This window comes from Homalodisca vitripennis, unplaced genomic scaffold, assembly GCF_021130785.1.
Source record: "Homalodisca vitripennis isolate AUS2020 unplaced genomic scaffold, UT_GWSS_2.1 ScUCBcl_2255;HRSCAF=6819, whole genome shotgun sequence".
In the NCBI taxonomy this organism is placed as follows: Eukaryota; Metazoa; Arthropoda; class Insecta; order Hemiptera; family Cicadellidae; genus Homalodisca; species Homalodisca vitripennis.
The window spans coordinates 4,878-73,879 of NW_025778364.1; the positions used below are offsets into that span (position 1 = coordinate 4,878).

A 69,002-nucleotide genomic window follows, 5' to 3' on the forward strand; every position below is an offset into this window, starting at 1 on the left:
CTACCAAGCACTTGGGAGTAATTCTCGACACCTGTCTCTCATGGAATCTGCATATAGACTCTCTGTGCCTTAAACTTGGTTCTGCCATTTTTGCACTTAAAAGAGTGAACTCCGTCTGTACAGAGAAAGCAGTGAAAATGTCATACCACACTTTATTCGAATCCCACCTTAGATATGGCATCATACATTGGGGTGAATCCTCATGCCAAAACATGCAACGTGTTTTTCTAATGCAAAAGCGGGCAATAAGAGCTATGACAGGACTCCCACCTAGAGAAAGCTGCAGGGAAAGATTTCAAGATCTACAGATATTCACTGTTTTCTCCCTGTACATATATGAGGTTATGCTTTATGCCTCTCAACAGAACCTGACCAGAAATATGGATATCCACAATCACCAAACAAGATTTGCCAGGAACTTCAATATCCCTGCCCACCGCACTGTACTTTACACTAAGAAACCATCCTACGCTGGCGCCAAGCTTCTCAATCTTCTTCCGGCAAGTACCATGGATGTTCCAGCAAGAACCTTTAAGAAATGGCTGCGGAATTGGTTGCTGGAAGATCCAGTCTACAGTATGGAGGAATTCTTTGAACGAGCTCGCGTTCTTAGAGAAGAATGAAATTGACTCTTGTAAAATAACAAAATGTATTTTTTTGACACCATTCTGTTCTCAATGATCACGAATAAAAGCATTCTGTATTCTGTATCCAGGGGGAGATATCTCTAATCATTATGCCTCAATAATTTTCCTTCAAAAAATCCTTTCGGGTTGTGATCTTTTAGGAAGTCTTGGTTGGAGGGAAGAAAACCTCTTCCACCAGGGGAGCTTGAATGGTTTACGGATGGCTCCAAAATATAAAGTTGCATAGATGGTGGAATTGTAGGAGTAACACTATGTAGGAAAATGGTGGTTCCTAGGGTTCTTATCCTACAGTTTTCCATGCAGAAGTCACAGCCATAATAGAGTGCACTTATGAAAATCTTTGTCTGCGGTAAAGGAACAAGACGATCAGTATTTACACAGATAGCCAGGTAGCATTGAAGGCGTTGGACTAGTATGTTGTTACTCCAAACTTCCCTTGGCAGAATCAACAATGTCACTTTTTGGTTCCTGGTCATGAGGGCCTTGGCGGCCAATATTATAGCCTAAACCGTTCTGTGGAATTCTTAGGTGAGAATCCTTCGTGCCATCTCGAGTTGGGTTTACACTGAATATTTGAGGGGGTGAAGATTGCATCCAGGTCTGAAGATGAGTAGGCTGGTTCTCAGTAACCTTCCCACAGGGTAGTATCTGAGTCACTTTCCCACAGAGTAGTATCTGTCACATTCCCACCAAGATAGCATCTGATCTCCTCCTTAAGTAGATTGCTGTCTTCTCTCAGGTTGTGGGTCTGATTGTGAGACATGAGCATCTCTGAGGAAACAGCTTCAAAGAGTCAGCATTTTTAGGAATGATCCACTCTCAGTTTCCTCCTGCTCATTACATGAAACTGCTGAACACCTGGTTTTTGACTGCCCTGTGATAGTAAGGCAGCATTTTACCATCCATAACAGCCTGGACAAAGGTGGCCAATTTTCCTGGGAGGACTAATCAATTGTTTTTGGTGTTTTGTGTACTGCTGAAATTATAAATTCATAGGCTTCACAGTACACTTCCGGGGTGAACAAATGGCTCTCGAAGCATTAGTGCATGGCAGTAGGCTCCTCTTAGAAGAAGGAGAGAAGTAGTGGGAGGAAAGTGGAATAAGGGCTAAGAAAGAAAAGGTTTATATATAATGTGTAACAAAATGGCAGGAAAGAAGTTCATCTCATTTGTATCAGTTTTATGCAACAGTTGTCCCCAGACTTAACATATAAATTAAGAAACTTATACTTACATTCCTCCTTTTTTTAACAGACCACACTTGTAATTTTTTAATAACAAGATCTTATTTAACATTATTATACTCAATGAATAATTAATTGGGTTAGTATAGTTTGATCAACACAAACAAAACATTTTGTAGAACATAACATTCATTAATACCAAAATAGAATTATGAAAAAAAAGATAATCACTTGGCCTACCTCACTCTTTTGTTGCTTTGTTCTGCTATCTTCGGTATACTATTTTGTAATGCCACATTGACAATTGTGCTTGCATCTTCTAAATTTTCTTCCTCTTTAAGAGTCCTTTTTCTTGACCTTGTAATTTCTCCTCTCCACACCATCTTCTAGGTTAAGTTGGCTGCCACTTGTAGCACTTCTACATTCCTCTTCTGTCAATTTTACCAACTTCACTATTGGAGTTTGCAAATTTTTTCTTCAACGATTTCCCCTTTGGTCATTTATTTTGACATTTGTCTGCTGTTAAAGAAATTTCTGGATATAAAACATTTTACTGACAACAAAATTAATTAATTAGTTTCCATTTCAATACTGTAGTACTTGTGTAATAATGCTTAAACATTTACTGCAAATTGTATTGTAGAAGAGTGGTAGTAAAACTTCTGATCAATCATTATGTGACTTTTCCACACTTAGACCTGCACTACTTAGTAGTAAAAGATTAGTAGTATTTGTAGCTAAAGGAGAGTGAAGATATAACACATTAACTACCACAGCAGAGAGTATCAGGTTATTATATGACTTTCTACACTTAGACCTGCACTACTTAGTAGTAAAAGATTAGTAGTATTTGTAGCTAAAGGAGAGTGAAGATATAACAGGTGCCGTGAAGTAAGATTGTGGTGATTTTTAGCTGCGCATAAATTATAAGTTTTTGCATATTTACATTGCTAATTGGATATTTTATCCTATTTAAATTGAACCATAAATATTTTTATTGACGTTTGGAGTAAAGAGACACAAACTCGGAGTTAATTACTTAGCTGATAAGTGGACTTCGAGCTGACTCGCCATGTGACTCGACCTGCTCGGTGAGTGTCCTGTAGTGAGCAGTGAGTGGCTGTAAGCTAACGTGCAGTTATCGGTTAGTGGCAACGCGTATATTTTCCAGTCAGTCAGTTTACTCTTATACAGTTTTTATAAATAATGCAAATATTTACTAAATGAGTGAAAATACGATTTATAAATTTTTCACGCCTGTGTCAAATCAGAAGAAACGTCAAAGGTCGAATTCTTCACCAATAAGTGCGAGTGATAACCTCAACATGGACGGGTGAAAAGGTAGGAGAAATGTCTTTAGGACAACTAATGAGTGGTTTTAGAGGCTATGCTTGACAAAAAACTCGCAAACCTTGTAACCAAAGAGGACTTAGGTGTAGTTACAAGTAGGTTAGTTGTGCTAGAAAAGTGAAAATAAGGAAATGAAGGTAAAGTTATGCCAAATAATTGAGGAAAATAAAATAATTCAGAATAAACTAGTGGATATGGAAGCAAGAGGAAGGAGGAATAACTTAGTATTTAAAGGGCTTAAGTGGAATAGCAGTGGCAATACAGACTTTAGACTCTTGGTCAAGAATTTTTGTAGTGAAATTTTTGGTACAACCAACTCTTTATGGGTAAACAGGGCTCATGCCTTAGGCAGTAATGGACTGGTAATTGCGCATTTACCCTCAGATGCAGACATAGACTACATAATGTCACGATTAGCCAGGCTGAAAGGTACAGGTTATGCAGTATATCGTGATTATCCTATAGTTACACGGGAGAAGAGGTGGAAGCTAATGGCGGTAAGGCGTGAGATAGAGAGGGTAGCGGGTAGACGTCGAATGCCCCTTGTGAACGACCGTCTCATGATAGAAGGATGGCGATTTACCTGGGAGGACGGTAAGCTGGTAGCAGCAGGTGCTCGAGATGGAGCTGAGCGGCTGAGGGACATAATTCACCATGATCTCACAGATTTCCTTTCGAGGCTTGCTAGGGAGGATGATAGACAGAAGAAAGTGCAAGACAAGAGTTTGGAGGCTGCAAGGGCAGAACCTGCTACCAACATGGAGTCTGCGGGGATGCCAGGGTCGACACGGACTTTCGCGCAGGTGACGGGGAGTGGCTGAAGATCAGAAGCCAACCCTCCAATATATTCTCAAACCATTATATCAAGGGACTTAAGAATTATGAGTTACAATGTTTGTGGGCTTAAAAATAAGGTAAATGATACTTTATTTCTAGAATTTGTTTATGAATTTGATGTTACCTTTTTATTTGAAACATTTATAGATGAGAATGATCAACAGTTTATTTTAAAATAGATTTTCCCAATACAAAGTTCATTTTAATTTTGCTAGTAGGCAAGCTCAATTTGGGCGCAACATAGGTGGATCAATCACTTTAATTAATTTAGCATCTCCTTATTTCAATGTACTTAATTTGATATACTTGGACAACTTCTCTTTGATACATGTCGATCCAAAAAATATAGATTTATTTATATTACCTGTATATTTAAATTATAATAAGTGGGATATGGAATTTCTTAGATTAAGAAAGTTTTTGGAAACAAATAGTTTAAGGAACCTTTTGCTTGTAGGCGATTTAAATGGGGCGTATTGCTAAAGAACAACTTACATTTGAGGGTGTCATTGAAATTTTAAATAATAATTTATCAGATTTGAGAGATTCAAGGGATTCTGTAATCAACAGTAAAGGCAAGAAACTGTTAGAGCTAATGGGAGACTTTGGTATGATAGTTTTGAATGGAAGATCTGAAAGTGATAAGAATGGTAATTACACATTCGTAGGACCAATGGGCAGTTCTGTGATTAGACCTAGCTCTTATGACTGGCCACAGTTTACACTTAATTCGGGACTTTGAGGTTGTCTGTCACCCCGGTTCGGATCATCTGCCAATTAAAATTTTATTAAAAATGAAAAGAAGGTGAAAAAATTGAAAACATAAATAATAAGAATAAGTTGTTGCCATTACTACCCAAATTAAAATCGGAAGAAAGGAATAAAGACCTTTATTGTACGGCAGTGGGTCAGTCTGCGTTAAATTTAGTCATATGCGACAACAATCAGGTAAATGTTAATAATATAATTGATTGCATTAAGATTTCAATAAACAATCAAAAGCACCGCGATGATACACGAAAGATGCGGCCAACTTTCAAACAGCCGTGGTATGACTTCGAGTGTTACAGTTCTAGAAAGAAGGTGTTTAGGTTATTAAATTTATTTAGAAAAAAAAAAACTAATTCGCATCAGGTTCGATTAAATTACATTGGAGAGAACGGAAATGGTATAAAACATTGTGCCAGTATAAAAAAATACAAACATTATGAGAGTATTTATTTTAAATATGAATAATATTTCGAATTCAAAGGGGTTTTGGGAGGCGATAAATAGTTTTAAGAAACCAAAACGGGAGAGTGGTGGGAAATATTTCAGTGAGCCAGTGGGTTGCACATTTCAAGAGCCTGCGAAATCCCCCTTTATTATCAAATTATATCTGCTACGCAGAACCACTAATTATGAATGAAACCCTAGATAAGGAACTTGATATAGTTGAAGTCAGGGAAGTACTGCGTAAGCTGAGGGACGATAAGGCTCCCGGTTACGACAGAGTCCCCTACGAGTTTTTTAAATACGCTCCACATTCACTACTTGAAAAATTACTTACTGTTTACAATAAAATATATTTAAACGGCCAAATACCGGACAGCTTTAAAAAATCTGTTTTATTTTTCCAATATACAAAAAGGGCGAAATCAATGTAGTAGAGAACTACAGGGGAATTATCATTTATAGATAGTGTATGTAAAATATTTTGTAGCATAATTTAAACAGGTTAGAAAAATGGGTAAATGAGAGAAATATCTTGACGGAATTTCCAAGCAGGCTTTAGGAAAGGCTATTCTACTATAGATAACATTTTTAATTTAACTTGTATGGTAAACTTACAATTGGCAAAAGAAAATTGCAAATTATACTGTTTTTATGTTGATTTTTCCTCTGCATTCGACACAATTCTTATTGATTCTCTATTGTATAAGCTGTCGTGTCTTGGGTTGTCGACTCACATGCTAAAAATACTCAGAGAAATGTACAACGGAACTTCGGCTGGTGTTTGGTGTAAAGAGGGGGTGACGCCTGCTTTTAAAACTGAAATGGGTTTAAGGCAGGGCTGTGTAAATGAGTCCCTTATTATTTTCTTTAATTATTAACGATTTACCGGATTTGCTGGGTGGAGGAATGTATTTTTGGGAAAACCAGGGTGAATATGTTGCTTTAAACGCGGATGATATAATTCTAACTCGCACCTACAGCAACAAGCTTGCAATGTATGAATTAATAATTTAGAAAATTACTGTAAAAATTGGAATCTAAATGTAAATTTGAATAAATCAAAAATAATGGTGTTCAAAAAAGGCGGGAAACGGAGTAAAATTGAGAGGTGGCGGTACCAAGGGACAGAGATCGAGGTTGTAAATGAATACAAATACTTGGGGCTCATATTTACATCACAGTTATCGTTGGAAACAACATTTTAAAGAAAAAGCAAAGGGTTTCAAAATTAATTATAAATTCAGTTTGGGAATGTCTTTTAAAAGATAAGAAGGTGTCTCTGTTAGCAAAATTCCACACTTTTTAATGCTGTTGTCAGGTCAGTTTTGTGCTACGGAGCCCAAGTATGGGGATACAGAGAATTTGACGCAATTGAGGGAGTTCAAAGAATGTTTTTGAAAAAAACTTTTTAGACTCCCCTTTAACACACCAAATTACACACTTTTTGTCGAAACTGGCTCGGAAAAATTATATTACTTTACCCTTCAATTAAATCTAAATTATCCTCGGAAGAATCTGGAGCATGACGCCAAATCGTTTACCTTACATATTAGCAAAGGAGATTGTATTAAAAAAAATTTTCTGGTTCAGGGAGTGGAAGAGCTTAGGAAGTAAGTGTGGAATTGAGGTAAATTTTAATGTTGACAACAGCGTTGAGTTGGTGGGCCAATTGTCTAGGGTGGTTGAGGCGATGCGAACAGGCTGGCGAGTGGAACGTACAGGCCGTGCTTGTACGTCTGTCTATCATCCACATTATCTAACAATAAAACTTGACCTTGGAGATAAGACATTCCTGAAAGATTGTTATGATATGAATATTATGTCTTGGGCAATTAAGGCGCGGGCAGGCCTGGTTGATTTAAATTACAAACCTTGGATTCCTGATAAAAATCACGTATGTTCTTTGTGTAACCGGAATGAGTATGAGACGGTCTTTCACTTTGTGAGTATTTGTCCTATTCTGGCAACGATTCGGAGAAAATGGTTTGGGAGTAACGTGCTAAGCGAAAAAACAATTTTTTGACTACCTTAATGGAAAGGATTGGCTTCAATTTGGAAAATATATGAGAGATGCGTGGAAAAATGCGAGGTGGGATTTAGTGTATGAATTTAATTTTTAAATATTGAAATATAGATGAAAAACTTTTATATGACAGTTGTAAGGATCCCAAAATAAAATAAAAACAAATATTATTGTATGTGTGTGTGTGTGTGTGTGTGTGTGTGTGTGTGTGGGCGCGCGCGTGAAATATTACTTTTTCCTTTTTCTTTTTTCCGATATTTTGAACCTTATTTGAATCGCCAAACTTAAAATATCTATAGTTTTGGTTAATTACATTTTTTTTATTAATTGTAGTTATAAGAAGTGTACAGAAGTGCTAACCAGACAGACGGTCGAAATGACCATTGTATTTAGTGCAAATTTTTGTTCCTTACTTAGGATAAATAAATACTTATTTGTTTTAGTGAGCTAAAGCTAGTTCTTATTAAGATTATTGAGGGTAATATTTTGTTTTTGTTTATTGTACAAATAAAGCACTGTTTCTTTCTTTCTTTCTTCTTTTATAACACATTAACTACCACAGCAGACAGTATCAGGTTATTACATGACTTTCCACACTTAGACATGCACTACCTAGTAATAAAAGATTAGCAATGTTTGTAGCTAAAGGACAGTGAAGATATAACACATTAACTACCACAGCAGAGTATCAGGTTATTATATGAATTTCCACACTTAGACCTGCACTACCTAGTAATAAAAGATTAGCAATGTTTGTAGCTAAAGGAGAGTGGAGATATAACACATTAACTACCACAGCAGACAGTATCAGGTTATTATATGACTTTAAATAATTAGACCTGCACTACTTAGTAGTAAAAGATTAACAATGTTTGTAGCTAAAGAAGAGTGAAGATACGAGTAACACATTAACTACCACAGCAGACAGTATCAGGTTATTATATGACTTTCCCCACTTAGACCTGCACTACGTAGTAGTAAAAGATTAGTTGTGTTTGTAGCTAAAGAAGAGTGAAGATACGAGTAACACATTAACTACCACAGCAGAGAGTATCAGGTTATTATATGACTTTCCCCACTTAGACCTGCACTACGTAGTAGTAAAAGATTAGTTGTGTTTGTAGCTAAAGAAGAGTGAAGATACGAGTAACACATTAACTACCACAGCAGAGAGTATCAGGTTATTATATGGGACGTCCTTCCCCCACTTAGACCTGCACTACGTAGTAGTAAAAGATTAGTTGTGTTTGTAGCTAAAGGAGAGTGAAGATATAACACATTAATTACCACAGCAGACATTATCAGGTTATTATATGAATTTCCACACACTTAGACCTGCACTACTTAGTAGTAAAAGATTAGCAATGTTTGTAGCTAAAGGAGAGTGAAGATATAAACACATTAACTACCACAGCAGAGAGTATCAGGTTATTATATGACTTTCTACACTTAGACCTACACTACGTAGTAGTAAAAGATTAGTAGTATTTGTAGCTAAAGGAGAGTGAAGATATAACACATTAACTACCACAGCAGAGAGTATCAGGTTATTATATGACTTTCTACACTTAGACCTACACTACTTAGTAGTATTTGTAGCTAAAGGAGAGTGAAGATATAACACATTAACTACCACAGCAGAGAGTATCAGGTTATTATATGACTTTCTACACTTAGACCTGCACTACTTAGTAGTAAAAGATTAGTAGTATTTGTAGCTAAAGGAGAGTGAAGATATAACACATTAACTACCACAGCAGAGAGTATCAGGTTATTATATGACTTTCTACACTTAGACCTGCACTACTTAGTAGTAAAAGATTAGTAGTATTTGTAGCTAAAGGAGAGTGAAGATATAACACATTAACTACCACAGCAGAGAGTATCAGGTTATTATATGACTTTAACCCATTCACCTACTAATATTTTAGCACACAGTTGGGCCAAGGAATTCCATTATTTTTGCCTATAATTTAGGTGTGCAGATATTTAGCTGTAACTTTCTAGTAAATCCTAGTAAATCATTGTTTAAAAAAATTTAGTAGCAGTGTTTTTCTTGAGCTTACCTACCATTTAAAAGTCCCTGCATCCCCCCCCCCCCCAAAAAAAAAAACTGAATTAAGGTACCTACTATGAGATATAACCTATAACATACCGGTAATAACATAAATTTATTTTTAATCAAAATTTTATTTTGCCCACCACCAATATTTTGTTGCCAAAATTAACACCTGAAATGGAATTATTATTGTGTAGCCTACCTTATTTGTCCTTAGAAGTCACACACCAAAAGAGTTTTGTATATTTCATAGTATATTTACACACAATTATATCGTTTTTATATTATATACCCTACCATATTTATATTTATATTCATAAGAATTGATCTGCATTGACAAGGCCTACGAAGTCAGTTGCCGGTCCGATGTCAGGAGTTGGTAATTCCTCTTCTGAATCGAAAATATCGGAGTTTTCAAACTGTTCCCGTGTCACACGATCCCATTCCACATCTGATTGATCACTTCCGGTACTGAATTCTTCACTGCAATTATTAGAATCGTTCATAAAACGATTTATTTCACTGTCACATAACCTATTACCAGCCATGTTTACGGACACTAACAACAACAGGTATCATATGGAGTAAATCCATCTGTTATTCTTTGTTTACATCAGTTTAGCCAACTAATGAAAAAATATTGTTCTAAACAAACAAGTAACCATAGAAACGAAACATAGTTTGATTAGTGCAGCTATCTGTCCAGTTTAAAGTGAACTATTACTGCCGCGGAAGCGCTCCGTCGAAGTATGGCAGGGCCCGCGGCGGGGGCGGTAGCGGCGGAATGGCTCCGTCGAAGTAGGTGAATGGGTTAAATAATTAGACCTGCACTACTTATTAGTAAAAGATTAGTAGTGTTTAGCTAAAGGAGAGTGAAGATATAACACATTAAATACCAGTATCAGGTTATTATTTGGTTTCCAGATTTAGAGAATGTACTACTCTGTACTCAAAGTGTTAAACAATGATGAGATTATTTGTAGTTGTTTCTCTACGCCTACATAAGCTGCCCATGTTTGTTGTACAAGAAAATTCCCAGCTTATTACTGGTCCGTTAAATTTCTGGTCGGGTGGCCACCTTGCCGGAAATCAAAACCTGGTCTCAATTAATGAATTCAATCAGCTTATAGGTTATATGAAATGGATATTCCACTATATACATTATTTAACAAAATCAACTTGATTTTAAATGGATTATTACACTGAATTAAAGTATTAAAAAAATGTGTTGTAAGTGTTCACATGCCAGAGGAGAAATATATATCTAGAAATTTATGTAAATAATAACACAAGACATCAGTACAATATACTCTCTAACTGTTTCTCTTTAAGTCAAAAAAATAAAACATTTTGCTTCAGTTTATTAAAGTGTATTATTTATAGGATTTGGTCCAAAAAATCCTGTATATTTATGACAAAAATCATTACCTCTATAGAAGGTGAGGTTTTGGGGGAGTTTTGGTACGACGTTTTCCTTGGTGAACAATACTTATTTTTCACCAACTGTAAGAGATCTCCAAAGCTAGGTTGTACTTCATCAGACGGGTCTTTGTTATTTCTAAGAGTGTTTTCCACCACAACTTCACTTGCTTCAGAGGTTGCATCACTTAAATATACACAGTTTGGATTAAATAAAGTTCTTCGTTTTGCAACTGTAGTCACTGTGATGTTCTCGATTTCTGTGCTGTCTTTCCCCTTTTTTGAATCAATTTCTCTACGGTTAATGCAGGATTTACTGACACAAGAGGAAAATTTTAATTGTTTTTCTTTGATACCATTTATTTGTTTACTTCTAGTGACATAAGACTGATCCGTTTCATTGTCAGGAGAGTTGTTGTTTACAGCTTTATTGTTGTGTTTTACCTTCACAGGACTTTTGGTGACCTCTGCGTTGTGCACTCTATCATCAGGGTTTTCTGTTTTCTTCTCCAACGCAGATATTCTCCTGTTAAAAATAACACCATGAGTTGATAAAACTGTAACACTGTGAATTGTAAATTAATTTTTGTAAGTTTAGGTGTTTAGTTATATTATAGGATTAATTACGAGGTATGGCTATTAAATAACGGGACTGATATTGTAAAAAAATTAATTTTCATTTTAAACATAATTACTTATTATCACCTTCAATATACACCCCTTCTCTATCCCTGCAACGCTCCATGCGAATTTTCCATTGTTGGAAACAATGCTGAAAAGTCATCTTCTGTCAAGTCTTTCAGGAGTCTTGCCGCTTTTTCTTGAACAGCTTCTACGGATTCAAATCTCGTACCTTTCAACGCAGATTTCACCTTAGGGAAAAGATAAAAGTCGCATGGTGCTAGGGCCGGCGAGTAAGGTGGATGTTCTAACACTGGGATGCTGTACTTGGTCAGGAACCGCTTGACAGATAACGCGGAATGAGCTGGCGCATTGTCTTGGTGCAAAATCCATGATTTGTCCTTCCTCATTTTGGGTCGTTTTTTTCTTACTCTTTCACGTAGTTTATTAAGTACCTCAAGATAGTAATGTTGATTAATTGTTTGAACTTCAGGAACCCAGTGAAGGTACACAATCCTACGAATGTCGAAAAAAAACAATCATCATTGCTTTAAATTTTGACTTCCTCATTCTTGCTTTTTTGGCTCTCGGTGAAGTTGAGGTCTTCAAATGCATGGATTGGCGCTTCGTTTTCCGGATCATAAGTAAAAAACCAAAATTCATCACATGTAATTATTCTTTCCAATAAATTTGGGTCATTTTCAATGGCATTCAAAGTGTCAGTACAAACATTTTTACAAGCTGCTTGTTGATCAATCGTAAGAATTTTTTGGTACCATTTTTGCACACACTTTTCGCATGTTCAAATTGTCATGTAAAATTTGCCGTACACATTCTTTATCAATGCGTACAGATTCAGCAACTGCACGAATGCTTAATCGTCGGTCAGACCGAATCAAATTAGCAACTTTTTCGACATTGTCTTCCGTTTTTGATGTTGAAGGACGACCTGGCCGCGAATCATCTTCCACGTCTTGTCGACCATCTTGAAAACGCTTAAACCATTCAAAAACACGAGTCCGCGATAAACATTCACTGACATACACTTTTTTTAGTAAATGATAGGTTTCGGTAGCGGTTTTTCCAAGTTTAACATGAAATTTAATAACAATTCGTTGCTCTATTATTACGCTAACCATTTTTTCGGCAAAACAAAATAACAACACTTACATAAATGAAGGTTATGACACAATGATGTTGTTTACAGAAACGAGACTAACTGCATTCTGAAGAGGAAGTCTCAAACTACACAGCTGTTAGTCATTGTTGGTTGGCGCATGCGCACTCGTTCCACTGCAGCGTCCGTCCCGTTATTTAATAGCCATACCTCTTATGAGTTATTGAAGCTACTTATATATGAAAATAATAAATTATAAAACTTTAAACCACAAATTAATCTACCATAGTTTGGTATTTTCTAGTTCAATACTCTATAACCAGAATTATTGACAATGACCATTTATAACAATTTTGTTCCTAACCACTGACAATAATCGTGTTGCACCTTTGTACAGAAGTAATGCCAATGTTTTTATTGAGGTGAGTTAGATATTTGCTTGTCACAAGAGTATTGCATATCCAATTGTATTGTTAAAACATTTTTTTTATTTCACAATTAAAATATAAAATTTAGTGCATACTTCACTCTTCAGCTAAAGAGTGAAAGTAACAAAAAGTTACTCTTTTTAATTAATTACTTTAACAATTTTTAATTATTTAATATGTTAAATCAAATGTTAATTAGTACTTGTAAAACTAGACCTAGGCCATTAAAAACTGAAATGGAATTTATAGATCCACAAACAAAATTATTTTCATGGTTCTACTCTTTTTAACAAGCACAAAGGGTCAGTTTTGAGCCCCAAAAGTAGTCCTAAATCAGCTTGAGCTCCACAATGTTCTGAGTATAAAGGGTTTATTGAGAATAAACTATAATATTACATTAATATAATATTACAATATATGCTAATCAGTAATAATTACTACAGTAGAACTTGGATAATTCAAATCTCAAGGGACCAATAAAAAAATTCGAATTAAAAAAGTTAAGAATTAAAGGCTTAAAATAATGACACTTCACATCTTTGCTGAAAACCTTTATTGAAAATAACATGAATGGTTGTAAATGTATGTTTTTCTGTGCATTTCAATTAAGCAAAGTATGGTAAAACAGTGCAAAATTAAATCATGAATTATCTAAAAAATACACAATTACAGTATATGTTTATGAATAAAAGAAAACCAGTTGAATGGTGATAAGGAACATTATACAGTATAATATTATTTAATTTTTTCGAAAGAAGTCGGAAATCTTCACTTGTTTTCTAAAGTTAAGTCTTTCAGAAGTGACAAAAGATTCTGCCATATTCAATGAATTGAAAATAGTCTCACTTACGTCAATTTTACTTTCAAAAAACGTCTAAGTTCCATGATGTGATGTGCTGCTTCAGCCGCACTCGGAACGTTTATTTCCGCCCTAACTGATGACTCGCCGTCTTCGTCACCCAATGCCATGTCACCATCTTGTTTATTGTTGAGCACTTCAGCGATGATCTCCTCGTCTGTTATCTCACCACATACTGCAACATCTTCATCCACGTTGACAAAATCTTCAATCGAAATGGCAGGGTTAGTAATGACGTCCTCCCAGCCCTCAACTGAAGGTACCGCTTCTGCTATAATGTCCTTGGCTTTTTCGGCGTCGTCCTCCTTTTTTACAAAATCAACTTTTTTAATGCAATGTTTGATCGTTTCGGGCGTTACTTTGTCTCAATCTTTCTTGCACATGCGAGAGGCTTGAAGAATGTCTAACTTGATTTTTAGGGCGTTACAATCTTCAGTCAGTATGTACTCAACCAATAAATGTCTGTAAAACTGTTTTAGATTTTTTATGATCCCCTGGTCCATAGGCTGGACAACCGAAGTCATATTGGCAGGGAAAAAATTACTTTAACATTTTCCATTACTGGAATTGTGTTGTGCGCAATACAGTTGTCAATAAACAAGATAACTTTTTGTTTTTCTGGTGAGGAGTGGAGTGGTCTTGCAGGCAGCGCAGCTTGTGCCAGTCGCGATGAGTCACGTCTACAAAACTATAGGAGCGGAAGCATAGGGCCGAGCCTGGCTGGCCAGGCGGGAGGGTGGCTAGATCTGTGTCCAATGGCCTTGAAGCAAGTGCCTTGCGATTAGAAAGAGTGCAGCGTCTTTTCGCGAATCTTTCCACTTTAAAATCGCCATCGGGTTCGAATAAAAAGTTCGAATTATCCAAAATAAACTTCAAATTAACCACGATATTTTTACATTACTTATATAGAAAATGCTAGGGACCAATATAAATATTCGAATTATAGAAGTTCGAATTAGCCAGGTTCCACTGAATTATAATCAATACTTCAGTTTCATTAATTCAAACTTATTGAGAGGTATTTTGTTATCTGGCAAGTTAGTGTTGCTGTATTGTTGTATTAACACATTTGCAGAGTGACCACTAAAGACCTGTTTTCAAATTTCCGGTTTCCTCTTGATTTTCCCAGTAGAAAATTTCCAATTCTCTAGACCATTTTCACCATTACTGTATCTAACCTCTATGCCAAGTAGAAAGGTGAAATCGTCACCAGCTGTATTTTTAGGAAATGCCATGAAGCTGCGGTGGTCTGAAAAATTTCATCTCTAACCATGTGTAAAATTCGGTGATGATTTGTTGCTAACATCTATTTTAAACTCCTTAGTTTTTACCTCTGTGTCTTTCAATAAATTCAACAAGTTCATGAAGCTCAGCCCTTACCTCATTCTGTCACTGCTGTGCATCAAGTAGGACCCAACCCAAACGCCCCCATCTCGGCTTTACTTGTCACAAACCCACCATTTTCTTCTCCAAAAGATGACTTATCAGGCTTGGTAAAAATTGAACTAAAATTCTGGTATACTTAAAGAAACCGAGTTGCATCTATTATCATCAATTTCATCTATTATCATCTATTATCCATCAAACAGATGATAATATTCACCGAACTGAACTCTAAGCGAGTTTATAGGGTGAACACACTGTACATTTTTGGGCCTGCACAATTAATCTGACAAATGTCTTTTCTAAATGCTATATTCACATAAGAACAAGAGTTGGGAAACCTCATTTGAAGACCCATTTTGTTGGCTAAATATAACTTAAACACAAAAACACCATTTGTATCGCGGCCTCTACTGCTTGTATAGTGGCTGAGGCCCGAGATGATCGTTGGGCCGACTTTAACTGCTCAATGGGTTGTTACATGCTTGGGGGTTGCCGAGACACACAGGGGTTGATGCTTAACTAACCAAGATAAGCATCACTACACTACTGGAGGCAACTGGCATCAGATAGGGCTCGCAAACATATGTCAATCTTATGTCAGTCCATGGATCACGTCGCATAAAATACAATGTTCTGAGATTAATCAGGTCTTAATTCAAAGAGGTGTCAAATTATTTCTTGATTTTACAAGTTCTTAGTTCAGTCGTTATCAGTCAGCCGAGCTGGAAGGTCACACAGATAAGTGCTCCAAGCGGATAGTGTAGTGTGTGTGTTTTGCCTGCCTGCCCGTTCCGACCTGTACTGTCGCGACCCTACTCGTTATATAATATTGATATATACTATTCTATTAATATTGGGTTTTTCTTTAAAATTTTTCCTTATGAAAATGGTGTGCTCTAAGTGCAAAGAAGAACTATCCAATCCGTCTGAGGTGGTTACGTGTTCTGATTGTAGTGCTGAGTACCATCCTGGATGCTGCCGAATTCGAACTGTCGCTAAGCTTAAAGCTTTAATTTCTAGTGGTGGGTCGTGGCAGTGTGAGGAGTGTAAAAAGGACTCGTCTTCTGTGGGAAGTAAGTCTGACTCAGAGGAAGCGTCCGTGATGAACATACTAAAGACCATTCAGAAACAGATAGCAGAAGACAACAAGCTGTTCAAGACGAGCTTCAATAGTCTCGAACAAAGTATGACAAAGGTTCAGGACTCTCTCGCATTAGTAATGACAAGACTGGCTGCGGTGGAAGATGAGAACGTCAAGCTGAGAGAAAGAGTGTGACGGCTTGAGGAAGGAGAATGCTGCCATGCACATCAGGCTGCAGAACGCTGAGTGGAGCATCGCTGATCTCGAGCAATACTCGAGGATGGACAACATTGAGGTTCATGGCGTCCCGCAGTCAAGAGGAGAAAATGTTTACGCGGTTCTGGAGTCAGTGGCGAGAGTAATTGGAGTACCATATGACAAGCGGGACATATCTACTGCCCACCGCCTTCCAGTGCCCCGAGATCGACGTTTCCACCCATCCATCGTAGTCCGGTTCGCCCTGAGATCCATGAGAACTGAATGGTTGGAGGCGGCGAAAAAGAAGAGGAATATTCAGACGACGGACCTGCACGCCTCGTTCAATCCGGGACCAGTTTTATTAATGAACATCTGACTCGGCACAACAGAGCCCTGCTGCAGCGCGGGAAAGCCGAGGTAAGAGCTGGTACGCTGACCTACGCATGGTGCAAGGATGGAAAGGTATTTGTCCGAAAAACACATACCTCGCGGGCCATACAGATCTTCCACAGCCTCCGAGAACTGGACCATCTACAAGACCGTCAGCCCCAGTCACGGGAAAATACGCCACCGAAATAGGAAAGTGAGACCCTTTTCGGCAAAAACCTTTTATTTAGTAAGTAATTTCAGTTAATTGTAAAATTTTTAGTTGTAAGCAGGATAAGCTACACCAGATAAAGTTATTTTTTAGTTATTTTTATGTTTCAATTAAGAGTAATAGTTTCATGCATACATTTACCTATCAAAGCTTAAAATAATTTCAAAAGAAGGAATCGACGTTAAGTTTATATTATATCACATTCATTTCTTGTTTTCATTTCATAAATATACTGTAAATCAAAGTTTTTAAACAATTTCCAAATAAGGAATCGACGTTAAGTTATATTATATTTAATTTCATATTTTGTTATCATTTCATAAATATGCTAAAATACAATGTTATGAATACAAGTATATAGGAAATATATATTTAAAATATAAATTAATCAATAAATAATAATAGCATTCAATATTTTTGCTGCAATCGGGAGAAAAATCATCTCTCTCTCTCTCTCTCTCGCGTAAAATAAGTATGTATATGTACGTGAGTACATGTATGTATGTATGAATGTGTGTGTATGTATGTATGTATGTATGGGTGTGTGTGTGTGTGTGTGTGTGTGTGTGTGTGTGTGTGTGTCCATTATTTTACTCAGCACAATTAATCTTAATATAATATGTCCTTGATTTTGTTTTGATTATTTTTAACAAGAATTTATTGTTAAATGCAGCAGCTGTTACTTTTATTTTAATAGTTATAATAAAAATCTTAAGTACACTGTTTTTGAAATATCTTGATTGGCCAAACAATATATTTTGTGGTAAAGTAGGAATTTCTTTACTAATGCAGAAATATTAATATTAAATTAAATTGGTAGTTTTTATATTGAGGTTTAAATTTTAATACTTTTGAGGGGAGTAGTAGAATTTATGTTAAATTGGTTCCCTTCATTAGTTATAAGTAAAATGGAAGTATCACATACCAAATATGTAAATATGGTCATGATAACATCATTTGAAATGGTTGTTTTATTACTGTATAAACTGACCAAGCCAGTAGATAAAAATATTATAAAGAATAATTCGTTATCGTTATTTAGTTTTGTTAAATGTTAATTAATTTAAAATTTTTATCTTTTAAGGTATCAAATATATCAACTTAAATTCACTTATGTTAAGACCGTTTATCAGTTATATAATGTTAGAAACAGTAATTCATTTTCAATCGTAGTCGACTTTTAATTATACAAATGCTCGCTTGATTTAAAAACACTGTATGGCCAATATTTATTTACTATTTATTAATATTCTAGATATAATTAACTTTTATAAATTATTAGTGTTAAAAATGTATTCTTAATAAAAAGTGGTTGGGCGGGCAGGCAGCCTGTCAATAAATAATAGAAAAGGCATGATAGACAATAATGATGATGTCATTCTTCCAGTTATATGCACTGAAATAGATTGTAGGCTATAGATGAATATAAAGATTTTTATTCTTTCCCCAGGGATAGTACACTTACCCATATAAATGTATTCCATTGAAATATTAGAAGCTTTTCAAAAAATTTTTGCCATTTATCAGTGTATTTAAGTTTATTAGTAGACAAATTAGATATTATAGTTTTTACAGAATGTTGGCTGGGGGAAGGTGAGGAGGGGGTGAATATAGATGGGTTTGACCTTGTACTGACGGACAAAAGACGAAACCAGAACTACGGTGTAATTGTATATGTAGACAAACGCTTATCAGTGACAGCATCACAAATAACCTTAGGAGACGTATATGGAATTTCACTTGACTTTACTTACTATAATAAGCACTTTACAGGGTTGCTACAGGAGTCCAATAATGAAATTCCCTGACTTTTCCCTGATTTCCAGACCAAATTTTTCATTTTTCCCTGACTTTTTTTGACGCAATCCCCAGGGTTTTTGGCAATTAACGGGTGGAAAAAAGCGGTGTTGAGGCTAACAGGGTGGCAAATATAAAAAAAAGCAAAAAATAAAGTGAACACAGTTTAATACGTACAAAAAGATTGACTTAAATGATAATTTACAACACAGAAGTAAAATATGCGCCACGTCTGCAGGCTTGGACTCGGCACAGCGGCAGTAAGTTTATTTGTGTAAAGGGATTTTATATTTTTCCCTGACCAACGTCGAAATTCCCTGACTTTTCCCTGACTTCCCTGATTTCCCTGACCTGTAGCATCCCTGCTTTAACTTTTTAGCAATATATAGAACTTTTGACAGTGATGTAAACAGTTTTATTGAAGCTCTCGACAACTATTATATGAACTTAGAACACAACAAAAAATGCATTATGCTGGGAGACATCAACATAGACCTTTTTACAAATAACGACATTTTAGATAAATACTTGAACTGCCTCACTGGCCACGGACTTTTACAATGTGTGGACAGAGCTACTCGGGTGACAGATCACAGCACGACCTGCTTGGACCATATCTTTGTGAGATACGACGACTGGCGGGGTGTGCGGACAGCAGTGCTACAGACCACTACAGCACCGCACTTAGTATTGCGCTCGGCAGTGCTGCCCAAGACACCCCCTCACCGCCCATCACGTACATAGACCGAGCACTGTTCGCCGACAATCTTACTAATATTCACTGGGAACCTGTACTAAACTGCTGTGATACAGATGAGTGTGCAAATAGTTTTGCTCATATTGTTTCAGGTGCGTTATCAAGTTCAAAAAAACAAATTAATAATCCTGTTACACGTAAGAAAAACTCAAGCCATGGATTTCAACCGACCTAATAAGCACTATACGGGAAAGAGATAAAATAAGCAAAATTCTTAAAAAGCAACCTTTTAATTGTGAATTACGTAACCAATTTAAAAACCTTAGGCAGCATTTGAGCAACACTTTGAAATACGCAAAGCAGCAGTATTACAGGAATAAACTGAATGAATAAAAAAGAGATGCAAAATTGTTTTGGGAAATAGTGAATGAATTGGCCGGGAGGGTTAAAATTAGAGACGCATTTCCAATAAAAAATTTTCTTCCTGGAACGACTACAAATAACAAAAAAATATTAAAACAAGTTAGTAATGATTTCAATACGTTTTTTTCATCTGTTGGTAAAAAGTTAGCAGACGATATCATTGTAAGTGGGAACCCAGTGGTGAGAGACTCTGACTTTAGATTGAACACGGACTTCACAATACTCACTATGACTGAACAAGAGGTTGCACGGCAAATCACTGGACTGAGAGGAGGATCCGCACCTGGATGCTTTTCTTTTTTTTTCTTTATCTTTCATACGTTCATGAATATGAGTTAAGTATATTAATATTACTACTTGACAGGCCTACTTCGCCTCTTTAATAAAGGCATTTTTCATTATTTTCATTTTTTCATTCATAGAGTCTATTTCTATCGCCCACATAACAGAATTTCCAGCAGATTTTTCACATTTTCTCCATTCATGAACCCTAAAATTCAAAATTATTATAATCCAAAAATCATATATATGTATGTATAGGCTTAGGTAATGTAATAACTCAAGTTTGTTAACACGATAGCTGCCTTAATTTTTTTATGTCCAGGCTTAACTTGGAACAAAGGTAGTTCTTGCACATAGCTTGAATAAGTTCTTTAGTCAATCTTAACCGATAAAAAATTCAAAACGGTGGCCAATCACGTTTGAGCAAAATTTTCAACTCAACTAATTCCTAACATATCTTCCATTTGTTCAGATGAGAATAGGGTGGGAATATTACACTCTGATTTTCCAGAAACCCTATTCTCATCTAAACAAATGGAGAAGTGCAGAAGTTTATCCTGAAGGCGATCGTGGAAGAACAGGAGGGTCCTAACTATCCAAGCTTCTACGAGATCAACAGGAGACATGGAATCCTGATTTTCACATGTGAGAGCAACAACACAGCTGAATGGTTGAAAGGAAAGCAAGATTCCTGTAAGCCTTGGGAGGGGGCGAGTCTGAGGATTGTACCAGAGGGAGAAATTCCTCGTGTAAGAATCGTGAATACCTACTTTCTAAACATTATAAATAAATCCACCTATAAGATAAAAGTTCTTGAAAGCACAAAAAAAGAGCTAACGATTGGAGAATGGAATGCTCTGCATAGAAGTGATGAAGGAAAAATCAGTGCTGCTTAACCTGGCAGTCAATTGTGCCACAGCAAACAAGCTTGAGAAGGAGGGTCCATGGATCAGATACTGAAAAAATTCAGTTATGACTGAAGATAAAACACCAGAGAAACACTGAGAAACCCAAAAAGGTAGAGGAGTCCTCAGAAAAATCTGAGACCATTAACAAAGAAAAGAACACCGTTGACGAGATGGAAGTGGAAGAGACCGCAAGGTTATCAGATAAATCTGTACATACCTTAACCGAGAGGTCTATTCCTGAGGATAATTCAGCAGTGCAAAAAGATACACTAACTTGCTCCCTCTTCCTGAAGAAGGGACTCACTCTGAAAAGATTATCTGTCCCCCAAATACTCCAAGAAGGACAGGAATGAACCACTACAGGAAAGTGGTAAAAAGGCGTAAGTATGTGTGTCATACATTTATCATAACAGGCCTGGACATCGCTCTAATCCAGGAACCTTGGATCAACAGAGGTTACATCACAGGACTAACGACTTAGGTAGGTAATCTCATATATGATCGAAATTGAAAACCCTAGAGTAAGTGTGTTACTTTCAAAACATATAACTGCTATTCCTGTTACAGATCTGATAACAAGAGACCCAGTGGCGGTGTCGGTGAACATAGCCTCACAAATATTTCATAAATATTTGAAAAATTTTTAATAAGTGTACAAAAGCCTTAATTTACATTTAGGTAATTGCCCAATATCCATTACTCCTTTTTTTAGTTTGTCAATTTCTTGTTTTTTATCTAGCCTTCTAATATACTCAGCTCTTCCATCCCTCTCTTTTCCTCCAGCCAGTTCCATCCTAGCCAATATAGGGTAGTGATCAGATACTTTAATTTGTATTAATCCAGTAAACACTCCAAAAAATTATATATATACATATATGAGTAATGCACAACTTGACTAAACTTCCTAATCTAATTTCTTTCCTCGTCAAGTCCCATATACCTTCATTGAAGCCTAAGTCTGCTAAGACTCATATTCTAAAGTTGTTTTAGTCATTGGTTGTTATTATATTATCATTTGTATCTCCTAACAATATTACATTTTTCTATCTCTTAAGTGCAGTCAGGCCAATCTTTAACTCTTGTGTGGCCTGCTGGAGAGAGACACCACTAAAAATAAACCCTAATTGGTAATTGCATAATAAGAATATGAATGACGTCAACAGATGTAATCAAAAAGTTTCATAGTATTGTCATGTTACTTCGCGTTATGATTATTACAATTTAGTAATACAATATGTTTATATATATATATATATATATATATATATATATATATATATATGGTTTGCCAGGAATAATTTTATAAATAAATAATATGTTTACCTTTTGATTTCAGCAACTTTTTCATTTTGATCATCCAATACCTTAAATGTAGGAGTGTTAATCAAAAGTCTCAGAGCATCAAACCTGGTTGCCTTTACTTCTGGTAACAAGACAAACGTTCCAGCCTGAAAAATTAATTTTAAATACATATTTAAATAGTTTGAACTAACATATTCAAATAGTTTTGTTAAAGTAAACAAATTCTCAAAAATAAAAGTAGTAATGCTTACGAATAAAACTTACCAAGTCGGATTGGAAAGGACACACAACTAATTAACCTACTTCCTTTATAAAAATCAAATTTTCTTCATAAATTTTAACAGTTAGGCCTTAGGTTTTTTATTACTTGTAGGTTTTAATAAAAATATTTATTTTTTACAATGTAATACAAAAATATTACAGGAGATGTGCCTGAGTGCACCTCTCCTGACTGGTTTTATTTCCTTGCAAAATAATATTTGTAGGAACTGGGTGTTTATAAATGAACATCAGGGTTTTAACACATTTTAATTTTTTTTAAATATATCTTAACATTTCATACATCAAATCAAAGTGCAACTCAAACAGTTTTTGTTTGTTGTTACCCATGCGCATGCAGATGCAATGTTTCGTCTGGCATCCGTGAGAAAGCGCTAGTAGCAAATATAGCGACTCGTAAACAGAAGGCTTCTTGGTTTCTGCAGTTTGCAATGACCGAATCTGTAGTAACTGTGCAACTTGTGTTCTGTATAAAGTTCAGCTGTGATCCTCCAAATGATAATAACATCCATAGATGGTATAATCAGTTTGAAGATAGCGGTTGCCTTTTCAAAGGGAAGAGTACGCGACGGCCAACAGTTAGTAAAGAGAGTGTTAAGCGAGTGAGAGACTTCCACATGTAGCTCACAGAAATCAGCTTGGAAGACTAGTTGTTAATTAGCAATCCTAGTGATGACTGTTTGGAAAGCTTTACCGCTTTCAACGCTTACAACTACGTCCTTTTCGTTTTCAGTTGTTATAGGCTCTAAAAAGCCTGCAGACTACGGTTTACTTCCTAATTTTGCAAACAATGTTGCATGACAATGAAGACTTTCTGGATTATGTTGTTTTTAGTGATGAATCAAAATTTCACCTCAGTGGAGATGTGAACACTCACACAATGTACAAACCTGGGGATCAAAAATCCCTCACGAGATGATACAATTGCAGTAAGATTTCCCTAAATTGAATGTTTTTTATGCCATATTTAGGTGAGAAGTCTATGGTGCACTGGCTGACTGGCAGTACGCGATTGGTTGAATGCCGCTATACCCGACCGATGAATTGGTCGCAAGGGGGCCTAATGACAGAACTGTTTTGCCATGTCATTTCTACATTTGGGAATTCATAAAGGATTGTGTGTAGTGCCTCTGCTAGAAGCAGCTGTTGCAACAATTACGCCAGACACATTGATAAAAGCTTGGGAAGAAATGGGCCTTCAACTTAATGTGTGCCGTGTGACGAATGGAGTTTTATATAATAAATACTTCAAAATGTTAAAACTCTGATATTCATTTACAAATATTTATATAACTAATATGATTCATTGTGACTGTCACTTCCACTAAAGTCTGATAAAAGAGAAAGTTTATAGTTGAATTAATTAAAAACATCTTCTTACATTTAAATATAAATAATAACACAAAAGTATTTACTTTTGTCAAGTTTCTGTTGAATATAGCCTTGCTATCAAAAGACCTCACACAATAATAAAGATTGAAATATTGGTTGTTTTGAATTTTCAATATAGTTGAACCAAAATTATTTAAGGGATTGCTTTAACCTAAAGAGAATTTCTCATTTTAAAACCAGTTCCTTAGCCGATTTTAAATCTAATAAATTTAAGGAGTGTTGAAATCACATATCAGCTAATATTAAAATCTAGGCAACCAGTCTTCGTATAAGATGAACTCTTTCCTCCTTTTTAAATTGTATTTATTTGATGAAACAAATATTTTACATCATATCTAATGACAAATGTTTTGGTTATAATAATTATTCCTTTATTATTATTGCTAAATGTTGAATTTGGGGAGTTATATTTAATTTTATTTAGGAATGTTCAATACATTCAAGAAATGGATATGTTCAAGTGATATATTTACATTTTAATATGGGATGGATGACATTGTCAAAATTTAAGTATTGAAATAGTTTTTTTTGCTTACAGAACAAAAACCGTTTGAGATAGAGCTAACGTTTAAATTAACCAAATTTTGTTATTTTCTACCTTTAATTTAGAGTAATGTAAACTTTATGGTTGATTTAATTTTTTTAGTTATAAACATTTTTTAATTTCCAAAATTTAAATAATTTTGAAGTGTAAAAGATTTTGGGAATTGAACTTTGGCCCCCAAACTATTTTGATAACATTTGGAGTTTCATAAATTGTTCAATAAATTAACAATAAAAACCCCTAATAAAGCTGTTTTCTTTTAGATTTGTTAACATCATATGTGAAATGTCTACACACATAGACATCTGAGAGACGTCAAAAGAATTATGACTTCACCACGCCACAAGCCGTGTAACAGGCTTCACTAAGGTTGCACACAAAATTTCAAGTATACAGCTCATCTCATTCTCAAGATCTCCTGTGGTCAGGTAGACAGACAGTCATCATACAAAAAAACAATTTTTACACTCCCTGGTTGAAAAAAATGGTGTCACCCTTACTAAGAGATAGGTGTCAGTTACGCTCGACCAAATTCCATGCTTGGAAATGAATCGTCATAGAACTCGTTCTTGTCTATGTAGAAATGAATTATCATGCAATATTGAAATGTATGTCAATTGAAGATTCTTGTAGCAATTTCAAATCAATTTAAAACTAGTAGTTAATAAAACCAACACTTAAGTCACCTGACAAATAATATAAGGAATTATAACTTTATTATGGTAGGTTTATATAGATCTCCAGCATCTTGTGTAAACATATTTTTGGATAAATTAAGTCAACTTCGAAATTATTTAATCAAATTATATAAAGATTACTCTGTTTTTTGTGCTGGAGATACAAATATAAATATTTTAGTTCATTCTATAGAGCATACAACGCTGAAAAACATGTTGGTTAGTCATAATATGGAATATTTAGTCAAGTTTCCAACTAGAGTAACAAACGTTTCAGAAACTGCTATTGATAATTTCTTTGCCAAAAAGCGTTTACCAACTCTAATTTCTGTAGAAGGATGTGTAACATGTCTCTCAGATCATGATGGACAAATTCTGGAATTCGGATGCCCAGAACATACCGTAAGTAATAGCACTTTTACAACTGTTCAGAAACGTTGTTACTCGCAAGAAAATCTATGGACTTTTTCGTATTTGTTATCAAAAGAATCGTGGTATGATGTATATTTTTGTTCAGTTGAGGAAAAATATGATAAATTTGATGACTTACTCAAATTCTGTTTCAATCAATCATTACCCATGAAAACAATTAAACAGAGAAATTCAATTAATAAATGGATAACATGTACGTTAAAAGAAGAAAAAACCAACCTGGTTCAATTAAGTAAACAATTTAGACAATCTAAAGATTAAGACACATACACAAAATTGAAAAGAAAACTGATGGATTATAGGAAAAATATTAATGAAACAAACAAAAAAACATATTATAATGATAAGGTTCACAAGTCGGAAAAATATTGTAAAAAACAGTATGGGGTATAATTAACTCTGAAGTAGGAAACTAAAACTATCAAAAACATTATGATAACTTTAAAATTAAAGTAGGGAATACAACATTAACAGACCCTACAGACATTGGGAACAATTTTAATTAATGATTATTTTGTAAATTAATATGGTTGATTTATATAGCCAACATAGTCTCCAGCATGTCTGCCTTGATAAGACATTTTAACAAATTTTCAAATGATAATTTAAGAAAACCAACTTTTAGATTTAAACCTGTGACTGCTAGGGATGTCAATAATGTATTAAGCTTACTGAAAAATAATTATTCAAGTGGAATTGATGAATTACCAGTTATACTTTTGAAATCTGCTAAAGAACATTTGTGTGAAATACTGACACATTTAGTAAATTCGTCATTTATATGTGGCATCTTCCCTGATCAATTAAAAATAGCCAAAATTTGTCTGATACATAAAAAGGACGACAAAAAATAAATGTCAAATTATCGTCCTGTATCTCTACTTCCCTCAACATTAAAATTTATGAAAGAATCGTTCACTCTCAGCTAATGGCACTTTTAGAGGAACATAATCTATTAGACGATAGCCAGCATGGATTCCGTACTTGTAAATCGACAATAAGTGCAGCAGTAGAATATTTAGAGTCAATAATAGATTCTGTTGATAAAGGGGAACATGCGCTAGGTATTTTTATGGACCTTTCAAAGGCTTTCGATAGCATAGACCACTCAATTTTAATTAAGAAATTAAATTGTTTAGGAATAAATTCAAATAAATTTAAAATGGTTTCAATCTTATCTTACTAATAGATTTCAATATGTAGAAATTCCTTCGATATCCTTACAAAATAAAATCTCGAGAGTATCCTCCAACTTAAAATAATAGTTTTTGGAGTTCCGCAAGGATCAATTTTAGGACCATTGCTATTCTTGTGTTACTTGAAAGATATATATCTTAGTTTGAAACACATTCCCCAGGAAAACCTTTGGTTATACGCAGAAGACGATGTTGGATTAGATGATGTAAACCTCAAACTATCATCTAATTCAGTAGATGAGATACAGAGGCTTTCATATTTGGAATTGAATAACATTAATTCTTTTTTAAATGAAAACAATTTAAAATTAAATACAAATAAAACAAATTATATATCTTTTAAAACCCAACAAAAAAAGGAAATAATTGAGCCAATAATTATAGTAAATAACTAACTAGTAATAAAAAATCAGAGTACCAAATTCGTAGGTCTGACTATTGATGAAAATCTCAATTGGGATCAACACGTACAATGTTGATTACAAAATTAAATTTATGCTTTGACAAAGATGTTTTTCATCTGTAACACTGATACAATGAGGACAATCATTTCTCTTATATACACTCTTATATTGCATATGGCCTCTGTTTGTATGGTGCTACTAAAAAATCAAATCTTGATGAAATTCTCCGGATACAGAAAAAATCTCTGAGAATTATGTTAGGACTAAAAATAAATGATTCTGTGAAAGAATATTTTAAGGAATCGAACATTTTAACTGCCTATGGTCAATATAAAATGGATACAATTATGTGTTCTAAAATTAAAAACTGAAATACTGGTATGACCAACAGCATTCATTTGTCATATACATAATAAAAATGATATTTTAATATCTCACCATAGGCTAAATTTTTTTCACAAAAAAACCAACATACATTAGATCCAAATTTTTAAAATCAATTCCACTTGCTATCAAACAAGAAACAGAACATAAAATATTTAAAAGAAAGCTTAAAGCATACTTGACTTGATGGACAAGGCTTTATATTCATTAGATGAATATTTTGATTTTCAAATCAGGTAGTTTTATTTTAGTTTTATTATACGCTTATTTTATATTAGTTTTTAGCTAGTTTAAACTGACACTATTCAAATGTTATATCATTGTAACTAAAACGAATTAAGATTTTTTTACTTTGACTTTGAATGAAACCTTTGGTTTAGAAAGGCTTCGTCCAAAAAACAAAAATACATTAGGAAAAGTGTTGTTTTTACTTTCTACTAGATTTAAATGAATATATGTTATTATGCTTTTAAGTCTGCAGATGATCTTACTGCTAACTAAGGTGACACAAAATATTGTTATAATCTTATAACTCATGTTATGTATTACACCCAACAAACCTTCAGCAAAGCATAGGCATCATTTTGCCTAAAGACATGGATTTCAGTGACTGTGTGGCTTGGAGGAGAGACAGCCCCTGAAGAGGATGGGCAGCAATTTAACCCAGTCAACACTGAGCCATCAGTCACCCGTAATATCACTTTTTTACTGTCCACAACTGGTTTTGAGACTACCTGTAAAATATTACATTATTACTATTATACTATTGGAAGGGACCCAACCTGCCTTTTAATATGTTCCGGTATACTGTGGTTCAAGCTAACCGAAACCACTGTGTCTACCTGTGAAATATGACTATCCTCTGTAATACATTACAATATGATGAAAACAAACAACAAAAACTATCGCTGAAACTGTTCTTGATAGACAAATATAAATTTTTTGGTATTGACAATATTCAAATTCGATGTGTTTTAATGATGTTGTAGTATGCATGTAATTTGAATCCATTTCCCCACCAAAGTAACTTCTCTGCTGCATATTGAAGGTTAGTCCTAGTTTAGCTGGAAATGCATAATTATTTGCAGCATATAAGTTCAAAATAAATTACCTGAGTATCTCATTGCACACATTTTATTATTAAATCTGAATAAAACTTTGTTTTGTAATAATTTTAAAACTTTGTTTTGTTTTTAATAAAAACAAATAATTCATTATAAAGGAAAGGGTTTGTTCATCTTGAGTTTAAACAGATAAGTTCAACGTCTTCAACTAATTTTAAATATACCAAATTTTTTTAACTGAAAAAATTTGCCAAATTTATATTGTAATCTATGTATAAAAATACTATTCTATTCTTCCAATATCAGAATCAAAACTTTCCTACCCCATGTTACCAAGGAAGCCTGCCTTGTTACACCAGGATCTGGTTATGCTTTCTGTCATGTCCCTACATGAGTTGCATTAATAAACTTTTACTGAAAACTGTTGCGATTTTGATCAAATATTTTTACTTTACAGAATTAACTTAATTATACAATATGTTTACCAAATTTCAGTGCAGTTGCTTACAAGTTTTAAAATAACAATATTTTCTATACACACATACATACTGAAAAACAAACATTTTTTGGAAAGAATGACACTCCACATCTGACACACCCTATTGGCGAGTGTATTAACCCATTAGTGACTGAATAAATTACTATAATTTTTGGACCACAGGACTGGATATTTTCCATGCTTTCATGTAAGAACAGGTGCACTTTGCATAACACTTACTGTATAACATGCTATGAATATTATAAATTTACCTTAGTTATTCCTTGTTATTATATGAACACAAAATGTTAGTTTTTTAAAATATACATTTATTTACACTATTTACAAATTATTATTTTACTTCTGTAGAAGTTGGTTTGAGTGTGAAACACCTCAAAACATGTTTCCAGATGAAGTGGAACATGACACTTTTTACACTGGTACACTGTTTCACTTCTTTTCCCCTGTGAGGCACAAACTTTACATTTTCTTGAGGGCCTGGCTTTGGTGGTTGGAGGTATCTTCTCAATAAAATGCCCCCAAAACTTTCCTTGAAGGCGCAGTGGGGATTCCCCACAGGCGGGAGGCCTACCAGCAGTTGTTCTGGGAGGTAGCTGCACATTCTGCAGTTTTCTCCTAACTGCCTCGAAATGATAGGATTTATTCCATGATTGCCGGTAAAACGCATTTTACTAACAGTATTTGGTCCAACACTCCACGCAAAATCACAAGGCCTAGCCGGTGGGTTTTCGTCACTTTCTTTATCACTGCTGTCATCGTTTGTACCATCAGACATTTCATTATTTTCATGTATTATGTCATCTTGTTCACTGTCACTTTCCTCATCACCACTTTCATCTAAAACATTAGCAACATAAGCCGCAAAATCATCCGAATTTACAAACACATCATTCCGGTCGCGAGACGCCATCTTGACTGTGTACAAACAAAAGAAAGCTGTTTTGCCAAGACGATTTGAGGCAATATCAGATGTTTTTCAGCAACGAAGAAGAAGAAAAACATAGACTAGAATATTGAGAACAAAATATGCAGCAAATGTGAATGCCTCTGCGATCTATCGGCAATATATTCAACTACGTCGATGTCGTGTCTAGCGGACGGGCGCTGCCCGTCTTTAGTCATTGGGCCGCGCAAAGTGAAGGACGGAAACTGCCCGTCCAACGTCTTGAATGGGTTAAGTGTTTCAGCCCTCTTTTTTTTAAGTCCTTGGTTAAATGCAGAAAAGCTGTGTTATAATGATCAGATTTTGGTATTTGGAAAGCCTTTCTTTTTTTTAGGTAATCAGACTATAAATTGATACACCAAATTCATCTTTTGCAGAGCTAAATGACTACTTGTGTACAGATGTACAAGGAAATGTTATAATAAATCCATTGATTACAAAATGAAAGATTGTCCCCTTAATACGTATTCATATTTAAATTAGCCACTAAACTATCCGGCTAAATGTTTAGCGGAGTCTGTTCCTTTCGCTAATTTTGAAATCAGATTTCTCTCTCTGTGAGTGTCCTTTTGTATGCATTAAATTTTGAACGATCTGACTTGAGGGTAAAAGTTTGGTGATACTTCACCTCTACTACCTCTATATCAAAACTAAAATGGTAAGCACCAGACTATCGGAGTAAATCTTCGAGCCAGGATATTGTCAACCATGGGGCGACACGAAGCCTCATGTGCGGACCCAAAGTCTGGCATCTGTTTACTACAGAATTGATTAAACTTATTTAGTTTCAGTTTAATAGTTTACCTGACAATAGACTTGATATTTTCCCTCTTCAGTGATGTCAGCAAGCAAAGTGACCTCATTCTCCTGTGAAACCAAGAACTTCTCCTTGTACCACGTCATCAAGGTTGAAGCCTTCTTCTGTTCTGCTTCTATATGTGCATTTCAATTAATTTAGACTCATAAAGCACAATTAAAAATGAATAACGAATCTTTATTTCATCAAGATAATTATATGATAATATGTTAAATTGTAAAACTTTTTTACAATTCTAATTGTTTACATGTACAATTCTATAAAGACATTTCCTTAACAAACAAAGATACTTTTAAAATGTTCTTTATAGTAAGAATTCAACTACAATGAATTAATTAATTAAACAGTAGGAACAGAATTGAGTAGAAAACTCTTTTCTCATATCTGCTCAATTGAATTTGGGAACTGTAAAGAATAGTATTTATTACTTACACATAAATGAAAATACCAAAGGATTGTATGGACAACCCATCTCCTGTAACAGGTGTTATATTTTAATCCAGTTGTGTTGTAAATATGATAATGAATGCACTCAATAAGGACTTTAAATTTGCCAAAGACTTTAGGTTTTATAGTAAAAGACTTGGCATCCAATTTTACTTAATAAGATCAGTATCCCTCCTGCTCTGCCAGAGGGACTTCCTTTCTCTATGGATACATTTGGGTTCCTGTTGTCTAGTCTAAATGGGATACTTGCAGACTTAATATTAGAACAATTATTATAAATAGATATATATAATATATACAGTAGAGTCCCGGTAATCCGAGGTGAATGGGACCGAATGTACCTCGAATTGTGAATAACTCGAATTATACGGAACACTTTGAGAAAAATTGGGTTATAATTAGAACTGAAGGCAAACAAAAGAAATATGCTTTTATTACAAATACCAGCATCAATAAATTACTTACAGAGGTCCAAAGATGCAATGTTTACTTAAAAAAACTCTCTAGAGTTTTTTGTTTCACCACACTGCAGCGTTTGCGGGCAGCCATGTCTCTCCACCGCCGAAGCAATAACGTGTCTGCCGCTGTCGCCTCTGCTTGCTGCTCTACGTAGCGCAGGGCCGCATCCAGTGCCGCGTAGCCGTCGCTGTGAGTCATTGCCGGGTCTGTCTCCTGCACACTTTCTTCTTCGTCACTCCCGTCAGCTGTCATGTCTGTGACCATCTCAACTATGGTGTCGTCTGTTGTCTCTAACTGTTCGTCCCTACTCATCCACTCTCCAATATCAGTTTCATTTGTCCCATTGCAACCAGGAAGTCTGTTTATTAAATTTATTAACGGTAGATCGTCATCTTCATCATCATTTTCAATTTTACACACTCCGATTTTCTTCCATAATTTCTGGATTGTTTCTGGTTTAATTTCGCTCCAAGCTTCAGCGATCTAATAAATTACATCCTTGATTGTGACTCTTTTCAGGAAATCTTTTATGGTTGCCTCTCCTTCAATTGTTTGAAACATTGATTGCAACAAACGCCTTGGTCCATAGGCTGAATGAGGCTCGTCACGTTCGGTGGCAAAAACATCGTGCGTATGCCATCGCATTGCAGTTCCCCTTCATCTGGATGTGATCCTGCGTTATTAAGTGTTAAGATGGCTTTAGAGGGTAGGTTGCTTTTCTTCAAAAACTTTTTGGTTTCAGGAACAAATTCACTAAAACACCAGTTTTTAAAAATTTGTTTGTCCATCCATGCATTTTTTTGGTTTGTATAAGTTGCTGGAAGCGTTGAAATAGACATGTTTTTAAACGCACGAGGCTTAGCAGACTTGCCAATGACAGTTAGTTTTAATTTATGGCTTCCCGATGCGTTTGAAGCGGCTAGCACAGTCAGTCTCTCTTTGCTTTTTTGTGACCCGGAGCAGCTTTTTCCTCCCGTGAAGCTAGAGTTTTTGATGGCAAAGTTTTAAAATTCAAACCAGTTTCATCACAGTTGTAAATCTGATCAGGTGTCAAATTTTCACTTTTAATAAGATTTTTTAACTTTTTACAGAACTGAACAACTGCCTCGGAATCCGCCGAGAGTTTCTCCCCACAAATTTCTAACTGCCTCACGCCATAACGTTTTTTCCAACGGTCAAGCCATCCTACACTTGCCGTAAAATCTTCCTCACCTTCATTGATTTCATTGCGAAAGTACAATGCCTTTTCCTGTAAAATAGGTCCGGAAATAGGACAACCTTTGTTTCTTTGTTGACAAAACCATAAAAATAGGGCCTCGCTAGTTTTTTCATACTCTGCTTTCTTCATAGATTTCCGCTCATTAGTACACTTTTCTGATGCAAACTTTTCAATTTTATCGCGATTCCTTCGCCAGTCACCAACATACTGTCACTTCACCAACTCCGTACTCGGCAGCTACTTTTTTAACGTTTCACCTTTATCAAGTCTTTTACGAGCTTCTAGTTTTGTTTTTATCGGTACAAACTTTCTTTTACTTTTTGAACTCATAGTTCACTGTACAATGAACACATAAACACTTCAGAAAATACTTTTTTACTAAAACTTAATATTTAGACCAGAACTACTGTACGTTGTAAATAACAGACGGGTAAGCGCACTGCGATCGTAATCTAGAACAACCGTATCGCAGACGAACGTGATGAGCAACGAACTGATTTATTTTTAGACAATACGGGGCGCGATGTTCCGTGGCCTTGTCAATAGGGTGGGGGTGGGGCGTTGCAAATGAAGTAGCATTGATGAGTCAGGCTGCCGGCTTCTCCAAGTAGCCTAGCACTCAGTTTACAGACACGCGCTCGAGTGTGTTGTACAAATATGTCAATATCACATTTTATTTTTTTACATGTGTTGGCTCGGATTTAACGGAACCTCGGACTATCGAGACTCGAACTATCGGGACTCTACTGTATATCTATACTGACGAGATAGATTTACGTATCATCCTACTCTTCAAAAACTGTACAATAAACGTACAGCAGTAATGAATTATGTTCCTATTCACTCAAACAAAGTTGACGATGTGTTTGCTCACTCATCTGTAATATATGTACAAGTCATCCAGTATGAATTTTTTTAGTCTGGTTTTAGTAATCATTAAGTAATATTAATTTATGCAATAAGTATTCAATATAATTGTATTAAAATGCAGTGTTTATCCATGAGGCTATGAGCCTGGCCGCCACACAGAGTTCGTTACCAGCAACACACTCGTTCTTGATAGTGTAATTTGTGGTGGGGATGCACATTACTTTAATAAAATCAACGCATTAGGTGGCAATCACATCTGAGCTCAGATGCAGTAAAGGTCTTGCATAACACAGAAGCTGCTTTTATGGCAAAAACCTCAAAATTAAAACGTTTTCTGAAGCACAAATGTGATAAAAAATTTTGCTCAGGGCAAAACCATCTAATTCACTTGGTTAAATAGGGTTATAAAGGTGAGACCCTATCAAAGCTCAGGTTTCCTGGTGGTTCAGATAATTCAAGAATACATGGAAGACCATCAATATTTAAAAAGTAGTTTAAATGAATATGCGGTCATAATAAAAGATTTCAGAGAGAAATATGAGTAAATGGAATTGGATCATTTGATTTTTAAGCGTCTAATTAAAATTTTCATGTAGACATGAGATAACTCTACACAGTAAAGCTAAAATTTCTCAAGATTAATTATGTTAGCAATGTTTAAAACAGTGTGAACTTACTTAGATGACAGAATTAACAAAGGCTATAACTTGGATTACTATACTAATGCCAATATAAATTTAGATTATCAGGCCAGGCCGTCTAAGCCTAAGAACTGAAAATCAATATCCTCCTTCAATTTATGATCACTTTTTAAAGAGATCTTCTATACATATATGCGATAATAAACTATTGAATAACAGTACAAACCTGGGAACTGTAAATTTTTAGTGCAGTGTACAGGACAATCTATGGCCTTTCCCTTCAATAAAACAATGTCGTTATTGCTAAATATTCTTCCATCGACATCATCATTGAACAGCTCCATCTGAAAATTGTTTATTTTTATTTTTTGGCATGTTTAATACAAGAACTGCAATAAAGTTGGCATACGTATCTTTATAAGAGATTCGGAATTAAATAACAAGGATTTAAAATAATATTTATGCTGCTTTAAGTTGACTTCAAGAGAAGGGTAATAATCAGTAAACTAAATAGTATGACAGGGACTGCCTCTCAAAGACATCTAATAAATGATACCTGTTAGACGAACTGCATGGAATCCAGACTGGATAAAATGAACCCAAGCAATGTTACTGCACAAGAGCCAAGAGCAAAAGGTAACATATAAATGTAGTGTTACACTTTTGTAATATATGATGATGGCCAATGTCCGAAATCCTACTATCCTTTCTAATTATCTATTGTTAATAACAAACTAAAATAAGCAGTCATATCTGCTCGCTTCACGGGCAAATCCCATTGTGTCCTTGGTCTGCACCCTTTGTCAATAGATGACAATAAACAGACTCCATTGTACATTCATGATCAGTAGTCATTTTCAAGAAAAGGAAAGTCCTTATGATATGTTGGATCCATATAATTCAGCTTTCCAAAATATAAACATATATGTAGGATCTGGAAAAGGTTGATGTCCCACCTAATTATATGGTTTGAACCATATTACAGATGAATTTTCAAACTAAATATACCAAATCAAACTATAATCATTAATTTAAAACCCAAAGACAATAAACGTATGAGAACGCATACTTTGATAAGTTATAAGTAATCTTTCTTAAAAATAATTCATTTATAAAACATAACATATATTAAAAGTCTATGACAATATGAATAACAATGACAGCTTTACTTCATATTGTACATAAAACTTTGGAAAAAAGACATACTATGGAATAATAATATCTCATATTTCCTATGAAGTAAGTCTTGGGGAAAAAACATGAGTCATATAAATCATAACTTTAGATGAGGTTATCAAAATATAAAACAAAAATATTTGAATCATGGATGATTAGCTGTTAGAAATGGTGCTTTTTGGAAAAGGGATAAATTTATTAACTTAACCTTTCCAGCGTTATTGACGCGGATCCGCGGAGGGCCACTACAAGCTCAAAACGTTATTGCCGTGGATCCGCGTTTTTGCATTCTTTATTTTCTTACTGCTATGTTAGTTGAATATTTTGCTGCTAGATGGTTCTAGTAGTCATGCGACATACAGACGGGTTGCCCTGCCTGGAATTCTGTTACAATGGGAGTGGCAGTTGCTTCTAATTGGCCAAACACTGTCTAGCGGGCGTGGCCCCGCGCCTTTCACAAAGTCATTGACGGGAGCTCCCGTCAAGGCATCTAGTCAGTTAGTGAGAAGCGTCCGGTACACGCATATGTATTTCGGTTATCGCTAACTTTCTGTTGAGTCCTATTCTTTTTAAAGTAAATTATTCATATTATACACAGCAGATTCCAGTATTTATTTAGTGTTTTTTAGCCATTATTCGTGTGAATGGCGAATCCAGACGATTCAGAATTTGAATATTTGGTAATTCTGAGCAATTACTAGGTCAACCCCTAACTTTTTAATATTTTACTACGGTCATAAGGATGTTATCAGAAAGCAAGAAACACAATTCAAGCCCCGCAAGGCTGTCCTACAGGTTGCCGAGCGATAAGAAGGTTCAAAGTCCACGCGATAACAGTGGCTTGCGGGATACGCGCGGAATGTCAGTTGTGACAGCCCGCTACCAAATAAACACTCTTTGTCTACTTTTGTATTTTTCTAATTTTATTGGTTTGTAATATAGTATATGTTTATCTATAAAACTGTGTTTCATTCCCCTACTTACTGAATTAATGATAAAAATATTAGTGACAACTACACTGCTATACTACGATATTCTCAAAAGTTAAAAATTAGCCTAGGAAATCAAAAAGGGCTAAAAAATTTTATTCACCATTAAATAACTCTATTTTGACATACAGAAACGAAAATAAATTTAACTTTACACATTGGAAATGTAAAAAAATTGTAACGTTATCTAAGATCAGGTCAAATTTTTCATGACGCTTAAAGGGTTAAAACAATGGAGTCAATATTTTCGTGTTATACATTTTTTGTCTGACTAAATACCCCATTGTGAAATAGTAACATGTTTGGAAATTTACTTTCCAAACTTGTTTAACCCTAGAGTAGACGGGCAAAAATAGTTACGTATCAGGGCAGGCTGGGTATGACAGGCCCAAATAAAAACAATGAAAAAAAAATGTTTTAACCAGTTTTTTAATACAAATTTATTTTTACATTAAAATACAGACATGACTGTATTAGTACTGGCTAGTTTTAATGTCGTAATTAAATGAAGAGCTTTTATAAAAAAAAGCTAATTAGATCTTACAAATTTACTTAAAATATTAAATCTTTTCAATAACACGTTATCCTTACCACAATGTGTATATAAAAATTAAACTATACATATTTTTGAAATAAGAAAGACCTAAATAATAAAATAAAAATGTAAAATCTTTCTGAAATAAAACCGATTTCTTATTATATAGGCGTAAAATATCTACTTTTGCAAATGAACATTTCCGTATACAGAACAGCAAAATGAAGACAAGTACTGTTCTTACTCTACAAATAGATATTTACACAATAAAACCTATCATTTTATCACTATAACTAACTTAAGAAGGGGGAAATAATACTAAATTACTTTCACAATCATAAATACAAGCTGTAGGTGTCGGTTGTGTCCTTATCTTAGATCTACTCAGTGCAATCCCGGCACAGCAGTTCCGCGTGAGACAAGCACAGCCACGCTTTACACTGCTTACAAAAATACTTGGTTTTGCTGTCTTTGCACAAAGAGCACCTGCCTCATTTTCCTGGTTCAGGGTTTTCTTTTGCAGGATTAGGAGTTCCCGAAAATTTTTCAGCTAAGGCTCGAATTTCCCTAGGTAAGTTGCCTTGTTGTGCCCGAAGTGACATGTAAGATTGTAAGAGTGACCGTCCCTTCCTGTCACTTTCCTCTTCATGTTGTCCTGCTTCACAAACTTCATCCAAATCGAATTTACTTTCTGTATCATGGTCACTGTATATTTCAAAGTTTGGATCAGCGTCATCAGATTCACTCTCACTGTCTCGTAACGACAGTCTGTCAATTTCACTGCTTCTGTCAATATTTCTATGAGCCATATTTATTTAAATGGTCTAAAACTTCATTACAATAAAAAACAATCGTATATAAACACTTTTCCGATTTAAAATAGGCGATGAAATAAAACAAGAATAATTCTAAATATCTGTAAAAACGTGACGCCAACGGACGGGCTGGGCCTACCAGACCCAAAACGTAATCAATCACTTACTACGCAAAGACTGAGACATGGGAAACAAAAACAATGACGGCAGAACACTATGTGGAGTGTTTTGGAAAGCTACACAGAGTCTTGCCACCGTGAGTCACATTGACCTTGAAGCTCTGAACAAAACAAAACCGCCTGGGTCTCACAGACCCAGCCCGTCTACTCTAGGGTTAATACACTAAAAGGAAAAATTATTTAAAACGTATCAAGGGGATTGTATATTGTGGACAATTAGCATTTCATTGTTATACTCTTGACAACATGACGTGTGTTCAAGAGTGGTGATTGTATCCAGGCGTTTTAATTTGTGTTAAACCTTCTAGTATCTGAAAGTGCTTAAAAGGTTTTTGTTCAAGTGTAAGTCTATACCAGTGTTGAAATTCACAACAATAAGGTTACATGTCCTGAACTAAGTATATTTTATTTAACAGATTATTAATTTTGGTAGCAAAACTAACACGTAAGCAAATTTTTAAAGTGATTGTTTTGTTATATAACAACTTTTTAACATGTTCGCTGCGGACCACTATCCGGACAGTCCCGTGCCCCTCGCCAAAACTGCGAGGCACTGTCTGGACAGTGCCGAAACGCACAATGCTTTGCTTTTTCTTTTCGCTTGTCACGTGCTGCGATCTTGCGGGAATTGTCGGAAACTTTTCAAGCTTGTTCTAGATGAAGTATACTTACTTTCTGATACGTCAGTTCGTCCTGGAAATTCATTCAAACGATACTTTTATTTGTTTTACTGTGCGGACAGCACGCGGCGGCGATCTGCACCGCGGGCTCTGTGGGCGTTTTATGCTATGTGCGGGACTACTGTCCGGACAGTAGCGTTGTCCAGCAACGGAACCTGATGCATATCAACGTTGATTGAAGTATTCTTGCTACTTTTGGACATCACACAACACATTTGGTAAGTTATAGTTAAATGTTATATAGCCCATCATATGTTAACATAAATGATGCCATGCCAAAACTGCGGACCACTGTCCGGACAGTCCCGATGATTACGAACGTAATATAATCGAATATCATTATTTTATAGCGCATCAAACCAAAATAACGCCAATTCTACGAAAATCACAAGTTTGAATTTTGCCGCATATCGGGTACATCATTGGCCGCAGCGAACGTGTTAATAAATAAATATAACTATATGAGAAATCACAATTCAAAATAATATTGTTTGTAAACAAAAATATAAGCAGCTGAGTTTGACATTTTCCATTTGAAGATAAAAACTAAGTGAGTTTTTCAAGTGATAACAAACTTTTCATTTTCTTAATCAGTGGACTGAGAGCAGCTTATCTGACAGTTATTACATAGCCAAATAGCTCAGATGGTAGAACAATGACTGACCATCAACACAAATAACCTGATAAATGCCCACTTACGTTTGAAATATTTCATAGGGGGTATCTTATTACATCATAAGTTCTTTTACTAAGTTTGAAAATTGTGTGTGAAACCGTGATTTACAGCTACTAGAGACAGATTCATCCACTTTAAGTTGTAATAAGTACATACAACGGTTGAAGAAGCTGTTTTTTTTTTTTTTTTTTTTTTTTTTTTTTTTTTTTTTTTTTTTTATATAAGGGGCGAAAAACGCAGCGGTTATCATCGCCCTCAAGAGAAAATTGGCACCTACTCGTATTTGGTGGTGTCAATTAGGCAAACATAGATTACATTCTATAAGAAAAAATATAAATAGGAATGAAAGCAAGTAGTTGAGTAAATAATTTAAAATAACCTTAGAACTAGATAACAATACATGTAACAAGGGAAAGACTGTAAAGAGGTCTTAACCCATATAGGGGCTAAAAATATAAATAGAACAAAATAAGTACAAGGTACATAACATTAATTAAATAAACTGTAAAAACTTAACAAATTTTACTGCCACCAAGGTAGCTGTAAAGGGGCTAATTTGGCAGCTGTCATAATAATAATAAATAAAAATTAAATAATAAATTAATAAATATTAACAACAACCGATAATCGGAATAGATAAACTTAACACAATACTATATTTTGTTCATCAGCGACGTTGCTTTCAGAAAACATAAAAGTGTTTGAGTTGCCGTCTCGTCGTCGCAGAGAATATCGTTCAACGAAGCTGGCAGATTCGAGTTGCGCCTATGTACCGAGTAGCGAGGGCAGTCAACAAGCATATGTTCAACTGTAATAACAGTGTCACATGTGTCGCAGACCGGAGGATCATCTCTACTCATGAGGAAGCCATGTGTGAGAAGCGTATGGCCTAGCCGCAGGCGACACAACACAACCTCCTCACGACGACTCGGGCGGTTCGCTGTCTCCCAGAGTCCAACGCAGTCTTTAATACGACGTAACTTGTTGTTAACGACTGCCTGCCACTCGGTATTCCATTTGGCTTTCAGTTTGCCCTTCACTACCGGAATAATGTCGGAGGAAATTATCCGTGCGGTGTAAGGCTGGAGTTCCAATGCTTCTTTGGCTCCTCTATCTGCCAGCTCGTTTCCGGATATTCCAATGTGGCCAGGTACCCAGACAAGAAAGACAGCAACACCTTTGGACTGAAGGGACGACAAAGAGTGCCATATTTCGCGGATGATGATGTGTTTTGAAAACATGTCGCTGATGGCTTGTATACCACTAAGGGAGTCGCTGCAGATAACCAATTTTTTAGTCATAGGAAACGTTATATTTAGGGCCTTTTGGATGGCTGTTAATTCGGCCGTGAAAATGGAAGAGTCGTTGGGGAGACGAAACCCGTATCGTCTAACCCCAGTGACGAAAGCACATCCAGTTCTACAACGTTCCTTTGACCCGTCAGTATAGACAACATCGCAAGGTGCGAGGCTGCCTAGTATTTGACGGAATTCTTGTTGGTAGACTGTTTCTGGAGTGGAAACTTTTTTAAACTTAGAGAGATTTAAAATAATTTTTGGCATTGAGACGCTCCAGGGTGGGATATCACATTGATGAACGAATTTAAACTGGTAATCATTTAGGCCTATTTCATAAGCGTAGGATTTGGCCCTAACGCCTAAGGGTGAAGGAAGATTTGGTCTCGCTAGGAAAGAATTATAGAGTGGATTTCGCAGGACCGGTTCAAACGCAGGGTTTTCTGGCTTCCCTGAAAGAGCGTGAACATAGTTTAGGGACAGTTGTTGTCGTCTATGCGAAAGAGGGGGTTCTCCCGTTTCTGCGAGAAGACTATTAATAGGAGAAGATCGAAAAGCTCCAGTGGCCAGTCTTAAAGCAGAATTATGGACTGGGTCAAGCATTTTGAGAGCACTGGGTCTTGCGGACCCATATGCTTGACATCCATAATCTATACAGGAACGGATGGTGGCTTTGTAGAACCTGAGCATGCATGTCCTGTCAGCCCCCCATTTTGTTCCGCTTAAAGCTCTCAGTATGTTCAAGCGCTTCACGCATCGATCTTTTAGGTCTTTCAGGTGAGGCACCCAAGTTAGCCGGGTATCAAATGTGAGACCCAGGAATTTGATATTGTCACAAGTAGTAATTCTCTGACCCAGCAAAGAGAGCGTTGGCTGCTCAACGGTACGCATTCTGGAGAAAACGATGGCTTTTGTTTTAGGTGGCGAAAAAGAAAAACCTGTAACTCCGCACCACTGCTCAAGCCTGTTGATGGTAAGCTGTAAAGCTCTCTCCCCCACCGCTAGCTTCTTTGTAGAGATGTAAATAGAGAAATCATCTACAAACAAAGAACAGCGCACAGGAGGGGTAACGCAGGACGATATGTTATTGATTGCAATGGCAAACAGAGTACAACTTAGAACGCTACCTTGTGGAATACCATTTTCCAACGTGAAGGAATCGGAAATGGTGTTCCCAAGTTTGACCTGTATGGTTCTTTCCGACAAGAAGCCCTGTATGAAAGAAACCATGTGGCCCCCTACACCCCAAGATATTAAAGCATTTAATATCCCCCTTCTCCAAGCTTTGTCATAAGCCTTGGAAATGTCGAAGAATACCGCGATCAACTGTTTTCTTTCAATAAAGGAATTCAGGATTGCCGATTCCAAGGCAAGTAGATGGTCACTAGTAGACCGGCCTTGTCGGAATCCGCACTGGGAGGGTGAAAGAAGATTATTTTTCTCCAGAAACCAAACAAGACGTCTGTTGACCATCCTTTCGAATACTTTGCAGAGACTGCTAGTAAGCGAAATTGGTCTATAGGCTCCTGGAGAAGTTCTATCTTGGCCGGGTTTTTGGAGAGCGATAATGTGTGAGCGACGCCAAGAATTAGGGAATGTGTTTTCTAAATATATTCTATTATATAATTTCAGAAGATCTTGTTTTCCATCCTCCGTCAGGTTCCGCAACATAGCATAATGTATGTTATCGGGACCTGGAGCAGAATTTGATGTCGCCTTTAGTGATGAATCAAGTTCATCAATGGTAAAGGGAAGGTTTAAAGGAGAGTTGTTATTGATATTTAAATTTAGAGGATGTCTTTCTGTATTTGTTTTGAAATTTTGAAACTCCCTATTGTAAGATGACGTTTTTGAAATTTCCGCAAAATGTGAGCCGAGTAAATTGGAAACTGTCAAGGGATCAGTTACCACATCGGTACCATTTTTCAGAGCAATAAGAGAAGGTGGGGGGGTCTTGCAGCAAACAGATCGAAGCTTCCTCCAAACATCAGATGCAGGAGTTGTTCGTTTTATTAGATCTGTGTAGTCCAACCAGGACTGCCGCCGTCTCTGTCTAAAAACCTGTCTTGCTTTTGCCCGTGCTCTTCTGTACCTACTTAAATTTTCTTCATTCGGTGATCTGTTGAACTGTCTTAAACATTTTCGACGTTCCTTTAGAGCCACCGAACATTCTTCAGACCACCAAGAAACCTGGCGTTTGTTTGGTGAACCTGAGGATTTTGGAATGCTCCGCTCTGCGGATGTTATAATATTACATGTAAATAATTCAGTGGCAGTATTTATGTCGTTTAGTTCGATATTACTAGTTTGAGAAACCATGTTCTTTTTGTACTCGTTCCAGTCAGCCCTCTTAATTTTCCACCTGGGACACCTGCCTGTCGAAGACGGAAAGGATTGAAAAGCCACGGCAATGGGCGCATGGTCACTCCCTGACAGGTCGGGAAGTACGGACCAATGCACTCGAGTTGCCACGACCGGACTGCAGATTGACAGGTCGATTGCCGACCATATGCCAGTCCTAGGGCACATGTAAGTGGCCAACTCGTCATTGAGAACGACCGCTGTCACTTCATCCCACAATCCCGCAACCATGTTACCCCTCCGATCAGAATGGCTGGAACCCCAAGAGCGATGGTGTGCATCGAAATCACCAACCATCAAGAAAGGAGAAGGGAGTTGGCTGTACAGGTCACGTAGATCATCAAGAGATAAATCAAAAGGGGAAGGTGGAATATATATGGAGCAGATGGTTAATTTAAAAGGAACGTCGATTGAAACTGTTACTGCCTGGAGGTTTGTGACGATGTTCAAGGCTCTAGCATTAACAGAAGAATCTGCTAGAATAGCCACACCTCCACAGGCAATTTGTTGGTGATGATCTAAGCGAAAGATGTCATAACCATTTTGTTTGAATCGAGTATGAGGAGACAATTTTGTCTCTTGTAGGCAAATAAATTTAGGTTTTCTTGTATTTATAAGTAATTTTAAGTCTTCAAAGTGGCTTCTCAAACCATTAATATTCCATTGTAACAGCATATATTAATATTATATATTTTATTTTGTGCTAATTCATCGTAATTTTTTTTCTTTGCTTAGACACAGGACGGAAGTTACCATGAACAGTTTGGAACTCCGTCTGCATCTCCAAAGGGTCCTCAACCATATTATCATCAAGCGATAATTGTGAGGATCTGGACGAGGATGGATTAGTCTTTTTTACTAGGAATTTAGATCTAGTTTCTGATTTTGTTTGTATGTTATTTTTTAATTTGTCGGCGAGTTTTTTCCTCTCTTCCAAAGACAAGGCGGGTTTCTTATTTTGTTGAACCTTGTCTCTGAAAGTAGAAGTAGCTGTTGGGCGAGCTTGAGTTTGTGTGTTGGACTTAATATGGGGCGTGTGGACTGCTTGGGAAGGATTACTGGATGCCAACGGATGTTGTCCGGTACCGGGCTGCAAGCTGCTTAACCAAAGCAGCAACCTGCTCTGTTAAGTTGAGTACCATAACCTCCAAGGCGGTACATGACGGGCACTGTGTGGATTGGACTGGGGCTGAAGCAGCTTCGGAGTACGAGACTCCCTTTTTAGGGGTTGGAGCGATTCTTCTCCTATACTCTTTGCGGGCTTCATTGAAGGAAAGTTTGTCTAGAGTAACAATCTTCAAAACTTCCTTTTCCTCTAAGTAAACTCTGCATTCCTTAGAGGTCGCCGCGTGTTTACCCTTGCAGTTCACGCATCTGACGTCGTTCTTGCATCCGTCTTCTTGGTGGCCTTCATCACCGCAACGGGAACATGTCTCAGGGCCCGAGCACGTCTTAGTAGAATGCCCGAATCTCTGGCAATGGAAACACCGTTGCGGATTTTTGAAGTAAGGCCGTACAGTCAGGGATAAATATCCAGCCTTAATAGTTTTTGGCGGTTGGGGAAATGCAAAGGTCAGGATTAGACCAGGAGTAGGGACCTTTCTCCCATTCTCCGTCCGAAGCATCCTGACCACATCGGTTACCATTTCGCATTGTAGCTCGTCCTTGATTTCTTCCTCACTACACTCCATCAGGTCACGGCAGAAGACGATCCCCTTGGAGGTGTTCAGTGAGGAGTGCGGTTGAACGACGACTTCCACCTGATCGAAAAAACTCGTCATCTGAAGGAATTTTTTGGCTTGGATGTGGTTCGCAGCCTCCACCAAGATAGTTCCATTCCTTAATTTGCTCACAGCTTTAGGTTGACCGCCTGAGGAAACAAAAGCTTTGTTAATAAGGAAAGGACTAACCTTCGTTAGAGTTTTGCCCTCATCCTTGTGACTAACGATTAGATATAGTGGAGTTGGAACGTTCATATTTTCAGCTCTTACTTTTTCTTCCACTTTCCTTTGTTTTATATATGATTCATTTTCAGAATCTGACAACTGTCGCTTTTTCTCTGGATCATTAGGATCTCTTTCTCCAAATTCTTGCCCTAAGGGTGGTGTGGTTGTAATATCCATAGATAAGGTCACCAGCGCATCGTGTTTAGTAGTGCGGGCCGATTCACCGGGAGCGGGCATGCCCTCGGGTGTCCCACAGACCGTAGCTTGGGGGACAACCCTACCTCAGTTCCCCGAGGCCCGGTTTCCATCGATTACCAAGTCGGGAATACGCGCACAACTTGGACTCGCACGTGGCAACAGGGGCTCCGACACCCCTGCCTACTGAACACTTCCTGACCAAGGACCGAAGTGGCTGGCTTCTGAACCAGTACATGACTTACGCCTCGGCAGAGACAAGCTCACATCAGCTCTCACCGACACCAGATAGGGCATCTAGTGCCGGCTAAAGCACTCCCAGCGAGCCATGCACTGGAACGGTCAGAGGACGGGTACTTAAAAGACCCTGGAGGGGGATTTGGTAGGAATTAGGAAATGGTTAGGTGGGAAGAGGCAGTTTAACGTCATACCCAGGACGGGAAGAAGCTGTTTCATTTCTTTACAGTGTATGGGTGATAAAATCCATTGAACTATTCATAGAAGTTGTGATCCATATTTTCCGAACATTCTATATTTTTAATACGTAACATATAAATTCAATTTCTTAAGTCAGCAATCTACTTACTCCTCACAAAATACAAGTCGATGTATCTGCATACGCTATCAACTCCCTCTTCACTTTACACTGATAATCAATATTTTTACTAAATCAATGTACTAATGGTTGATAGGAAGGTTAGAAACTTTAACTGTTTGTAAATTATTTACTTTATATACCTAAAATCAGAAATAAACTAGCTAAATTTTAATGTAATTCCAGTTATTGTAGCTCTACTGGTTAGTTTACGGTTAACTTTCAAACTTGGATATCTAAACTTCTTTATCCAGAATTATTATTGAGGAGTCATAATAATAGAAGGAGTGGATAGAGGGTTGATAGATGAATTATTGGGGGGAGGGGGGTAGCAAAATACAGTCTAAGTTTTATCTTGTACCAGCCCTGTAAGTAGACATGTTGAATCGTATTAACTAAAAATTACAAATATACAGTAGGTATGGCTATGAGTAAATAGATTTTGTTTACCTTGACTCTGTGAAGCCTTAAAATGTCTCCTATCTCAATCTGTTTGATAAGTACATCATCAGGTACAAAGAAATGGAGATTAAAGTTCCTGTTCCCCAGACTCTCATCAATTATCTTACATATTTTGGTGAACTTTCCAGAGGATGTTTTAGTTAGCTCCTGAAACAATTTTATTACTATTTAATACCAATATACTTTCTGTTTTTAATTATATTACTGGAAGACATGATTTGTGATTTGTTTTTAAATATGCACAACTGAAATTTGCTGTTAAGTGATAGTGAATGACATTTTTATTTTTAAAATAACCAACATTATCCAATTTGCACATATTACAACAATTAATAGAGATTTTAGCAATATTAAGCAGTGTGATCGATTCCAAGTTTGTAAGCTCTTGCTTCATTATAAATGTTCTAACAACACTGAAAGCATAAAACACACAGGTGATTACCACAACAACGTTAACCAAGAAATGTTTTTTAAATATATAAAATAAAAATCATTGCCAAATTTGGAACCTATGAGTGCAGTGGTAATAGATAACGCACCATATCATAACGTCAAGGTAGATAAGGCATAGAAAAGTAAAAATTAAGAAGTGAAAGACTGGCTTTCTAAGCATAACATTTCTTAAGTGATCATTTGTACATGCCAGAGCTGTATAAGTTGATAACATTGCACAAATAAAAATTTTGCTGCTAACTGTTTGATGAAAACGTTCAGGTACAAGGTCACGGCATCCTTAGATTGCCACCTTATCATCTCGATATAAACCCCATTGCCCTAATATGGGCTATCAAAAGATATGTACGGAATAAAAACACTACTTTAAACTTTTCAGAAGTACAGACCATAAAAGAAGAAAAGATTTCCACTATAAATCTGGAAGATTGGTCTAAGAAATATGAACACATAAAAAAAGTTGAAGACGAATACTTTTGCAAGGAAGCAGTGATTGGCGATGTTTCGGAATCTTTCAATGTCTCATTGGAAAGCAATTCAACATTGGTATGAGCACCGATGAGGACTCAGAAGGGATGAGGGGAATAGAGGAACTTTAGTGATTGCCTTAACAATGTATATTGCTCATAAATTTAAAAAGCACGATTTTCTTCAAGTTTGTAGTAACACTTTTTTGTGATATACTGGTTTGAAAGAAGTAATTTCAAAATTTAGTACAATAGGCATTTTCAAATATTAGGTTTTTAAACCACAGTAAAAAAGATTCCTGGTTTATTTTGATTTTATTTTTAAATTGAATTTTATAATATTGAATCAATAATTTTAATAGGGATGAGAGTGAGAAGTTCACTTTTACCCATGACTTATTTAAAATTTGAATTATCTAAATGCATGCTCTTGATTATAAAATACTAAATGTTACTGTAAACCAACATAAATGATACAGTTTACCCTATTTTTAGTTAAAAATTATAATCATTATATATGGTGAATATATTTATGTTGACACCCATGCTTCAAATATGTCCTCTGGTGCTCAACCCTTATCAGTAAAAGGAGCCTCATTACCAAAACACATTTTTTTAAATATTTACGGTATTTTACATTTGTTGTAATAATAATAATTTAGAAAAACTAATAATTGTCTGAGGATTTTCTCTGACTAACAGTACTTATGGAAAGATTCAATATTTATGTAAATTATTTAAAGATATTATTGATAAAATAAAATGTTAATTAAATTATTAACAGTACAGGACTAATTATATGAGCCTGTAAGATGCAGATTTATTTCGATTCAACCATATCATATGTTATTTGAACCACCTGACATTGCTTTCAAATAATTAAAATTATATTTTGATTATAATGTTTACATATTAGAAGTGTTCATAAAATGTTTACTTAAAGGAAAACATGGGCCGAATGATAATAATATATTTTTATATGTAAGGTGCTAACAGAAGACAATCCTCGCTGGTATCAGTTTGACAACAATGATTTTGGTGTGGTTAGTAACAAGGATCTCGTGAGCCGAACTTACTATACCTTAGGTATTTGGTGAACAACAGCAAATAAGTTGACACGCTCTAAATCTCCAGACAGGGCCGATGACTTGATGTCAGCCAGACTCTTGTACTTGTAGCAAGTGTTAGACTGTGTGTTGTGTGGTTGGTAACAAGGATCTCGTGAGCCGAACTTACTATACCTTAGGTATTTGGTGAACAACAGCAAATAAGTTGACACGCTCTAAATCTCCAGACAGGGCCGATGACTTGATGTCAGCCAGACTCTTGTACTTGTAGCAAGTGTTAGACTGTGTGTTGTGTGGTTAGTAACAAGGATCTCGTGAGCCGAACTTACTATACCTTAGGTATTTGGTGAACAACAGCAAATAAGTTGACACGCTCTAAATCTCCAGACAGGGCCGATGACTTGATGTCAGCCAGACTCTTGTACTTGTAGCAAGTGTTAGACTGTGTGTTGTGTGGTCTCCTCTGTATAGGGGACAGCTTCGAGTTCAGACTTGTACTTGGCGGATTGTCCTTCCCTCCAGCAGTATTTCTAGAATGATTGATCACTCCAGGTTGATTGCTATCACATGCAGGCTTGTCGAAAACCGTTTGCTGGGGATATGTTTTCAATAGAGGGCACAAGATTTTCCTCAGCACTTGTAGAACAGTTTAAAGTATTTTCCTGTCCAGATTTTCTGACCCCCTGAAAGTAAAGAAAGAATACTGATAAATTATTTACAAGTAAAGATAAATGTCAGGATCAAATCATTATAAATTGGTTCATGTTAGTACAACATTTATATATTTTTTAATCCTTTTGCTAAATGTTTGATTTACACTGAACAGATGTTTTAAGAAATCATCTCTTAAAACATGTCTTTAAGCATGTCTTCGTCATGTCTTATGACGAATGTGTTGAATAAAGCTAATAAAATAAAACCATTACATTTCAAATCAACATTTATTTTGAAACCTCAAATCAAAATATTTATTTCTTAACCTGTAGTTAGTTACAGTTGTATTTTAAACCTTAACCTTACAACAGCATTTATTTTTCAACTTTAATATTTAAATTTAAATTATAATCAACATTTTCTAAACCTTAATCAAGACCACATTTCTTTTTAAACCTCACATCAACATTTAAATTTTTCAATGAACACACTTAGGTGGCAAATTGACAATAATAGGCACAATAACAGAAATATATAGAAACAAAAAAACTAAAAATGTAATAAAGATCAGAAATCAAATAAAAGACAAGCAAAAAGGAACCATACATATTCTAATATTTATAATTAATTAATAGTAAATTATGGTGCAGAAACACCAAGCCCTTGACCCTCTCCAGGGTCCGTTGCGTTTTTCTTCTTATAGGTTCCCTGCTTCCGAAAATAATCATTCACTATATACACTACTACCAGGAGCACTTAGAAATACTCGGACTAAGTTAGCTAAATGTGCATATTTAGACTTATGCATGGCCCACCAATCTAAAGAGCTCTGGGTTCTAGGTAGAAGACTTTCAACTACATAGCAGCCCAATTCCACGGCGATTGGGCTTTTATGATCTTCCGAAATGACCGGAGGCAAGTTCTTCATAACATTTCCAAAATGTCACATGAGATTCTTCTAAAAATTGTGTAACATTTTGTAGAGGTCTTCCCCTGGTTGTTTGGTTTGAGCTTTCACCATCAGGGTCGCTTCTATGAATGGCTTCTAGAAAAAGCCTTCTTCTTACCAGTTAGCAATTTTCGGGAGCAAAAAATCTCATTCTAAATCGAGGGTCCAACAATGTAGACAGGTAGTAGTATTTGTCTTCTTCCAAATTTCGAAAACAACTTTGAACTTCTTCTTGCAGCTTCAGTACCATTTCTAATATATTTGGACATATTTATAAAATTTTGGGCTTTGTTAAATATTTGTTCAGAGTGTTACTGTGGGGAATCACTTCAGAAATTGACGAAAATGTAGAACTGGTAATTTTGGTGACTTAATTAAACATTCTTAAGAATCAGCTACTGTCTTTTGGTACAATTTCGAATGTTAACTGAGCCAGAATTATCCGAAATGTAAAGCGAAATCGCACGTTTTTGTTCAACGATTCTTTCCAACACATAATAGGTGCTATTCTATCTCGTTGCGATGTCCTGCACAAGCTGATGCTCAGCTAGATTTAGTTTTTTCTGAATATTTTTCAGTTTTTCTTGTGCTGCGCTGGAGAGGTTGAAATGTGTCACTATTCTTCTAGCAGAGGTCAAAGTATCACTTACGTTTTCAACCTGTAATGAAGCTTAAATTGCCAATTGCAATGTATGTATAAAACAGCCCTGACCAACCAATGAACTATCGTTTATAGCTTTAACCATACTGGGACCATTTTCTCTCATAATCACGTGGATAAGCGAAGCTATGGCCCGAGTTGAAGCTAACTCTTCTAATACAAAACGTATTACAATCAGGTCTCACCTGAGTGAGACCCAGTAAAATGTTTCATTTGCAGAACTCTTATGTAGTAGAATGAAGTCCTCATTAAGCCAGTGTGCAGTGAAGCTTAGAAAGCTAAGCATGTTGTTCAAGGAGGTCCACATATTAGATGTAATCAAAACAGCCTTGGCTTTTGAGATTTCATCCTTGATAAATTTTTTCACTCTTGCATAAATTGCTGGAATCAACACTTCACCTATATACTTTCTTCCAGGCAACTTATATTTAGGCTTCAATAAATGCAGTAATCTCTTAAAGCCTTTGTTTTCCAGAATTGAAATAGGTTGATTGTCAGTTGCGATCATTTCAGCGATGGCGTTATGGATTTCCTTTGCTCGAGAATCTGTTATGTCCCAATTTGTAATAAAAGCCTCATCTAGAGTACTTAGTGAATGAGACCGATCTTTATTGGATCTTACACTGGAAGTTGTAGGTAAAGTGTCTGAGCTATGTTCAGAAGCACTTACAGAAGTAGACGTGGTTACTGGCAGTTGTTCTTTATGCTTCAGCTTCAAATGATGTCATACCACTCGTCGAAGCACTGCGAGAAATAATACAACTACACAAAGTGCACTTAACTTTTGTTTTATCATCTCCCATTTCGTCAAAAAAGTCCCAAGCATGTGATCTTTTACACCCACTCATAATGCAAACACAATAAAGTTAATATTATCAATATATTTGCAATAATAAGCACCTTTTTTTATTTGTAAATTTGTAACATAACTGTGTGATGTTTTGAAGTAAAGTGACAGCGCGGTGCAGTACGTCTCGCTCATCATTTAACATGCAGCGACATGTTAGAACCTGTTTACGCTGCAAAACAATGAAACGGTAAACTGAATTATTCTGCCGAATATCTGGTTCGGTATAGGTTGAACCAAATAGTATTCAGTATTTGGTTATTCGGTGAAACCACTATTCAGGGCATCACTAATAATTATAATGAAAATTATCAATCTTGGATAAAAAGTGAGTTTTATTGCTACACAGTGCTTAAGAAAGTACCAATTTTGAAATAGCAAAAGTGTTATTAATATAAAAAATAGGAAACTAAAAAACTTTAAACATTTTATTTCATAGACACTTGTTTTTGTATTGAGACATTTTCAGTGTACATTTGAATAACCTCTAAAACAAATAAATTAAATATACACATTACAACATTTACATATACAACATTTAAACTGTTAAATTTAGTTGTAATTTTAATTAGTATTTTGTAGCGTTTTTAAAGCTACATTTATTTATTTATTTAATTAAAACTTAAATTAAATAAAAATTTTGGGATTGAAATATTGGGATTTAATTTTAGATTAGATTGTGAAAAGTCAGGGTAAAAACGAACATGTAATCCTTTGGCAAGTTAGTACTGGTAGTTTTAAATTGTTAGGAAGGCAGGTTGACTGCCTTGAATTGATTAGAACTTGTCTTGTTGCGAGTATTGTTCTTCTGGTTTGATACAGCTGGACCAATGAGCGAACACCGCGGATGTCCTGCAAAGTTGATTGGAAAGGGAAGTATTTAAGCGCCTACCGCTCATAATTTTCGCCCTTTCTTTTGGTTATTTTCGTGAGTAAGTTGATTACAGTGCACCGTGTTTCTTAAATTTTTTTTTCCGCGAGGGATTTTGAGGTAAGCACCAAATTTATTGTACGTTTTATTGAAACAGTCTTCTTGATCTGATATTAAATTAATTTTGTTGTCCTTTTTATAGGAAAAATTAAATTCATAGAAACTACAGATCAATCTGAATAACTTATTCTCGAAGAACAATAGAGCATAATAGAATCATACAAGTTACATTTGGTTCATACTTGCAAGAAAGGTGAATTAAAATTGAACTTTGTTAATAACTGTTTTATTGTGAATTATTAATTGGAAATTAATTGAACATTAATAATTGTTTGAAAGAGTTGTAATCTGAATTGCAGAGATTTCAAAGTAAAGGTTCAACTAGTGTAAAGAGAAGTTTAAATTTTTATTTTTTTTTAATTGTGAGTATACTTAGAAGTGAACATTTTTATTTCAGTTATTTCCAAGTGGTATTTGATTTTTATTTTAAAACTTTATTATTTTATTTTAGAAGAGAGCTCTGATTTTTAGTTTAATATATTTGGTTAACATTTTTTATTTCTTGCCAAAGGAACTTTTAAATTTACTAAACGGTTTGTCAATTCAATGTGGAAAATAGAGTGATAAAAATTCGGAAACGTTGAACTTATTAATTTGCCAGTTTAAAATAAATCCATTGTTTTTATTTAGAACTGTGATTTTTATCTTAGACAAACCAGATAATATTTAATAGTTAACCAATTTAGTAATAAACTGTACTGAATATTCACTAGGAGCTTACTAATCAAAAAATATTTTATATCGTCTTGGATGTCTCATTGATAATTTAAATATTAATACTCTGGAATATTATTATCTACAATCCAAGTCGTTTTATTTTCTATTTAATATTGTTTTTTTTTTAAACAGAGTTTGTCTTGTTTTTTAGATTTAAATTTAGAATATTTTGAAGATATTTACTACAGTTAAGAGAAATATGAAATGTTAACAAATAAATATTCTAAATATTAACCAGAAAAGACAATCCCAATAAAAGAAAATTAAATATAGAACATGGATCAAAATTTTAGAGGTAATTTAAATGTACTCTGACTTGTTGCCACAACTTATAAACACGTGTCTATCAAATAAAATGTTTGAAAAGGGTTATAATTTCATATTTTTTTAATATTAATTATGATGATAATTCTATATTGTACAATTAATTAATATTATAGCAAAAATGTTATATTTATAGTTTTTTTTAACAATTAGTAAGTTTCATGAATGAACAAATCTTCCCTAAATAATGAAAAACATAAACCAACACTGAATTATTTAAAATGTCATCTATATCTTACATTATCCTTTTATAACCTTACTGTATATAACACTTATAGATACTGAAATCACTCACTGAATTTACTATGTTAAACATCAGCTAATAAAACAGTGGCTTACTTGCTTTTTGGCAGCCCACATCATACAATTATTTTCACCACCAATCTCCACCACATATTTTGATGGGTTCTTAGCGGATATATTGTCATCATCAACAAAAGATGGATTGCTAAAAATCACTGGTTCATAAAATGCCAGTCGGTCACCAATTTCTGGAGAAAATTTTATCAGTGCCAAAGCAAGTTCTTTGTGGACTACTGCTTTAAATTTCTGTCCATATTCACAGTTTGGTAATACTGTAAAAAAACACAAACATTATAATAGATTATGTACCTCCTTATTTTCTAAAACCTTTACAAACCATAAATAATGTGTGATAAATACTATTAAAAATATCACCAACACAAGACCATACACAACCAAAACAAAATTCTACACTTTCAGTTTCTCTGCAAAACTAATGTTTATTGCAGGACTAATGAGAGAAGTCCACTAATCTTGTCAATAATCTTTCAAGCTTCATAGGTCACACTTACTGGTCACACCAGTTGTGCCATACCAGTTTTAATCCTAAGCTTCCTTCAATGGCGAGCAATTTTGTAATAAAGAACATGTAGTCTACTTTTTATTTGTTAATTTTATAAACTATGGATTTTTTTAACACTTGATTATAAATTGCATCAAGAGCATCTCTTTATTGACATACACTATATTTATAGCACCAATGTGGTGTATAGAAAATCAGCTTTTTTTAGTACAGTATTTTGAATTACTAAGGCAATGTGTTACGTGACTGAGACAGAGCTGAATAAATAAGACATAAGAATAAATTCCAGACAGGAGGGACCACAAAAGTAGTAGGTAGTACATTAGGAGCAAGATATGCCACTGAGATGTAAGAAGGTGGATTATAAGTTTCTAGATGGAGTAAAGGTTTGTGTAATGGGACAAAGGGATTGGTACAGGCTGCATGCAACCTTGAAGGTGAGTTTTCAGAGGAGCACTATTGAACTGGCTGTGAACAAATAGAATAAAAATGAATCCAATACTATTCATGAAAATTCAAAATCAGAAAAAGTTTAAATGTTTGGAAAAAATTAAGAGGATTTATAATAAGAGATTGAAAATAAGAACACTAAGAGATAACTGATTGAAAAGGGTTAAAATAATGTGTGGAGCCGAGAGGACTGTCTGAGAATGTACTAGTTATAAATAAACAATACAAGTACAAAATATGATTAATACTACTATGATCCCCACCTCTAATGAAGAAATTCTCTAATCTCTAGCATTGGTGATGAAATTAATACATGTGAAAAGCATTCTATACTATAAACACACTCATAATGTCCTGCTCAACAGTGATTGAAACCTGTGAAAAATTGGTGGGAATCCAAGTCAGTTGATATGAACAGGTGGTTTTTATAAGGCAAAACTTAGCCCAGAAGAAATAATGATAATACTTTGAGGAATAATTTATCGGAATCAGTCACTTTTGGATTCTTGGATAATGAAATAAACATTTTTCAAAGCGATCAGTTACATAAATTATTAAACAGTGGAAAATAAAAAAACAAACAAATGAATGTATGTGGATGTACGATGCAGACATCGCACTGTTAGTGTTAGCTGTGTATCATGTACATTACACCATTGTGGTCCTACTGGGCCTGATTGTGTCAGTAACAAGTATTATTTTGCAGTATATATAGATATAATTGAATACGAAAGCTTGATGATGGAAGGACACTGCATTATTCATGCATAAATTCAAGGATATATAGAATATTAATTTCATGATTCCTTGATGATTTCCAAAATAAATAATACATATTTTATAGAAAGTTTCCTGGTTTATTTGATATTTGTAAAATATATAAATATAAATTAATAAGTTTCTGTAAATGAAAAATTTCTAGTACTGGCAATTTTCACAAACAGTGAAATATTTAACATGGTATTTCCTATATCAAGGCTTGTCATTCCATATAAATAATTTGAAAACAATCATAATATTATTCTGATGTAGTCTAGATTAAGCAAAATACAGTAATCTCTTAGTTAATATCTAGTTTGCTACAAAATGTGATACAATTAAGCCTAATAATAATTTGTAGTGTGGGTAATATTACCTTCTCTTAAAATTATTGTTATGTTTATGGTTTCAGTAGATGACGGAACAACTTTCATAATTTTTCCCTGTAATCAAACAAATATTAAATACACATCAAAGCAAATACAATACAATATACAACAAAGACATCATTACTATATTTTATTATATACCATACATATTTATTATACATTAATCTATATTCATGTTGATTTGAAGTGACAATTAGCCAAAAATGATATGTAGTAATACTATGTTATGATGAAATAAATTATATTGTAATTAATAAGAAATTAATCTAGTTCACATTTGTATTTGATAGTAAATTAACATTGAAATTATAAAAAGAACAGGTAAGAATGTGTGTAACTAAACATGAAAAAACGAAACAAGATAATGATATATATATATATATATATTTTGAATAAAAATAATACAACTTTACAAGCCTCAAAAATTAGCAAACAATCGTAAATAGTTATGCCTGCAGTTTTAAAACCGTCATTAGCCTAGTGATATACCAAGAGGCAGTATTTCATTAATGTTGTTGTATTAGATATTTAATTCATCTTATATGTTCTATTCATCTAGATATGAATATATCTAAGTTATTGTCAAAAGTTTTATAAAATCACTACCAAATTAAACTAATCCCATGCACACACCCCCTAAAAGTATCCTGTACAGCAATGGAAGACAGTCTTTTGGTTACAAACCCGATAGGTTTTAAGCTTCTTCATCACCGACTTTTTTGAATCTTCAGACAAGCATACATAGCTGAATGGCACAGAGGCATGGCAATTTATGATGCCACACTGATTAAACATTCTGTATTACCATATTCTTGTTTATATTCTGAATGGATCATGATTAAGTTAAACATGACGCAAATGAAAATGTTGTAACTTTTAATCTATATATTAGGCTATTGCCACTTATACAAGTTTAATAAATATATATATATATATATATATAAAAGAAAGTCATGTTATTTACACCATTTATAACTCGAGACCGACTGGACCGATTTTTATGATATTTGGGTTTTTAGATTTAACTTCATTGGGAATATGATAATAGGTATTAATAATATATTTTCTCAATAATAAAAGATCTGTGATAATAATGATGTTTTATAACAAAACGCAAGTGACAGATCATGTAATGTTGTCTACGATTTGTTTTGAATTGACGCTAAGCTCACAGGTAATGTGTTTTTTTGCAAGAATTATTCTTATTAACAATAACGTGACTAAGAATGTCTAATCTTTCTTGACGAAGCCGTAATGCAGTTAGTTCGAAACATCGCAAATAAAACCACTGAAGAAGAACAAGAAATTGCACTGGAAGGGCGTCGTGCTAGTATGGCCAGACTGTGTGCTTCTCATTCACAAGAGCAAAGAGAAGCAGCCCATGAAAAGACTCAATTGGCAAAGTGGCAATCGTCGAGTAAACTACAGAGATCAACAACTAGATAATTTTCCTACGTACAAGAAGAGATTATTCAATTATTGATTTTATCAAGCAGCGTTTCGATACAATTGCAACAATGACTACAACTCGCATTCTTCTGCTCGCATTGGGCCAATGGACGTTGTTTGCGAGCATTGTGACGCACTGAAGTATTTTGGAGAAACACCAGGATTCTGCTGCCTTGGTGGCAAAGTGAAACTGTAAATTTTGACTCTGCCACCTGAGCCAGTGCATTAATTGCTTCGCAGAAAAACACCAGAATCACAACATTTTTTAGCGAATTCTCAGAAATACAATAGTTGTTACCAAAATGACTTCATTTGGGGCGGATATTATTGAGGAGCCAGGACATAATCCAATATTCCAGGTATTTATAGAAAAATAACATACTATACTTATCCATACAAGAAATATCTTCTAGTAAACACAAAATGATATACAGGGTGAGTTTTTTAAAGTGATCCAATAGCTAACTTTTTAATTACATGACTTAGCACCACACTTTAAATTTGGAACTTGCTCAATTTAAAGTTTCACTCAGGAATACACTTTCAAATTTTTTGAAGATGGCCGCCATTTTCCAATATGGTGGCCAACTTTAAAATCTTTTATGGAACACCCGATATTTTATGTTGTTTTTAGATTCTACTCTAAAAAATAAAACCTTTTTGTACTTGAGAGTTATTTCATATCTCTAATGGTTCAGGAGCTACGTGGACTCGAAGTTTTCATAATTTTTTCCAATATGGCGCTCAACTTTAAAATCTTTTATAGAACACCCTGTATTTTATGTTGTTTTTGAAAGTTTTATGAAAATTTGAAAGTGTATTCCTGAGTGAAACTTAAAATTGAGCAAGTTCCAAATTTAAAGCGTGGTGCTAAGTCATGTAATTAAAAAGTTAGCTATTGGATCACTTTAAAAAACTCACCCTGTATATATATATACAGGGTGGAAAAAAAGTATGGAAACGCTTTCACTAATTTTGTATGGCTTCACTTATACAAATTAAATTTTGTACATCACCACTTGTATTAAGAACCTAGTTTTTGAGACCAGTGGGGACATTTTATCTTTTCAGGGGGACGGCCCGTGAGGAGTCGGACGAAAATCTTAAATGTAAGCATAGGCCGAGTTTGGTATCAAATTAAAGGTCTAGTAAAGAGAAACTCATTACCGCAAACCGCACTTAAAATGGTTTGACCCTATCCAGAGTACGGGCCGTTTGAATTTCAGAAGTAACGTTTGATTAATTATTATTTTTCCGCAATTTCACAGTCTCAAGTGAATTGTTTTGACTGAAAATGACACTTTATGGAACACAATTATCCAAAAGAATTAAATTTAAAATTATCTATGTATTAAAAAAAAATAACCATACCTTTTAAATGAGGTGCTCAAACTGCTCTCCAACCACTTGTTGGCAATGAGCTAGTCTATTACAAAAACCTACTGCAGTCACATTTTGAAGCATCTCGGGTGTAATTCTTCTTGCTTTCTTCTAATAAACGATTTGTCAGTTCCTCAATGTTGGCTGATTTAGTTTTATACACATTATCTTTTAAGAAGCCCCACAAAAAGAAATCTAGTGGATTAAGATCCGGTGACCTAGCCGGCCACTCAACGGTACCCACCCTGCGACCAATCCAACGGTTAGGAAACACTTCATCTAACAGATTGCGCACACCCGCAAATAGTAATGGGGCGGTGCTCCATCTTGCTGAAACCATACTGCATTAAAATTTGCCCCAAGAAGAGCACGCACTGCTGGCAAAATGTTATTTGTCAACATATTGAAATAAATTTCGCCTGTTAGATTTCCATCTATCACAAACGGTCCTACAATGTTATTGTTTATTATTCCAGCCCACATATTCACTTTCTGAGGCCTTTGCGTTTGGCCTTCTATCATCCAGTGTGGATTATGGTCGGCCCAGTAACGGAAATTATGCCTATTAACTTGTCCATTAACAAAGAATGTAGCTTCATCTGAAAACAATATCGAGCTTAAAAAATTTTGAATTTCGTCACACTTTCTCATCATTATTTCGCAAAATTCAGTCCTTCGATCAAAATCATCCTCTGCAAGTTCTTGGGTTAGGGTTACTTTAAAAGGGTGATACTTGTTTTTGTGTAAAACATTCAACACTGAGCTATGGCTCATATCAAGATCTTCTGCAGCCACTCTGGCCGAGGTGCTGGGATTTTCAACAAATGTTTGGAGTACATCCAAAGATTTTTGTTCATTTGTTGCCGATTTAGGCCTGCCACTTCTTTCGCGATCTTTGACTGTTCTAGTTTCTTCAAATCTTTTTACTGTCTTAAACACTGTTGACTTACTAATTGGGGGTCTATCAAGAAAAGTGTCATTAAACAAATGCGCTGTTTCTTCATAGGGACGAACTAGATTTCCATACCCACGCATCATAAGCAGCGTGATTCTCTCAAACTCACTAAGTGACATTGCTTTTAAAACTAGTAGAATAAAATGTAAACACTTAAGTAAAAAAATTTATAACTATCGCAGTACCTTCTAGTGAAGACTTTAAACTTTAACTTACGTGGACGAAATTATAACGTAGACTAAAAACCAAGTTGATATTAAAAATACAAAACTGTGGAGTTTTTATGTGACAGTACTGTTTGTAATGCCTAAACCAGTTTATGTTTGCCTGAGATAAAAGGGCTGGAGGGACTGGACCTTGACCTCATGTTGATAAGGAGTTACGGTGGTATTATTAAATACTCTCAGTTTCTTGAAGACAAGACAGGAAAACCCCTATTTAGTGTTATCCAACAAATGTAGAGGTAAAAAAAAAAATTTTTTGTTGGAAATTGTTTTTTCAAATTTACATAACCGACATAAAACATACTACTGAAAGTAAATTAATTACTTCACAAGACAAAATTACTCAATTTCTTTGTCATGAAATTCATACGGTCCGTACTCTGGATAGGGTCAACCATTTTAAGTGCGGTTTGCGGTAATGAGTTTCTCTTTACTAGACCTTTAATTTGATACCAAACTCGGCCTATGCTTACATTTAAGATTTTCGTCCGACTCCTCACGGGCCGTCCCCCTGAAAAGATAAAATGTCCCCACTGGTCTCAAAAACTAAGTTCTTAATACAAGTGGTGATGTACAAAATTTAATTTGTATAAGTGAAGCCATACAAAATTAGTGAAAGCGTTTCCATACTTTTTTTCCACCCTGTATATATATATACAGGGTGAGTCAGAAATATGGTAAAATATTTTAAGACGTGATTGTAGAGCTAAAAATAAGAAAAAAATGTTATATAAAGGTAGGTCCGGAAACGCTCCATTACTGAGTAATGGCTGCCGAAAGATTTTGCTTTGTTTTCAGTTCACCTGGTGAAATTAAGTGATTCTGAAAGGTTTTGTTCTTACTTTTTAACTCAAATAAGATGGATATATAAGGAAAATCACCTGAAAACCAAATAAAACCACTCTAAGAGGTTGTAGTGTGATCAGTTTTTGAGAAAAAGTATGAAATTTGCCAAAAATCTAATAACAAAAATACCGTCTTAAATGTTTGAAGTCAAATAACATTGTTAAATGACCAATAAACAAATTGTTTTTTCCTAATACAGATTGTAGAGAATTTAATTCTGAAAACAACCGTAATAAACAAAGTTAACTAAATGTGTCAAAAAGTTATGAAATTGACTCCCCACGTATTACACTACACAGCAATTTTTTGCTGTTTTAGTCATAGTCATAGTCATAAATCTTTATTACATATTCATTGAGAACAGTAATGAGTCAATCTTAACCTAATCACTTTTGTTTGTCATTAAGTGAAATTCTACATTAAAAGAACAATAATTAAAGAATTCAACAAATTAGGTCAATTTAAACTAATCAAGTTCATTGCTGCCAGATTCAAACTCCTCCAGACTGTAGAAGGGGCGTTTCAGCAGCCACTTGTAGACGCTCTTCCTTAGTTGATGATTAGTGTGTGCCTTGACTTCATCTGGGAGAATGTTCCAGTATTTTGCACCTATGTAGGATGGTTGTTTCTCATAGATGTTTAGCCGATGGACAGGCAAAGCATAATTGTTGGCTCTTCTTGTTGCAAAGTTGTGGGTGTCAGCTCCTCTTGCCAGCTTTTGATTACTTGCATAGGTAACTGCCTCCATGATAAAGAGTCCGACTACCGTAAGGATGTTAAGATTTCTAAATGAGTTATCCTGTGGTCCAAGATTGCAGAGAATACGTATAGCCTTCTTCTGGAGTACCAAAACTCTTTTAAGATTTCCTTTGGAGGAGCTTCCCCAAACAGCCAGACCATATCGCAGATGGCTCTCAAACAGAGCATAGTATGCTGTTTTAGCCGTGTTGGCATGGGTCACCTGCTTAAGTCTTTTCAAGACATATATTGAAGAGCTTAATTTTATGCAAAGTTGGTCGACATGAGAGTTCCATGACAGTTTATCATCTATGATCACTCCAAGGTATTTAGCCTGTTGCACTCTGTTTAGCTCTGGTATTTCAGCTACCTCATTTCTTTTTCTTCCAAGGAAGATCTGCTGACTCTTACTCTCATTGAGGACCAGATCATTAGCATAGCAGTACTCTTGGGCCATGCTGATTGCGATGTAAGATTCTATCTCCAGGGTTTCAGGTGTTTGGTTCTGGAGGAGGAGTACTGTATCATCTGCATACATAAGTGACCCGCAGTAACCACGAAGGTAGCTAGGCAGATCACTAACATATATAATGAAGAGTATCGGTCCTAGGATAGATCCTTGTGGGACTCCTCTTGACATGGCCTTCTTGTTAGATGTGATGTTTAGAATTCTGCAGTTTGTGGTAGTTGTTATTTCCACGGCTTGGGTTCGGTTGAATAGATAGCTCTTAAACCATTTTAATGCATTTGCTCTAATGCCAATATTTTCCATCTTATGTAACAATATATCATGGTTTAAGCTGTCAAAAGCCTTACTGTAATCCAAAAAGATGGCAGAAGCTGTATCTCCTCGTTCTAAGGTTTTTATGAGGGATTCAGTGATGCTTGTGATAGCAGTTAATGTGGAGCGTCCTGCTATAAATCCATGCTGTTCTTCTGGCAATAGATTGTTGGTAATCAAGTAAATGCATCAATCTTGCAAGCGCTATTTTTTCAACAAGTTTAGAGAAGGTAGGTAGAACTGATATAGGCCTATAATTTTCTTGTTTGTTCGTTTCCCCCTCCTTTGAACTTTGGGTAGACTTTAGCGCTTTTCAGCATGCTTGGGAAAATTCCTTGAGCAAAGGATTTGTTGATTATGTTGGCTAAAGGATGGGCTAGCTCATTCCTACATGCTTTTATTATCTTTGGGGATATTTCATCAAAGCTGGCTGACGATTTTGTTTTTAAGGACTTTATGGAGTTAAGTACTTCTTCTTGGTTGGTAGGCCAGAGCACAAAGTTTTGATCGAAGTCGTGAGGGGTTTCAGGCGTTCTTGAAGTTCCCAGAGCTGTGTTAGAAAAGGATGGATCAGCAGCGTTTACAAAGTATGTGTTGAGTTGTTCAGCAATTTTAGAAGGATCAGTTGTGTCTGTGCCATTGATGCATAGTTTGTGTTGTCCTTTGAGATGTTGTTTAGGCCTTCTTTCACCATTTATCAGACTCCAAGCTGCCTTACTTTTATTGTCTGACTCTTGTATGAAGTTTGAGTTTTGCTGCTTTCGTAAGGCTTTAATGTGGAGGTCATATTCTTTTTTCTTTAGAGCAGCATAAGCTTTGCTCTCCGCATTTCCTGTCAGTTGATGTGCATTAAAGGCCTGTTTAAAGATTTCTTTCTTTTGAATGGTTTCTTGATCATTAGGCCTGATGTTGCATTTTTTATTTTTATTGCGCATTTTCCTTTTAGGACAGACTACATCCAGATGGTAGGATATTATAGAAGAGAAACACACAATATGCCTCCTCAGCACTGGCAATGTCGTAAACCTCATTCCAGGACTCCTTTCCAAGCTGGAGTCTCAGAATCCCCAGAGATTGGTCGCAAATATGTCTTCGTTCAGTTGTTGCAGGAGTAGCAATATTGGTAGATGTAGAGAAAGTGCATATCTGTCCAGTATGGTCTGAGATGTGATTGTTTACTATTGCTACTGAAAGTTCATTTGGACCAAAGTTAGTAGCAACAAGGTCAATTGAAGTCCTGCTATTGGGAGTTATCCTAGTTGGTGGTAGGTTAAAGCGTGAAAGGTTGTAGCTAAGGAGGAGTTCCTGGAGTTCTTGATCCCGTTTTTTCATTTTTCCTGGTGCTGGGTTTGAGACAGTCCACATTAATATCTCCCATTATGACAACAGGGTCATTCCATGTCGGTATGGTTTCCAGGAAGTTAGAAATAGCTTCTAAAGCAACTTGAAAGTTGCGGTCAGGTCTATAGACTCCTAGGATGTAAAACTCTTCTTTCTTCAGGATGAGTTTGATTGCTGCTAACTCACACACAAGTTCTATTCCATGCCGGGATGCGTTTAGATTAGCTATTTCAGCATTTAGGTTTTCATTACAATAAATAGCAACACCCCCCTTTAAGTGTTCTTTTCTAGAGAAGTCAGCAACAAGTCTGTAACCTTTAATAATTGTATTTTCTAGATTTGTTTGGTTAAGGCCATGTTCACTTAAAATGACTACATCAGGAATTTATGTCTTGAAGGTGGTTGACAACCAGATCAATCTTGTTTGACAGACGATCCATATTTTGGTGAAAAATCTTTAACTGGTTAACTTTCCTTGGTTTTATTTTATCCTTGACCGAGTTGCGTTGAAAAAGTGCCTGGTTTTGTATTTTGTATTGATCATCTTGGTATGAGCTAAAAAAGATTCCCGATGATTTTCTTGGGCACTCAGACCATTTCTGTAGATTCTGGGTTGTGTTGGTTTGGGATTTTTTTCATTACCGGTGTCCTGTCAGAGTTAGCATATGTAGTGTTTTTGATATTTTTCTTAAGCTGCCTTGAGTAATCTAGTTTACTGGCTTTGATAGTGTCAATGTGTTTGTTTAAAAAGTCCTCAAGTGTCTCATTTATACTGAGTAACTTCGCTGTAACTGGAGGTTGCTTTAAAATTTGCCGGGCTGTGTCTGCGTTTCCATTTTGTTTTGTCAATGGAATTTTTAATTTTCACTCTATCTAAATGGGTTTTAGTGGTTTTGGAAATTATTCAGAGTCGGTAAAGATCCATCTTCATATCGATGAATAAGAGGAGCAGTGACTAGTTTTAGTAGGTTTGTCTTCATCAGATGATTCTAATGTGTCATCAAACTTCCTATTTATGTTTAGCGCCTGTAGCTTTAGATTTGCTTCTTGACTCTTTACCACTTGGAGAGATACACTAAATGCATTTCGTTTTTTATTTCTTCTTTTAGTCTTAATGGTGAGCTCATTTTCTTATAGACTAATATAAGAAGAAGGGTTGGCCTTATTACTGCATTTAGTTGTGAATGGTGTAGTTAGTAGGACTAGCAGGTATTATACTTTCAAGCTCCTTGCAACTTTTATGTTGAATGTTTTCTGACAGTGTTTTGACCAACTGTTCCAATTTGTCTTGCCTACTTTTTAGTAGCACGAGCTCCGTATGAGTTGATAGGGGTTTTGGTGTAGCTGGAAGTGTTGCTTTCTTCAGAGGTTTGAGTGGCAGGATTTTTAATTGTTTCTAGTTTATTTAAACTTTCCATTTTATTCCTCTGAAGTTTATCAACCAACAGTCAATCCCAGATTTTTTATTTTGTTCAAGTTTAAGTCTATAGTATGTTGTGACTTTTTATCTTGTTCTTCAAAAATATTTTGCATTTCAATTTGAAATTCTTTTTCTTTACGCAGTTGGGATTGGCAGTGTATCAGCTCTTCAGTAAGGGTTTCAATCCTGCTTAGATGTTTTAGTTCACTATTCTCAAGTTTCTCTATTTTCTCCTCCATACTTAATATTGTAGCTGCTAGTCTAAGATTTTCTTCTTCTAGGTGCTTATTTTTTTCTAAGAGAGTTGAACCTATCTTAGCAGCTATTTCTAGTTTTTCATCGTTATTAGTAGTTTCTAAGAGATTATTTTCTACCAGGCTATTTTCTATTTCAACTAGTGAGTCATTTAAGATTTTTGTTCTACTATTTGAAAAAGAGGAGTTTAAGAGTTCATTCCCACGGGTGCTGTTGACTTCCTGTGGGGAAGTGATAGAAATTTGAAGGACCTCTTGTATATTTTTAGTCTTTAATTTCTGAGGTGTTACAGGCAGCATGTTCTAGTTCAGTTTTAGACTGGACACATGAGCTGAGACAGTTAGTGCATTGCCATTTTCCAATTTTTAGTACTAGGCTTGTCTAACCCCTAGTGGTCTTATTTTGGGGTCAATATTTAAGATTGTTAGTCTAGACTGTTCAGTTTTTTTTTTTTTTTTTTTTTTTTTTTTTTTTTTTTTTTTTTTTTTTTTTTTTTTTTTTAACTAGGCTTGTCCAACCCCTTGTCTAACCCCTGATAAGGTCTGATAAGCAGTACATATATAAACAAACCAGGACAGTCTCACAATAGTCAGATTGCCCAATGTCAAAGAATGTGTGCAGGTGTTCAAACACTGGTGCTCCAGCTTATCTTATCTGCTGGTCAGAGGTCAGCTCTCGGCAACAATGTATCCTTATCTGAGAGCCTTTCCTATCAAACTGGTTAGAAACACTCACTTATATTCAAATTTGACAAATAAATTGAATTTTATCTCTTATTGTAAGTCAAACCTGTTTGTTATTGTTCTTAAAATCTTCACAACAAAAAAACTGCTAATTTAGGTACCAATTATTAGAATAAAAACACACTAAAAAACTGTATAAAATTGCACAAAATTGAAGAGCTGACTTGCACATGGACTGTAACAACAGGGGCGTCCCCCACTTCCGTTTTATAATAAGGAATGAGTATCTGATTGGTAACAGCTGGTAATAATTAATTATTTAAACAACAACTGTTTAAACATTTTTAAATAATAAATAATCAGCTGGGCATTTATTATTAGATGACATATGTCACCTCATTGATGAAAAAAACAACAAACTGTAAAGATACTATTTTGTGCGTGTGTTAAGTATTTTAACTAGTTATTTCCATCCATTTTATTAGTAATTTTGTGTTGTGTGTTTTATTTATTAAAAATGGAAGGTAATATTCATGTGTATACAAACTCTGATTTAGCAGACATGCATTTTAATGTATGGTTTGGAACGCTGCAATAGTACTTCAGCAAGACGTCTGTCTAGCAAAAGAACTTTCCTAACCGCAGGTGTCAAAGCGCAAGATTTTTGTCACTATTCATCAACGCCTATCTGAAACAGGTTCTTTGAAGTCTTTGGAGCATAGTAATGCAGGCATCGCCCGATTATGTAGGACTATTGAATTAGAAGAGTTGGTTCTTAATAAATTTTCTGATTATCCTGAAAAGAGCACTAGAGAATTGTCACTACAGTTCAATGTCAGCCAATCTAGTATTCGGAGAATACTACACGAGTACCAGTTACACCCATACCACTTCCAGCATGTCCAAGCAACTCCATGTTCCAGCAACTCTTTTGCCACAAGACTACGCTCCCCATGTTGTTTTTGTCGATGGCTTCTGTTAAAATGTGCTGATACAAACTTTTTGAATACAATTTTGTTTACCAATGAGGCTCACTTTACAAGAACAGCTATCATTAACTTCCATAACAACCACATTTGGGCACACAGAAATCCTCATGCTGTCAAACCTAATCGCCCACAACATCAGTTTTCAGTAAATGTTCGGCTGGAATCTTAGCAGATCATTTAGTCGTATTCGTGCTTCCTCCCAGGCTTAATGGCGTGGTGTACTTGAACTTTCTAAGAGACGAGCTACCTAACCTGCTTGATGATGTACCTCTGCATTTGCACCAAAACATGTGGTTTATGCATGACGGGGCACCTGCGCACTACTCTCTGGCTGTTCATGGACACCTAAATGAGAGTTTCACAAATCAATCAATAGGCCGAGGTGGACCAGTTTCATTGCCAGCAAGATCACTGGACTTAAATCCTTTGGACTTTTTTACCTTTGGGGACATTTAAAAACATTAGTTTACTCTTCCCCAATAGATACCATTGAAGAACTCCGATTAAACATTTCTAATGGAATAGAAACCATTAACCAGACACCTGGAGTTTTTGAATGGGTCCCGAAACTTGATGAGAAGACGCCTGAACGCGTGCATTTCGAACGATGGAGGTCATTTAGAGCATCCTTTTTAATCTTCCGGTGAGACTAAAAGCGATTGTAGATGTTTATTGTATTTAAAAATAAAATTTTGAATTAAAAATGTTTATTTTTCACCAGCTGTTACCAATCAGATACTCATTCCTTATTATAAAACAGCAAAAGTTTGCTGTGTAGTGTGATACGTGGGGAGTCAATTTCATAACGTTTTTACACATTTAGTTAACTTTGTTTATTACGGTTGTTTTCAGAATTAAATTCTCTACAATCTGTATTAGGAAAAACAATTTGTTTATTGGTTATTTAACAATGTTTTATTCCGACATCAAACATTTAAGACGGTATTTTTGTTATTAGATTTTTGGCAAATTTCATACTTTTTCTCAAAAACTATTCACACTACCACCACCTCTAGAGTGGTTTTATTTGATTTTTTAGATGATTTTCTTTATACATCCATCTTATTTGAGTTAAAAAGTAAGAACAAAACCTTTCAGAATCACTTAATTTCACCAGGTGAACTGAAAACAAAGCAAAATCTTTCGCCAGCCATCACTCAGTAATGGAGCGTTTCCGGACCTATCTTTATATAACATTTTTTTCTTATTTTTAGCTCTAAAATCACGTCTTAAAATATTTTACCATATTTTCTGACTCACCCTGTATATATATATATATATATATATATATATATATATATATATATATATATATACATATATATAAAAAATTCCTAAATGAGAAGTGTTTTTAAATAAGTAATACTGACTTTCCTTAAGGCTAAGCAGTCCAAGTTACGTAATGACTGAGCTGCATATATAAAATTAAGGAATAATGTGCAACAACAAATTAGAAATGCCCAAATCAGATTTTACTTCTCTTCCCTGTCTAAAAAAAACAATCTAGCAGAATTCTGTGTCGAAAACTAAAAGATCTTGGAGTCTCCCCGTTTTCCCTTAATCTTGATGATATCAACTTCTTTATTGAGATTCCTGTTATCAATCTGGGGCTCAGGTGGGTTTCCGGAGCTCGAAGGTGCTACTTTTGATAATCCTAAGTTTCAGTTCTCTTTCCCTCCAGTGACTTGAGACAGATGTGTTTAGACTATTATAAGGATGTCCAGCATCGCAGTCAGGCCATGGCATTCCTATAAGATTAATAAAAGATACTCTTCCAACTATCAG

General features: G+C 35.3%; 1 protein-coding gene across 1 annotated transcript; it reads right to left on the reverse strand.

The window, feature by feature from the left end:
- Window positions 1–2,308: 2,308 nt before the first annotated feature.
- LOC124371912 lies at window positions 2,309–48,721 on the reverse strand. The gene is made up of 8 exons (XM_046830281.1): window positions 48,604–48,721; window positions 46,591–46,749; window positions 34,925–35,042; window positions 31,050–31,177; window positions 28,300–28,473; window positions 22,453–22,577; window positions 10,744–11,260; window positions 2,309–2,350 (listed from the first exon to the last, which is right to left on the reverse strand). Exons 3-8 carry the CDS (start codon window positions 35,040–35,042, stop codon window positions 2,309–2,311), a joined length of 1,104 nt encoding a protein of 367 aa, XP_046686237.1. The 5' UTR covers window positions 46,591–46,749; window positions 48,604–48,721.
- Window positions 48,722–69,002: the final 20,281 nt, after the last annotated feature.

Coding starts and splice junctions, on each gene's coding strand:
- LOC124371912 (XM_046830281.1), bottom strand. CDS start 35,042: ATGGAGCTGTTCAATGATGATGTCGATGGAAGAATATTTAGCAATAAC. Junction 11,261..22,452: donor AAAGTTGCTGAAATCAAAAG/GTAAACATATTA, acceptor TATTTTTAACAG/GAGAATATCTGCGTTGGAGA. Junction 2,351..10,743: donor AAACCTCACCTTCTATAGAG/GTAATGATTTTT, acceptor TTTCTTTAACAG/CAGACAAATGTCAAAATAAA.